The sequence below is a fragment of the Cervus canadensis genome, chromosome 9, assembly GCF_019320065.1.
Source record: "Cervus canadensis isolate Bull #8, Minnesota chromosome 9, ASM1932006v1, whole genome shotgun sequence".
Lineage (NCBI taxonomy): Eukaryota > Metazoa > Chordata > Mammalia > Artiodactyla > Cervidae > Cervus > Cervus canadensis.
The window spans coordinates 12,474,705-12,546,793 of NC_057394.1; the positions used below are offsets into that span (position 1 = coordinate 12,474,705).

Sequence of the window (72,089 nt, forward strand, 5' to 3'; positions counted from 1 at the left end):
CCTGGGTTGGGAAGATCCCCTGCAGAAGAGAAAGGCTACCCACTCCAGTATTCTTGCCTGGAGAGTTCCATGGATAGAGTAGCCTGGTGAGCTACAGTCCATGGGGTCACAAAGAGTCAGACGTGATTGAGTGATTAATACTTACATGCTTACTTATGTATGTCTTATTCGCTCAGCTGTGTCCAACTCTTTGCAACTCCATGGACTGTAGCCCTCTAGGCTCCTTTGTCTATGGGATTCTCCAGGCAAGAATACTTGACTGGGTTGTCATTTCCTTCTCCAGGGGCTCTTCCTGACCCAAGGATCGAACCCAGGTCTCCTGCATTGCAGGCAGATTGGGTGGCTTCCCTGATAGCTCAGTTGGTAAAGAATTCACGTGCAATGCAGGAGACACCAGTTTGATTCCTGGGTTGGGAAGATCCTCTGGAGAAGGGAACAGCTACTCTCTCCAGTATTCCAGCCTGGAGAATTCCATGGTCTGTATAGTCCATGGGGTCGCAAATAATAGGACACAACTAAACAACTTTCACTTCACTCTTAACCATCTGAGCCATCAGCGGAACCCATGTCTCTAAATAAACACTAATTCCTCAATGGTTGACATAGTTGAATTTGGGGGCATTTTCTACACATATGAAGGTTGATTTGCATTTCAGAAACATACATCTTGTTACCAGACCCATTCTATTAAATGTCATCGTAGGAGAAGACTCAGGCGAGTAAGCAGTCATGAGACTGCAGCTAGCTGGAATTTAAATGTCAGGTGTGGGACAGGTATAAAGGACAATTTTGATCATAACTTGGGTCAAAATGATTACCTTCGGGTTGTTTTTCTATAACAGTTCTTTTCAGAGAGCTTATGGTTTATTGGTTCATGCTAAATAAAGCATATTATTTTTCATAAGAGAAAAAAACCCTGAGGTTTTGTGATCTAAAAATGGTAAAGGATAGTCAGTATATCAGAAGTAAACACATTTTCTTTATAAAAGATAATGCAAAAGCCTTTCCAGACATTCTTTTTTATAAGAATCTACCAAAGACAGAGAATGAGATGAGCACAGGGAGTGTTTCTCAGAAGCCAAACCAAAAAGAAAAATCTTAAGAGAGATAAACATTATGTCATGTTTCTGAAACTTCCTGATCATCCTTAAAGTCAACCATCTGTCCCCGATGACAGAACTCACTGGATGAGACCTTGAGGAATGTAACTCTTTGTAAAATTTCTGAAACAATGAATTTGTTCCCCTGTATTCCAACTCTGTAGCAAATCTGTTACCCAGATGTAAATTTAGAAGCATCAGAGCTCTTGGCTCCCTGAAGGAAGAATTTCAATTTAGGAAAGGCGTTATAGATTCTAACAAGAGAAGAATGCTCGAAACCTAAATTACCCCAAACAAACCAGGTTTGGGCATAAAGGAAGTGGATGAAGAATTCAGCAGTCAGGGAAGGTGAGCGGCTCTTACCACTGGGAGGAAATTACTGTGAGGGCAAACAGAAATGAGACTCACCAACTGAACCAAATGCTAAATAGACAGTGTGGTTTTGACAAGCAATTCACCTTTTGCAAGCATTTTCCTAAGTGTCACTTAGTTCATGAATAATCTCAAATTTGACATTCACCAAAGGTGTACGGGTACGTGTTTGTGTGAATCTGTAGGTATATCACCAACTCTCTTCAAAGAGGCAGATGGTACCAAAAAGAAAAAAAAAAAGTTGTCAAACAGAGAACCTCAGTATAAATCATGATAAAATCCGTAAGCCAAGTAAAAAATGGGATGAGTTGTACAAAGTCAATGAGAAAAGCTTCAAGGACAGGGGAAATTGTGGAAGCCTTCAGGTAGTTGGTGCTGACTTGGAAAAGTGCTAAGCAATAGATTCCACATAACTGGAAGAGGAGCAGGAGAATGGGTCCAGCCTCTATGTAGGAAAGTTGATGGATGTAACACCTCATGAGAAAGCGGTAAGGAGAGGTAAGAGATGCGGAGGAGGAGAGGACAACTGGTAGAATGGGAAACAGCATCTTCCCTCTGAGATATGGGGACTGCTACTCCTTGTCCCGAAAGAGCTGACCACTGGCATCATCTCAGATCTGCCCAGTGGAGGGTCATGCAACTCGCTGGCTGTGGGTGTCCTCAGAATCTCAGACAAGGTTCCCTCTGTGTGGTCCATAAGCTGGACCACAACACACAAGAAGGCTCTTCCCGATCCACTCCGACCACACCTAAGGGCGCTTGAGTACACTCGTGCATGCTAAGTGGCTTCAGCCACGTCCTGCTCCTTATGACCCCGTGGACCGTAGCCCACCAGGCTTCTCTGTCCATGGTGCTTTTGAACTTAAAAAGGCTCACTGAAATGAATCTGACATATTCACAATATGCCTAATAGCCATTGTACATGTGGCAATTATCCCATAAATAGGCCTTGTAAATCACTACGTTGCTTTTACACTGCCAAACCAAGGTGGTAATTTTCCATTTCGTTAGATGTATCATAGTCACGATAGTACACTGGGTGTACCCATCACCAACAACGAACGATTATTAACATTCTGTACTTCATGTTCTGATGTCGTATTTCAAGTAAATTTCAGACATCATAACATTTTCCTTCTGAGGACTTCAGCAGCATCCATCTCTAGAAACTAAAGACATTTTTTCTGTATAATCACCAGCCCTTTGCTATACCTACCAGAATTACCAATAATTCCTGCATCTTTTGCAGTTCTTGTTCCTTATTCAAATCTCCCCTATTGTCTCCCAAATGTGTTTTTATGACTCACGTATTCAAAGCAGCCTTCAATCAAGGTCCACAAGTTGTGTTTGGTTGTTCCATTTCTTTGTTCTTTCTGAATCTTGCAGAGCACCACCACACCTCCTGCCTGTACATTTTTATTTCCATGTTATCAACCAGCAGAGGTGACTGGCAGGGGTCCCATGGAATGTCCTGCCTTCTGGATTTGTCTCATTACTTGCTCCTTGAGTCATTTACCTTGGTTTCTAGCCCCTATGTTTCCTGTAAGCTGAGAGTTAGATAAAACCTAGTTCAAACATTTTGGGCAAAATGACTTCATTGATGATGCTGCCTGCTTCAGAGAAAATTGTGGTGATATCTACATGTCCCACTTTCTGTGATGTGAAGATGGATCAGTAGTTTAAGGTATTAAAAAATCCCACTTCTGAACACCCAAACCAGCCGGAGGAACTGCCCATTGACTGGCTGTTCTGTGCTTGTATCAGACCTAAGTCCAGGCTGAAATCTCCCTCAGCAAGTCCTTCCCAGGCCTCACTGTCCTTCACGTCTTTGAACTTGACCCACTGGACAGACCCTCAGACTATTACTCCGTTTCCTGTGCTCACCATGTGATTGGTAGGAATAAGTGATAGCTACAAGCATTCATAGATTTCCAGTGCCTCCATCCACCATGACAGCTATCAGTTCAGTTCAGTCACTCAGTCGTGCCCAACTTTGACCCCATGCACCTTGAACTGCAGCACGCCAGGCTTCCCTGTCCATCACCAATACCTGGGGCTTGCTCAAACTCACGTCCGTCGAGTTGGTGATGCCATCTAACTGTCTCATCCTTTTTCATCTCCTTCTCCTCCTGCCTTCAGTCTTTCCCAGCATCAGGGTCTTTTCCAATGAGTCAGTTCTCTGCATCAGGTGGCCAAAGTATTGGAGCTTCAGCTTCAGCATCAGTCCTTCCAATGAATATTCAGGGTTGATTTCCTTTAGAATTGACTGGTTTTATGACAGCTATAGTTAAGAGTAAACTAATGAATAACATCTAATTTTTGGTTGGGTGGGAGGAAAGAGGACAGGAAGCAGGCCAGAGAACACAAATAAAGGAAAACTGTATGCAAAATGATGAAGAAACCAAATAAAAAGAGGAATTTGGGGAGATTTTTTCTTTAAACTCACGGAGTGACATAGCCTGGTACCTAAGCATACGGATGTGTATCAGGAGACTGGCATTCACACTCCGGCTCTCTTACTGCCTGGCTCTGTGCTCCTGGACACCTAATTTAGCATCCCTGGGCCCTGTTTCCTCATCAAGAACTACCAGTAATAAGAGGACTTTGCTGGTAGGGCTTCTGAACCACTCAATACATAACAAGTGCTTAGCAGAGTATCAGTCACACAGGAAGAGGAGATCAGTGTTTAGAGGTTGCCACTGTTACTAAATCCTGCAATGAGTTAAGGAACCCTTTGCTGGTCCTTTATTATTTTTTTAATTGCATTGCTTTCATAATTGAGTTTCTTTATTTATTTGGCTGCCTCGGGTCCTGCTTGTGGTACACAGGATCTTTGTTGCATCATGCGGGATCTTAAGTTGCCACACAAGGACTCTCCAGTCATGGCGTGCAGGCTCAGTAGTTGCGGCTCTCAGGCTTAGTTGCTGCACGGCATTTGGGATCTTAGTTCCCCAACCAGGGATGCAACTTACATCTCCTGCATTGAAAGGCAGATTCTTAACCACTGGATCACAGGGACATCCTGTCCTCTGATTTTCCATTAAACTCTCATGGGAAAAGGTGAGGGAAAGTCACCGGAAGCTATAGTTTTATGGGGGTTTCCATGGTGGCTCGGTGGGAAAGAATTCAATCCACCTGCCAATATGCAGGAGACATGGGTTTGATCCTTGGGCTGGGAAGAAACCCAGGAGAAGGAAATGGCAACCCACTCCAGGATTCTTGCCTGGGAAATCCCATGGACAGAGGAGCCTGGTGGGCTATGGTCCAGGAGGTTGCAAAAGAGCCGGACACAGATTCTTGACCAGCTGAGCCACCAGGGAAGCCCAAGAATACTGGAGTGGGTGGCCTCTCCCTTCTCCAGGGGATCTTCCCGACCCAGGAATTGAACTGGGGTCTCCTGCATTGCAGGCGGATTCTTTACCAACTGAGCGACCAGGGAATCCCAACAACAATAATAGGAACTCTCAAACCCAACCTGACCCAAGGATGGGTTGGGGATGGGAGTAGAGAGCAGCTAAAATGGAAACTGCCTTTCCTTCAATGCCACAGGGCTGGGGTGCAGGATTTCTGGGGTGCAGAAATTCTGGTGTAGAATTTCCTCCTATTCTTCCCTATCACGTGGCCACAGAGTTGAAGGGATTCAAGGGGTCAGAGGCTCCTTCTCCACCTCCAGGCTCCTTAGCAGACATGACCTGAATCCAGCAGATTTAAGGGCGGTGTGGTTGAATGGGTCATTTATGACACAAACTGACCTAGGAATCAGCCAAGACAGGGGCCGGAAAACAGAACATCACCAAATGCCCGAGGCAGGCATCAGTGCCCCCAGCGTGGGGGTGCACAGCGGACCAGGCCCAGGGCAGAGGGCTTTCCCACCCTCTGAAACAAGGGCTTTCTCACCCGCAACAGCTGGCTTGGTGGGCACCTCTCAGAGAAGAAATCTCGTCTGCCTTTGGGACTTCATCATGAGGTGCTTCACTTCAGTACTCAAGGCACTCTGCATTCTGTCAAAGGGGAAAGCAAAGAATCCTCCCACTTGCAAATTTACCCTGATGGGAGTTGATGTGCAAGGTTTCCCATTTTATCGAGCCACCCACCAAAGACAGCAGAGAAAGCCTGAATTCCTCTACAAGTTCAGGTGCAAGCCAGACAACCCAGATAAACATTTATGGTTCAGCTTGAAGATTGTTTCCCCAAGCCTCATTTTTAACTTGGGGATTTTAACATGTGCAGGGGCATCTTGTCAGGATGCTGACCCCCTTGGGTTGGGGCACGTGCTATTCAGTTTAGGCATCAACTCCCAGAGGAAGGACTTGCTCACTCAGCTCACACCTTTTTGTTATCGTTTATTGCTAAGCCATGTCTTACTCTTTCGTGACCCCATGGACTGTAGCCCACCAGGCTCCTCTGTCCTTGGGATTTTCCAGGCAAGAAGACTGGAGTGGGTTGCCATTTCCTTCTCCAGGGGATCTTCCTGACCCATGGATCGAACTCATGTCTCTTGCATTGGCAAGAGGATTCTTTACCACTAAGCCACCAGGGAAACCCGCCCACACTTACTGGGTATTGACTCCTCCACAACATTAGTGACCGTCCTACATGAACATCTCCAGGAGCTCCGCATGGCAGCTGCATCCTGAGACATTCTTCCCAATCTCCCCAACTGGTAAGGAGAACACATACGGGGAGAAGGATGAGCTCGGAGGAGAGAGAGGAAGCTGCTGGAGGCGATGAACACCTCCTCACCTTCCTCTCTGCACCTACGGCAGAAGGGGAAGGACCCACCTGTCATCTCAGTAACAGTTCGTCACACCAGCAGCATCAGGGGTCATGAGGAGCAATGGACAACGTCCCACAGCTGAGACCCCTGTGCTGCTCTCCTTGGGAATGCAAGTGGGCATGCACCAGGCACTGCAAAGGCTGTTCCCAGTGAAGTCATTGTCCGGGAACTCCAGTTAATTTTTAAAAATACAATTGCTATCTCGTTTCTGGTGGCTCAGATGGTAAGGAATCCGCCTGCAATGCGGGAGACCTGGGTTTGCCCTGGGTTGGGAAGAGTCTGTGGAGAAGGGAAAGGCTACCCACTCCAGTATTCTTGCCTGGAGAATCCCATGGATAGAGGAGCCTGGCAGGCTACAGTCCATGGGGTTGCAAAAAGTGACCCTTTCACTTTCCCTTTCCCTTTCACTCGCTTTGTCTCTTTTCTCTAGAACATGACCCAAAGACCTAAAAGGGACAAAGTGAGTGAAAGTGAAAGTCTTCAGGTCATGTTCTAGAGACTCCTGGAAGCCTTAAGAGCCTTTATAGGGCAGATATATGTGCATGCTCATTTGGTTTTCTGTCATCTCTCCATCACCTAAGCATAGTACGGGGCTCATGGCAAGGGCTCAAATATTTCTTGCTGGATTAAACAGAAATGCACTTATTAATATGCAGTTAATATTAACGGTAGTTATTAATATGCAGTTAATGATTCCATATGGCTCAGCAGTAAAGAATCCTCCTGCCAGTGCAGGAGACTTTGGTTCGATCCCTGGGTCAGGAAGATCCCCTGGGGATGGAAATAGCAACCCACTCCAGGATTCTTGCCTGGGAAACCCCATGGATGGGGGAGCCTGGTAGGTTACCGTCCATGGGGTCTCAAAGAGTCAGACATGGCTTAGCGACTAAACAACAACAACAAAGATTCCATAGTACTTTTTATTCCTTGTGTACTTACTGTGCGTCAGCACATATATGTACATTCATTTCTTCACACATGTTATGTTACTGGCTTCTCTCAGTAACCACGTGAGGCAGTTATCATCCTCACTTAAACATGAGAATATGAGTATTGCAGAGGTTCCATCCAGGTGGAAAGTGGTGGGGTTAAAATTTAAATCCAGGCCCATCTGGCCCCATCGCTCAGATTTTAAACACAATGGAAAGGAAAGGAGAAGGGAGGAAGAAAGAAAAATTGGGAAAATGTCAATCTCACCTTCAAGATACTTATACTCTCACTAGAGGGACGAGCTACATTTCAATGGAATAATCAAATAAGAATGCAACACAATAAGTTGCCTAAAACAGGTCCTTAGGTTCAGGCAGCAAATGCCAGGAGAGGTCAGAGTTGGTACAGATGAATGCTTATGGGGTGGCTGGGGAGGTGGTGGGACTGGAGGTGGGGTTTGGAAGATGCCATGCTTTTGACAGTTGGTGGGATAAGGAGGGGACTTGGGTGGGATGAGAGCAGAACCACATGGTTAGAAGAGAGATGGCAGCTGGTCTGGTTCATACCCTGGTATGATGTGCCCTGGGTGCTGAGTAGGAAATCCCAGTGGGCAGGGGAAGAGGTGTTGAGCGGAGGGGTTACAAACCTTGATAGATCTTAAAGGGAAAGATGAAGCATTCCTTAGGCAGGCAGAGCCAGCGAGTAGCCTGGTGGGAGCGGTTTTTCAGGAAGACTGGTCTGGCAGGGGTGGGCAGATGTCACTGCAGGCAGGGGTCTAGAGATTGAGAAAGCACCTCCCAGGGTTTCTGTCCCCAGAAGCGTTGAGAGAAGACACGCCGTCTTCCTTCTTTCAGCCGTACCCCGTGGGGTGGACGGCTCTGCGGAGAAGGCACAGGCATTTGCCGGGGCTGGGACCAGAGTTAGAGATGGGTAAATATTTGCTTTGTCTCCGCTGGAGAAGATGGATTTTTAATCAAGAGGCAGCGTGATTCATGTCACAGAGAGTACCAACAATTCAGGAAAAAGTCACTTCAGACAGTTGCAGGAATGGCAGGCGGTGCCTCTGGGTGTGTGCTCTCAGGAATGAGGCCCCTTCTGTCTCTCTCTCTCTCACACACACACACACACGTACATGTACACCACACACAGGCACATACACATACATACCTGTGTTGTTACTCAGGTGCTTCAGTTGTGTCTGATTCTTTATGACCCCACGGACTATAGCCTGCCAGGCTCCTGTGTCCATGGAATTCTCCAGTCAAGGATACTGGAATGGGTTGCCATTTTCTTCTCCAGGGGATCCTCCCGACCCAGGGATCGAACCTGCATCTCCTGCATTGGCAGGTGGATTCTTTACCTCTGAGCCACCAGCAAAGCCCACATACGTGTGTACACACACATATTGTCTTCTCCAAGAGCCTCACCCTGCTCTTTGGTGCAACAATGGATCCGACAGAGTCTCTGGAGGACACCTGGGTTCTGGCTCCTGTAGTCACGCCAGAGCCCCTGCAGGCCCAGTTCCCTTGAAATCAGTGCCATGTCTTGGGCTATGATTAGAGGAGACTGATGAGCAACCAGACTGTGCTCTATCACACCCTTACCGTGACCTCTTGACCCCCACAGAGGGCAGAATTCCAAGATGACCCCATGAACTCCGACCCCTGGTGTCACACCCTGCGTCATCCCTTCCTTTCAGGTGTGAGTGGGACCCAGACTTGCTGGTAGCCAATGGAATAAGGCAAAGCAACAGGACATCACTCCTGACATTATCTGGAGAAGGAAATGGCAACCCACTTCTGTATTCTTGCCTGGAGAATCCCATGGAGAGCGGAGCCTGGCGGGCTACAGTCCATGAGGTCTTGACAAGTCCATGAAGTCGGACATGACTTAGTGACTAAACCACCAACCACCACCTGTCATTACGTCCCATAACTGTCTGTACACGACTTGCTGGCAGACCAGCAGTGACTGTCTCTGGCTGGCTTTGTAGAGTGAGATGCTATGCTGTGAAGGCCCTGGGAGGGGGCCAGATGGTTGTTAACCTTGAGTGGCCCCCAGCTGATGGTCAGCGAGAAAATGGGCACTTTAATCCTATAACAATGAGGAGATAAATTTTGCCAGCAACCTGAGGAAGACTGCCAGGCACATTCTTCCCTATGTGAGACTCTATATGAGAACACAGTCTGGCCAGCACCTGGACTGTAGCCTTCCGAGACGCTGAGCAGAGTACTCAGCCAAACTGTGCCTGGACGTCTGACTTACAGAAATTGTGAACCAATAGATACACATTGTATTGGGCCATTATGTGTGTGTGCTGTTGCTTTGACTCTTTGCAACCCCATGGACTGTAGCCCGCCAGGCTGCTTTGTCCATGGAATTCTCCAGGCAAGAATACTGGAGTGGGTTGCCATTTCTTTCTCCAGGGGTCTTCCCAACCCAGGGATTGAACCCACGTTTCCTGCATTGCAGGTAGACTCTTTACCATCTGAGTCACTAGGGAGGCCCCCTATCATTAAGTTGGTGGTAATTTATTACACAGCAAAGGATAGCTAATCCAATCTTGTTTTCCTGTCTCCCCAAGAAGTTCAAGGTGCTGTACAGGGAGCCAGAGACTCTTCTAAAACAAACTGAAGGAAGAAGCATGGTATAGAGTTAAACATGAGGACGTGGCAACAACTGGCTATGTAATCTTGTCAAATCATTTTCGTTCTCCAGGGCCCAGCTCTCTCCTCTTTAATGTTGTGGGATCAGGTGAGAGAGTCTTCAAGTTTTCTTCCAGCTTTAATAGATTCTGACTTACAAGATTGATGAATGAACCTGTCTCTTGTTTGTTGAGCATCTGTCCATGTGGTGTGCTAAATTTTGTTACAATTTATCTCATTTAAATTTCAAAAAAGAATCATGCTCGGGTTATCATTACAACTGCTGGCAAAGGTAAGTAAACTGAGCCTCAGAGAAGTTTAATCATTTGGACAAAACCACGTGGCTTGAACATGGTAGAGCGGGGAATCAGATTTCTGATCTTTTCACTGCATTGTGCTGGACTGGAGCCCACGAGGAAGTCTATTCAACTATTTAACTAGAAGCAATCAGGGAAAGAGAAGTGCAGAGAAACCTTAGGAGGGGACTTGGAGTTGTGATAATCAGGTAGAGGGCCATGTAAGTGGTAATTCAATCTGACAGCTAAGACTGAACAGATTCCAAGTGATGGCCTTGAAAAAGCTCAATCATCAGGCAGGTTCATCAGAGGTCACTTTAGAGTGGAGAGGAGGGAGAAATCAGGAATTTGGGGGATATCTTCCAACATAGCCTCAACACTGATGGCTCTAAATTGGTTTTTGTGGCCCAGACCTCTCTCTTTGACTCCAGACCTATGTCTACAACCCTTCTGGTGGCCTCAGTTTCTGACTCAATACACCTCAAAACCACAGTCATAATTGTGCCCAGTGTCACCTCCATTCTGGGTCCCCGACTGAGATGAAATGATTTATGATCCACCCCAGCAACAACTCCCTCTGCTTGTCCTTTACTTCTAGGAAGTCACCTACATCTATGAATTTCAGCTCCTAAGAGTCTTGAATCATTGTTCGCCTCATCACCCTAACTCAAATTTCCATCACTTCTCTGCTGGGCTATTTCAGTAGCCTCCTAACTTAGCTCTCTGATCACCCCTCTACCCTCTCCTTATGTCAGTCCATCTTCCCTATTACTTTCAAGGTGAACTTTCAAAACTGCAAGTCACTGCCATATTTAAAGCCTTCGAAAGGCTCTCAAGCCTAACTGGATGCATTTCAACTCCTTGAAATGGCACACAGGAACACTGCTTTCTGACTTCTGCCTCCACTTCTACCTCATCTCCTGCCACAACTCCTTCCTGTCCTTAACTCTGGTCTTGCCATGTCTGTAGTTTACCCCCTACCTGGGTCGTTCCTTGCAGTGTCTTGTCTACCTACTCATCACCTCTATCAGCTCATGGGTCTCATCCTCGGTGAAGCCCTTCTGTGACTCCTCCCAGAGCAGCCATGTGACACCTCTCCAGCTATCACCCATATTGGACCCAAGGGTGTTACTGGCAGAGAAAATCATACATGTGATCCTCCCGGAAATGTGCAACAAAGCAGTGCTGCAAGCTATCCTAGGTGAACTCGATCAGCCTCCCGGTGTGAGTACATCTGGTACCACATTTGTTTCCTCTACCAGACTTTAGTTTCCCAGTGGCGCTAGTGGCAAAGAATCCACCTGCCAGCGCAGGAGACACAAGAGATGTAGGTTTGATCCCTGGGTCGGGAAGATCCCCTGCAGTAGGAAATGGCAACCCACTCCAGTATTCTTGCCTGGAAAATTTCATGGACAGAAGAGCCTCGTGGGCTACGGTCCATGGGGTCCCAAAGAGTCAGACAGGACTGAGTACCATGTTCATGCATGCACCAGGCATTAAGGTAAGCTCTTAAAATGCGAAGGCCATGTCTAAGTCATATTGGAATTCCTAGTGCCCAACACAATGCTGAAAGTTTTCTATGAATCTTTGCTTAGTGATTCAGTGAACACTTGTATAAAGTCTTCCAATGTCAGCCTGTAGAAGAAAAAGAACTTAAACTATACATTCAAATGTAGAATTCAAAAGGACAGACAAGTTTCTTGGGTCAGCTTACATTGGGCCCTTTTGGCTTTGCCCCACCAAAAAAACCAAAAACCAAAAAACAAATGCCAACTGATTGACTGGAATGCCATTAGTCTGACGATACTGGTGCAGAAAAATATAGCCAGTCCTTTCCAACTGTTTTTGATATGCACACAAGCTAATTTTGCTCCTGATGAAAAGTTTCAGTGGGCCTGATTCCAGCCACATGGAATGGATTTTTTTTTTGTCAACTTCGGAGAAAATTGGCCATTTCAGCACAATTTAAAATGTGGCTTTGGAAGGTGAATTGGTGTCTTCGTAGCTTTCTGGGGAAATGTAGGTAAATATTTAGTTGCAGTGAAAATATCCAAGGACTGTAGGAGAGCTTCATTTTATTTACACACTGAGGAATGAAGGTTCTCTGCCCACTCTGTTTCTTCCAGCTGAACAGCAGACATGGTTTTTAGCCTGCACTAGAGTCTGAGCCTCTCCGGGGATTTTAACTCAGCCACATAACCAGCAGCACAAATAACAACACATTGGGAAATTGATGATATGGGCTCTGGCCTTTCCCAGTTATTTATGGGCCACTTTGGGGTGTGTGTGCGTGTGCGCACATGTGTGTGCTTGTGCACGTGTGTGTGTGTGTGTGTGTGTTCTGAGGCTTCAGAACTATTCTGGTCTAGGAATTCCACTACCATGTGCTCTAGTTCAAAGTAGACCTACTGTCTGGACAGAACGTCATAACTGCCCGGGATATATACAGAAGTTTAGGGGTTGATTTGCTACGACAGTTGTTTTTATTTTAATGAGTCACAGAGAGTAGCAATTGCTTGAATGCCAAAGCACAGGAGATTTGCGAGAGATAGGCTGAGGGAAGGAGGAAGAGAGAAAGAGAGGGGGAAGGGGAGGGGCAGGAAAGGAAGAAGAAAGAGCTAGTTTCGTGCTGAAAAGGGTTTCGTTTGGAAAATGGAAAGGTCAAGCTTGGAGGACTCAGACCATAGAATTTTTACAGGAAGTCTAGAACAGGGAAGGACTGAGGACCGTCTGTAAACATGAAATAAGCAGTTTCCTCTCCCCTGAAAGGGCTGGGGCTTGAACCAAGAGAAGTGTGGCATGCAAGAGCATTGGAATTGGATCAGTGTCCCTGAGTGGCTCTGATCCAGTGCCATTAACCAAAATTGTTTCGGAGGGAGGGGATGGATGAGAGGTTAGAAACACCAAATAGGCTAAGAGGGACCCCGTCACCCTCAGGGCCTATGCCCACCAGCTATTGGAACCCTGGAAGAACTGGAGCACCTTGCTTTATGCTCTGAGCAAACATGTGGCCTCAAACACTTAGGTGAAGAGAGCCTGGCTTATTCTCACTGATTCTTCTCCATTAAGTGTGGGGAAAGGCAGACAAGATGTCAAGAGGGTCAGCGGTCCACAGAGGTCGGGGGTCAGGCTAAGAAGGAGTGCATGGGCCCCGTGATTGAGGTTGCAGCAGGACCATGGACTCAGCAGCAGGTTGACGGGCAGGACACCAGGGACCCACCAGCCCCAGGAGGTGCAGGGGCCTTCACGCAAAGCCCAGCGGTACGGACACCCCAGGTGAGCTACCACAGAGGACTCTGACCCGACCTCCCATGCCGAGGCCGGTGGTACACACCCACCCTGATCTCCCAGAGAAGAAAGCACACAGGACTTCAATAGACTGAATTTAAACTAAGAAATGTCTAGTCTTAAGCTGCACAATCCTCAAGAGGCAGGAGTTTCCCCTCCAGCAGTGAAAATGAAGCCTCATGAGGAAATTTAATTCAGTTATTGAAAAATAAATCTACATTTCTCCACATCCTAATTACACTGCATACATGTTATGTCCACTAAATGCACACCATGTTGTTCTAGAGATAACACAGACTTGGTCAAAAAGTCAAGGTTACTGCCTTATTCTGAAGTCTGGGAGAAGGAAATGGGAATTTGATGGCCTTTTCATGGGGAAATATCACCCAGAAGTTTGAGGGTTGAGAATCACAGCCTGTGCTTTATTTCTTTATTTTTAAATGTTTTAATGACCAGGAGACTGAGGCTGAGGGAGACTCTATAACTCGCCCAGGAAAAGGATGAATAAGTGGCATGAGTAATATTTGAGCCCAGTTGGCCTCCAGACCCGCCTCCGCTATCTCCCCTACCTCCCCACCCACACAGAGAGTGATTTCTGGCTCCAGTCTTACTGCAAGGCACTAGAATTACAAGTCTTTCACCTGCAGGGCCATGGCCTCCCTGGGTACGGGGGACTCCTAACACCTGTGCATGGCTCCACATGGAGGGGGCCAGCTGTCCTCCTCTCCATGACCAGAGCAGACCCTGCTGTGTCCCCCCAAACCTGCCTCCTGCCCCCAGGGCGTGGATCTTCTTGGTTTCCTGCTAGAACAGGAAAGCTTAGGTGGAACCCAGAGCCATGGGTACCCAGGGCTAACCACACACTCATCTCCTGAGGACAGAAATGGGCACAGAGCCCCACCTGTTGGGGAGACCATTTGGCCCAGTTTGCCTGGAGCTAAGAGGGCCTGGGTAGTTTCAGGAACACAGGACTTTGGGTTAAAACCAGGAGGCTCCCAGGCAAACCTGGGTGAGTTGGTTACTCTATTTTTTTCCATTCGTGAAAGGCCAGGTCAGCGGGGGAGGAAAGAGCAGAGATCCTTGTGCTGGCTGAGTGTAGATGGCAGGGTCTGGGAGCCCTTCTGGAAGTGCCGAGTTACATAACAACATGGAGATGGCTATGATTCATCACCACCACAAGTGGAAGAACATATACACACCTAAATATAATTTACAAGTGGCTCCTCTTCATGGTATTGCACAACCGAATTAGCTCCTTTAAAAAAAAAAAAACACACCCACTTTAAAGCACAACAGATGATCCGTACTTATGCTCCAAAACAGAAAAGTTTGCTCTGGTGGCAGAAACGACAGAGACAAACAGGACTGGGTTTGGACTCGGTTCTAAGAGAATTGTGTTTTTATTGTACGTCACCCGGGATGAAGTCCTGATCAACTTCCTACGTTAAATGCTGGTCTTCACGCGTGCAGGTGTTCCAAGCACACAGGCTGAGTATACCTAATTTCCTGCACCCTGGGAAGGATGGGTCATGACTGAGGGGGGTGGGGGTGGGTAGGCAGGGTTCCTGAGAGCTTGCATCTGGAATGGCAGAAATCTTGACTGTGTTTAGGAATGATTGATTCCTCCCAGGAGAAGCGGCTCATAGAGGAGGATTGTAACAGTCCACGGGGTTGAGGTTTCAAACATCTAGAACTGGGAACGGAGGCCTGGCTTGGCGAGGCAATAGAGTGCGCCCTGCTGAGTTTATTTTGGAAGTCTGTTTTGAATTTACAGCACTGCCTCTTTAGGAGGGTATTTTAAGATGCTCTGCCAACCCTCGAGGGCTCCAAGTGGCTTTTGTTTCTGTGCTTACACAGATGAGGAGCTAAACTAATTGAGAGACTGACCCAAATTTGTGAGTGTCACAGTGTCTCACGCTTGGCCTGAATTCCCGCACCCTTTGCGCCGATCTATAGTCATGTCCATTTGGAAGTCGCTCTTGGAACTGCTGCAGACATTCCCTCACCCCCATAGACATTGTCCGTACATTAATTGTCGGTCCTCCGTGGTCATGTCCCAAGGTCCCAAGAAGAATCTCAAGGGCTGAACTCGACCAGAGGCTATTGGTAATGTAAACACAGCTTAGCCAAACAATGACTGTTTTCTTTCTTTGTGCAATAACCTCCAAGCAGTTCCTGCTCTGGTATCTTCCTCCCACTGAAATAATTTGGATGTCCTAGCGTGGATCTACCCAAAGTGTAAGGGTAGGAGATTCGCGTTACAGCCTCAGAATGTTTTCATTTTTACTCCTCCAAGGATAGTTTTCTAGCCAAAAGCACCTCAAGTTGTCAACAGAATTTACTGAAGGAAATAAAGGGATCAAGTCCCCCTGCCCGTCTTTCCCCCCACCCCCACCTCTCCCCCCACCCTCCATACACGCAAAGGAAAGGAAGGAGCATTTCAGGTAATGGATGGGCTTGCAGGTGCTGCTGTTGTGGGGGGGGGGTGGGTGGCTGTCAGAGGGTCTTCATTTCTAATGGGCATTTTCCATTTACTTTATACATTTCTTTCTCCTGTTCCTTATTCCCAGCTTTCAATCTCCTTCATGATTAATAGATATGCCAGAAAGCTTCTTACGCTCTCTTTGGGAATTATGCTTATAACAAAGAGTAATTTGTGCAAAAAAAAAAAAAGCAAGTGGCTGAGAGAGGATGGGCCAGGGATGCTCAGGAGGAGGGAAGGAGGAGCTGGAGGCAGCCCAGCCCTGGCAGGCGGGTGTCCTGCCAAGCCTGGCAGTTGGTATGAACAGAAGGCTTCAGATGGACACCTCCAGATCTGGGCTACAGATACACACACTTACCTGCACTGCGTCAGGCTCCGTGCTGCCAAGCAGGAGTTAGCCCCGAGTCCCAGCTCCTGGTTGACTCAGCTGCCATCCAAACCCAAACAAGTTCTTCACTCCAGCACGCTATGGTTATTTTCGTTGGTTTATTTTGTGGCTGCTCTGCGGGGCATGTGGGATCTTAGTTCCCCAGCCGGGGATCGAACCTGTGCCCCCTGCATTGGAAATTTGGAGTCTTAAACCCTGGATTGCCAGGGAAGTCCAGTGGTTTTTTTCCTTAGGCACAATTCAAATAGGGCTTTGGGAAAGTGTTAGGAGTTCAGTCAGGTCTGACTCTTTGCAACATGGACTGTAGCCCACCAGGCTCCTCTACCCATGGGATTCTCCAGACAAGAATGCTGGAATGGGTTGCCATTCCCTTCTGAAGGGGATCTTCCTGACCCAGGGATTGAACCCAGGTCTCCTGCATTACAGGCACATTCTTTACCATCTGAGCCACTAGGGAAGTAATGGTAGGTTATTGAGTTGCTTTGGGAGCAGAAAAAGAGGGACTGAATCAACCACTGAATGCAGAAGTGAAAAGAAAAAAAAAAAAAAAAGAAAGAATATTGACTATTTCTAGAGCCTTGTTATTCAAAGTGTGGTCCCTTGACCAGCAGCATGAACATCTGCTGGGAGCTTATTAGGAATACATCATCTCAAGCCTCAACCTTGATCTACTAAAAAGGAATCTGCATCTGAAATCTGCACATTCCTGCTGATTCATAGGCACAAGAAAATGTGGATAGGGCTAACCCGAGATTTCACTTGGAGCCTTAAAATATCTCCTCTGGCTCTTCTGTAGCCCCCTCCCCTGGGTCAGTGGGTCTGCCATAGGGCACAGGCCTCAGTCATTTTTAAATGCTCCTTGGATAGTTTGAATGGGCATCCAGAGATGAGAGGAGGAAATGGCAACCCACTCCAGTATTCTTGCCTGGAGAATTCCATGGACAGGGGAGCCTGGTGGGCTACAGTCCATGGATTGCAAACAGCTGGACATGACTGAACAGCTAACACAGAAATCACTTTATCGACAATATAGTCAAAGCTATGGTTCTTCCAGTAGTCACGTACAGATGTGAGAACTGGACCATAGAGAAGTCGGAGCTCAGCAGTATTGATGCTTTTGGACTGTGGTGCTGGAGAAGACTCTAGAGTGTTCCTTGGATATCGAAGAGATCAAACCGGTCTATCCTAAAGGAAATCAACCCTGAATATTCATTGGAAGGACTGATGTTGAAGCTGAAGTTCCAATACTTTGGGCACTTGATGTGAAGAGCCAACTCATTGGAAAAGACCCTGATGTTGGGGACGATTGAGGACAAGAGGAGCAGGGGGCGACAGAGGATGAAATGGTTGAATAGCATCACCGACTCAATGGACATGAGTTTGAGAAAACTCAGGGAGATGGTGAAAGACAGGGAAGCTTGGCATGCTGCAGTTCATGGGGTCACAGAGAGTTGGACACAACCTGGCAACTGAACAAGTTACATGCTAGAACAATGACTCTAAAACAGACGTCTCCAGACCAGCAGCAGCATCACCCGGGAGCCTGTTATAAATGCATATTATTGAGCCCTACCCAGACCTGCTGAATCAGAAACTTTGGGAGTATAATCCAGCAATTAATGCGTCTACAAACTCTCCAAATACTTATCCAGAACCACTGCCATAGGGGGCTTCCCAGGTGGTTCAGATGGTAAAGCGTCTGTCTGCAATGTGAAAGACCCGGGTTCGATCTCTGTGTCAGGAAGAACCCCTGGAGAAGGAAATGGCAACCCACCCAGTACTCTTGCCTGGAAAATTCCATGGTTGGAGGTGCCTGGTGGGCTACAGTCCATGGTTTCGCAAGAGTTGGGCAAGATTGAGCAGCTTCACTTTCACTTTCACTGCCATAGAAGGCTTCAAAACAGGAAAAACAATATATTCAACTTTATTACTCAGAAACTTCCAGAAATATCCATTATCTGTGGTAGAAGGCACAAGTGACACTCCAGATTCTCCAGGAATTAATGCAACATGACTTATTAAACATCTCTGCCATAATTCCCTTTAACATGTTACTAAAATGAGTGGTTTGGGATCCAAGGTCCCTTCCAGCAATAAAACTTAGTGATTCTATGCTTCCAAAGCTATTACTTCAGCCAAGTTCATTGTCTTCCTAAATATGGCACCTTAGATGCTCAACCTGCTTTGCTTACATTGGTCTCTCTTTCTTTCCATCTTCCCTGGTCAGCTGCTGTTCACTTTTTAAGGCTGTGTATAAATGATACCTTATCCATTAATTGGTTCTCCAGCCAGAATGAACCCCTCTCTCCACATTTCCTCCATCAGGGCTGATTGCATTTACTTTATTGTTTTCTATTAGACATTTGCCCGATGCCTTGGCTCTCAGCCATGTTTACTGCTCCTTGAAACAGAACTGTGTTTTATTCCTCCTTAACTATCCCCACCTTCCAGCACTGCCCTCTGCGCCCAGGAAGTAGCACATAAATACTGACTGCATTGAAATGAATGGGGTTGAGGGCTCTCAGAATAATATGGATGTAAGATGAATCATGACTGGCTTTTCAAATATGGTACACAAACATAGAATTCCAACTCCCTCCCACCCCCAACAAGAGCATAGCTATCATGAGTCTAATAAAGTTGACTCTGTTGCAAAGATTTGGTTTCAAAATAAGTCTAAGTCACATTCTCAGCTGCCATCCATAAAAAGAAGTTATGCCAAATTTTACAATGGCTGACACAGGTTAGTCATTCAATAATTATTTTGATGGATGAATATTGGTAGGAAATATTATAGAAAAAAAGTTATAGAAAAGTGAAAATGTTTTCATTTCTAATGTGTGTGTATGTGTGTGCTCAGTCGTGTTTGACTCTTTGTGACCCCCAGGGGCTGTACCCCACCAGGCTCCTCTGTCCATGGCATTCTCCAGGCAAGAATACTGGAGTGGGTTGCCGTTTCCTCCTCCTGGGGACCTTTTAGACCCAGGGATGGAATCTGAGTCTCCATCTACCTCCTGTGTTGGCTGGCAGATTCTTTACAACCAGTGCTATCTGGGAAGCCCCTTCATTTCTAATACATAGTGTATTTCTAACACACACACACACACACACACACACACACACATATGATAGTTTTTGTTTAAATTTAATTTGGTTTAACCCTCTGTCAGACACATTAAACTTTATCTCATAATCTTCATAATCCTAAGAGGGAGATATTTTTATTCATCCTTCTGTGGGTAAACTCAGACTGAGGAGGTTAAATAATTTCCTCAAGGGTCTCTGGTGAGATAAGAAGCAGGGTAAAGACCCACACTCAGACTTTCCAAGTCCAAAACCTTTACTCTCTCCATTGTAGAGAAATGCTTGGTATTTCAAAGATCTCAGAAACTCCCTGGTGGTCCAGTGGTTAGGATTGGGCGCTTTCACTGCCAGGGGCCCAGGTTCAATCCCTGGTCTGGGAACTAAAATCCCACAAGCTGTGCGGGCAATAAATAGATATATAAATAAAACAGATCTCAGAAGACATACTCATCCTATTGTGGCTTTGTAGACCGTGTGTCTACATGTTCTTCTACATCTATCATTGACTATATATGTTTGGACAGGAAGACAACCAATAGAACTTCATGGAATGATTCTTAATGAAGTGAAAGTATTAGTCGCTCAGTCATGTCCAGCTCTTTGCAACTCTATGGACTGTAGCCCTCCAGGCTCCTCTGTCCATGGAATTCTCCAGGCAAGAGTACTGGAGTGGGTCGCCATTCCCTTCTCCAGGGAATCATCCCAACCCAGGGATTGAACCCGGGTCTCCTGCATTGCAGGCAGATTCTTTACCACCATCTGAGCCACCAGGGTGGCTTAATGAGCCCTTTTTAAAGAAGAGATTGAAGTGGAGAGGAATAAGGGGGATGAGAATGAGGAACAGAGCCCAAGTTCTAAGTAGAGCGTGATGGATGTGCATTTCTGTGCCTGCTATTCTTTCAAGAGCACTGTAGAAAGAGGATGTCAATTGCTTCTGGTGATAAACTCACACACACGCGCATCAGCAACCTATGGGCACATGCCTAGGGCCAAGAGCAGAGGCTTCACACTGGTCTGCTGCAGGTGCTGCCACTGATGTGCTCAAGAAATCTGCAAAATTGTGATGATTTCTCCCCCAGCTCCCTTCATCAACAGCGCCATCAGCTCATCCAAAGGGCTGTCTTATTTGCTCAGACTCTGGGATCCTTATGTTTTTGAAACATCTCCCTACAGAATCATCTTCCTTCTTGACCCTCGGCATTCCACATTTAACAATGACACTTTTGTGGGACAAATGGAGAGAGTAGCATTGAAACGTATATGTTATCTTATGTAAAATAAATTAACAAAAATAAAATGACCCTTCTCCTCAATCTCCCACTTTTATCCAGGATTACCACTTTGCCTTTGAGTGATAACGTCACTTTATACTACAGAGTGGATGGCTGATAGTCATTCTACACTCGGGAATGCATCTGAGAAAAAAAAAGACACATGATCTTAAATGAGTTTTCACTTGGTGAAACATGTGGAATTATTTCAAAAGGTAACCTGGTAAGTATGTATCTTTTGGATGAGGGGGCACTGATGTTCCCTAAATCCTTTCTCATCTAATCCTTGTTTTCCACGGCAGGAAATTAATGACCCTCTACAAGTCAGAAGACTCTTGGTCTGATTTGGGTCTCGATGCCGGGAGTTTTGTTCTAGGCTAAACCAGGGAGAATTGAGCCAACTCATTAATATGTAAACTGAACTCAGAGAGGCTGGGGTCAAAGTCAAGCACAGTATAAGAAGAGAGAGAGGAACCGGGGATGTTTAGGAAAGAGCTCAGTGCCACAAAGGAGACATGAAATGGAGCACTGGAATCAACGGCACCACAAACAGAAGTTGTCATGGAAACCCCGTTGGAAGGCAGGCAGTTGGGTTTTGGGAACCGGATATAGCAAGACTTGATGGCACAAGAGCAGCACTGAAGCCCCAGAATGAAGTCAGACACTGAAGAGGAACACCGCGCCTTCTCCACCTGTGTCCAGAGGTAAAACCGTACAACACCCTTAGACTGGAGCGTGACGGATTTGAAAGGCTGATCTACCCAGCCAGGCAGCCTAAGAGTAAACGTGTCAGAATCTTCCCTTTGTGGCATCACAGTGCTCATGACTCATCCTGCAGAACAAAGTGATGGGTGGGTGGAATCTCTTTTACAAGATTTCCAAGAAGAATAGGTGGCGTGTCCATGTCTAGCTTTCAGCAAAAATGATTTCTCCACTCACTCAGATGTTCAGAGTGGAGGCAGGTGAAACAACCGCTGCTATGGTTTCTTGGGCTAAACACTCCCTTTCGCCTGTGGACAGGAGGATTGTGCAGGCCTCGCAAAGATTGATGCCTCTGTTTTCTGGCTGAAGCAAAATCTGAAATTATATGGTTACATGGACTTGTAACATTGGCACTCGTAATGCACATGGATTGGCTTTTCATAAATTCCCTCTTAAAGAAGAGTCTGTAGTACTAAATGCACACATGTGGTTACAAAAATTTTCCAGAAGAGGAAAAGCAGAGAGTGAGCCAGAGCAAAGAAAGAACTCTTTCAGCAACACATAGCAACTACAGAAGGCTGATTCAAAAGTGGAGTATGCGTGTATATTTTCGTACCTGAAAATGGAATAAGAGATCCTTCAGGACAGCAAATAAATGAAGAGAAAAGGTAAAACAAGCTGTCATAATGTCATCTGTAGGGTAAAGAGGGTAGGTGACTTCAGCATAATGAAGAGCTGTCGTGACTAACTGGTCTCTGCTTCTGTGTTAAATAATATGATGTCTTTTTAAAATGACCCTAGTGACTTCCGTTTGTATTTGTGAGTTCTACCCTAACTTGAGGTTGGGTAAAACAAGACTTAAAGCACAATTAGAGGGATAGACAAGTGTTATACTTTTAAGTAATTGACATGTTATGACCATGCCCATGACTGTCTTCCCTGAAGGACATGCTGGGACTTCAAGAATAGACTAGTAGTAGAAGGAAAGAAATTAGGACAAAAGAGACCCAGGCCGTGCAAGCAAACTTGATGGCATGATTTGTCACCTGGAGAGATGAGGCAAACATTCAACCGTTAACCAACATGCACTGGAGCCAAAAAGCGAGTAAAGCGTGAGAGCGGACATTTCCAGGCAGAAATGAATATCAAAGTCGGATGATGTCAGTCCCTTGGTGCCAGGCAGGTTGTCTAGTTTGGAGCACCAGTTCAAGCGGAACAATAGATAAAAGGCCAGGGTTAAGTTTCCCGAGCTTGATTTATTTCCAGCAAAACTTAGGGCATGCCAGCCTAGTGGGCTGGGGTCCACTGCAAGGATTTACTTCCTACAGAGGATTCAGAATACAACTCAGGAGTGTCAGTGGAAGTGGCATCTGTGGATCTCTGCCAGGTACCTGCCAGGTATTTCTGCCAGGTATCTGTGGATACCTGTTGCCGGAAGCTGTGTATCCGCAAGCTTGAAGCTGAGGCTTGGCTTGAGCTCATTTTGATATGCTGGTCACCTGACTTGTGTGAGTCAAGGTTTGATAAGGAAAACAGAAACGTACACGGCATACTTCCAGAAGAAAAGGTCAAATGCAGGGTGGCAAAGGCTTACAAAAACCTTTGGGAGAGGAATGAAAGATAATGAAAAGTGCTTTTGGAATTCAGGGAATGAGGAAGAGCAGGAATTTGAGGAAACACTCATCAATGACCCCAGGTGCCTGCATTCAGGTGACAGGTGACAGGTGCAGAAGCAGACCTGGAAGTCTCACTTTGGTCTTCCAGGAAAGCTTTGAAATGTGCCCATTGCTGCTGCAAGAAGGCGTGAGATCAAATTCTCTCCTACCTTTGAATCTTGCCTAAGGTTTTCTTTCTGGAACAATCTATGTGGGAAACCTCTGGAAAGGCTTTTGGGAAAAAAAATTTTCCAGGTAATATGGTCCATGTGATTTGGAGAACAGAGAAAGGAGAAAGAGATGATCTGACACAAGGTCTAGGTGGCCCCGTTGGTGGCTCAGTGGTAAAGAATCTGCCTGCAGTGAGGAGATGTGGGTTTAATCCCTGGGTCAGGAAGATCCCCTGGAGGAGGGTATGGCAACCCACTCCACTATTCTGGTCTGGAGAATTCCATGGACAGAGGAGACTGGCAGGCTACAGTCCCAGAGGTTGCAAGGGTCAGATAGGACTTAGCAACTAAACCACTAACCACCAACCACCAGGGCCTAAGTGAGGAACACTGATAACATCCTGCTAGCTAATAGGACGTGATCCTGAAAGGAGTCCCTGAAATGGGTCAAACTGACCCATGAACTTAATAGGGCAGAGTCTGCGTGGAGTTGATGCTGGGCAGGAAGGACCAGTTGCTTCTGTAGAAGTAGCTGACTGCCATGGAAGGGCTTGGAAGGATGGCTTGAAGAAGGTGTGGGAACACGAAGGGGGTTGTAGACAGGCAGGTCCAATGTGATGATCTCCAGAAGCAACACCAACCACGTTCTGTCTAAGAAGTTTCCCTGGAGGATGCAGTGTAAGTGGGAAGCAGACAGCATCATTGACTGGGGGCAGCCAAGTTAGGAGGGAGATTCTAGAGTAACCCAGGCATTCAACTGATAGTTCCTGAAAATGTTGTATGAATAAAATATTACTCTAGATGAAGCAAAGTTGCAATGCCCTGAATTAGGGAAATTGTTGCAACTGGGAAAAAAAAGGCAGAAATGGGAGACTTTGAAAAAGAAGTTGATAGGACCTGACAACTCAGTGGAGAACAGGGAGAGACCAGAGGCCAGAGAGGCCCTGGCTTGTGATCGGGTGACCCTGTGGATCGGGCGTCTCTGTTGGCTCAGATGGTGGAGTCTGCCTGCAATGCAGGAGATCTGGGTTTGATTCCTGGGTCAGGAAGATCCCTTGGAGTGGGGAATGGCAATCCACTCCAGTATTCTTGCCCAGAGGGTTCCACGAAAGAGGAGACCATCCATGGCATTGCACAAAATCAGACATGACAGAGTGACTAACACTTTCACAACTCTGTGAGTGGCTTTACTAATTGAGATACAGAGCAGAGATTAAACACTGGATCTGAGTAGTTTTGTTTGGGGCCTGCTTAGTGTGAAGTGTGTTACAAGGTCTATATGGAGAGGTCTAGCAATCCGCTAAAGATGGGAATGTGGTCCTAGTGGACCACTGAGGTAGGTGACAAGTAGATTTTGACAAGTAGGGATTTTAGAAATTCCCCAGTCCTATTTGCTAACACAGTTTGATGTCTGAAATCTAACTATTAGCACTTCACACCATTAACTTAAAGCTAAAGCCCTTTAAGCTTCTGTGCTCGTGTGTCCCATATAGTGTGGGGTCTGGGCAATGGCCACCTCCATCAACCCTTAGCCTGAATATGGGCCTGAGCATGTATATGTCTGAGAATTACTACTGCTCTCAGATCTAAAAGTATCACCAGGCAGAACTAGAAATAGAGGGACCTTTCAATCCTACACAATGCAGTGATATTCAGAGAGACAAGGAGGTTTTGTCAATAGAATATCCCTGTGATTTCTCTTCTGTCTTCATAGGCTCCTTTACTGCTTTTGAATTTTTATTTCTTTATTAAGAACTTGAATGCTGAAATCTCAGGAAATTCCAAACCTATTTCTCCTATCAGAACGAGAGGAGCTCATCAGATGGACTCATGATTCCATTAATATTGAATGGAGCATCTCCATTAAACCATGATTTACATTGTAAAACAGATGAATAAAAATGGAAGTGCTCTGCTGGAAGGAAAATGTATAAAAGAATCTTTGAGGGCTATCTAAATTACATGAAATAATAGCATGAGAAAACCCAGAGAGAGAAAATTAGAGAGAGAAAGGTATTGACTGAGAAAAAAGCAGAACTGAAAACCTGCAAGCCTATTAAGTGGTGTGACTCATAGGTCCTAGTTTTTGGTGGATGGCTGAAGCCAGAGAACATTCAGAACTGCAGACAAACATTTACATGAGGTGTCCTGGTAGAGCAAGGGATCCCACATTAAAGGTCTGTCCTGTAGCTCACAAAAGGTCATTATTCATGTGTTCATTGATATAGCTCCCAAGAGCCCCTCCCAGCCAAAAGCAATGGGTTTTACAAATGCTTTCAGGTAAACCGAAAGTATTGCTCATTTCAGTCTATTCCAAAGAGTTCAAGAAAACAAGTCAAGACCTGTGTCACATGTTCCATAGAACTCTGGTTGCTTAAAATCACTAAAAAGTGGGAAGAAATGGTAAGTAGTGATTTGAAAAACAGAGACATCACTTTGCTGACAAAAGTCCATATAGTCCAAGCTATGGTTCTTCCAGTAGTCATGTACGGATGTGAGAGCTGGACCATAAAAAAGGCTGAGCTCCGAAGAATTGATGCCTTCAAACTGTGGTGCTGGAGAAGACTCTTGAGAGTCCCTTGTATAGCAAGGAAATCAAATCAGTCAATCCTAAAGGAAATCAACCAACCCTGCATATTCATTGGAAGGACTGATGCTGAAACTCCAAAACTTTGGCCACCTGATTCAAAGAGCTGACTCATTGGAAAAGACCCCAATGGTGGGAAAGATTGAAGGCAAAAGGAGAAGAGGGCAGCAGAGGATGAGATGGTTAGATAGCATCACCTACTCAATGGACATAAGTTGGAGCAAACTCTGGGAGATAGTGAAGGACAGGGAGGCCTGCTGCTACTGCTAAGTCACTTCAGTCGTGTCCGATTCTGTGCGACCCCATAGACGGCAGCCCACCAGGCTCCCCCGTCCCTGGGAGTCTCCAGGCAAGAACACTGGAGTGGGTTGCCATTTCCTTCTCCAAGGCATGAAAGTGAAAAGTGAAAGTGAAGTTGCTCAGTCATGCCCGACTCTTAGCAACCCCATGGACTGCAGCCTACCAGGCTCCTCTGTCTATGGGATTTTCCAGGCAAGAGTACTGGAGTGGGTTGCCATTGTCTTCTCCAAGGGAGGCCTGGTATGCTGCAGTTCATGGAGTCGCAAAGAGTCAGACACAACTTCAGTTCAGTCACTCAGTTATGTCTGACTCTTTGCGACCCCATGGACTACAGCATGCCAGGCCTCCTTGTCCATCACCAACTCCCAGAGCTTGCTCAAACTCATGTCCATTAAGTCGGTGATGCCAACCAACCATCTCATCCTCTGTCATCCCCTTCTCCTCCCACCTTCAGTCTTTCCCAACATCAGGGTCTTTTCAAATCCTCCTCAACTCTTCACATGAGGTGGCCAAAGTATTGGAGTTTCAGCTTCAACATCAGTCCCTCCAATGAACACCCAAGACTGATCTCCTTTAGGATGGACTGGCTGGATCTCCTTGCAGTCCAAGGGACTCTCAAGAGTCTTCTCCAACACCACAGTTCAAAAGCATCAATTCTTTGGTGCTCAGCTTTCTTTATAGTCCAACTCTCACATCCATACATGACTACTGGAAAAACCATAGCCTTGACTAGATGGACCTTTGTTGGCAAAGTAATGTCTCTGCTTTTTAATATGCTGTCTAGGTTGGTCATAACTTTCCTTCCAAGGAGCAAGTGTCTCTTAATTTCATGGCTGCAATCACCATCTGCAGTGATTTTGGAGCCCCCCCCCCCCAAAAAAAAAGTCTGTCACTGTATCCATTGTTTCTCCATCTATTTACTGTGAAGTGATGCGATGATCTTATTTTTCTGAATGTTGAGCTTTAGGCCAACTTTTTCACTCTCCTTTTTCACTTTCATCACAACTTAGCAACTGAATAATAACAATTATAGCTGTAGGATGGTATGGGGCCTAGAACCTTCCCTCGTCCCTCAGTCAGGCTGGCATTGCTCTTATGTACTTCATTTATTTATTTAAACAGGAAGACCTTTGGCCAAAAAACAATTTAGAAATCACTGGCTTAAAGGATTGGTCTGTCTGGCAGAATTAGATGTTAGATGGAAACAATATGCAGAAAGAGACATGAGAAAGATCAATGGTCATATTCCCCTGGAGAGGGAATACGTCAAGGACATGCTGGAGCCAGCTTGTGTGTACCAGCTCACAAGGAACAATCATGCACAGACATCTCCTCCCAGCTCAGCATTCAGCGACTTCTCATTAGCAGCTTGAATCTGACCATGGGAGAAGTATTTATACCATAGACGTTGGCAAAAGTCACCCATCAGGGCCTTTTCTTTTTCTTCCCAGAGAGCCAGTTATAAAATATTTCTCAAATAAAATAAAATAAGATAAAATATTTCTCAGCATACCACTGGAACTTAATAAAAGATGATCTGGCTGGCAAAACAGCCACAACCCTGTGAACCTCTGACCAAGGGCCTTCTGGGTACAGTCAAGTTAGGGACTATGTAGAAGTTTGTAGACTCTGGAGAGAGGGAAGGAGCTCTTCTGGGAAAATGGGAAGAATTAAAGCTTAGGCAGGCAGTCCAAGGCCCCTTAAGGAGGAGGTGAACACTCTAGATCATTCTTTCCTTGAGCCTTGTGCAACAGTGTATCTTACCTGAGATTTATCTTACCTTTCTTTAGGTCCCCAAACTAATGATCACACAGCACAAGGTCTTACTCATGGAAATGCTTTTCTTAAGCTCTATGGTAATAATTATAATTGTAACAAATCTTGCCTGGGAACCTTTTTCTCAAGACCAGTCCCCCTGATTACACAGCAACAGTTATATCTTACCCAGAGATGTTGTTGGGAACTCGTTCTTCCTGGCTAATATTGTACTGAAATTATCTCAGGATGTATGCCTTGGGAAAGGATCTGATGGAATTCTTACAACCCAGAGGTATTCTTTTTATCTATTCTCAGCAAAGGCTTTGACTGTGTGGATCACAACCAATTGTGGAAAATTCTTAAAGAGATGAGAATACCAGACCACTTTACCTGCTTCACAAGAAATCTGTATGCAGGTCAAGAAGCAACAGTTAGAACTGGACATGGAACAATGGACTGGTTCCAAATTGGGAAAGGAGTTGGTCAAGGCTATTTATTTTCACCCTGCGTATTCAACTTATATGCAGAGTATATCATGCAAAATGCCGGGCGGGATGAAGCACAAGCTGGAATCAAGATTGCTGGGACAAATATCAATAACCTCAGATATGCAGATGACACCACCCTTATGGTAGAAACCGAAGAGGAACTGAGGAACCTCTTGATGAAAGTGAAAGAGGAGAGTGAAGAAGCTGGCTTAGAACTCAATATTCAGAAAACTAAGATCACAGCATCTGGTCCCTTCACTTCATGTCAAATAGATGGGGAAGCAATGAAAACAGTGATAGACTATTTTCTTGGGCTCCAAAACCACTGCAGATGGTGATTGCAGCCATGAAATTAAGAGACACTTGCTCCTTGGAAGGAAAGCTATGACCAACCTAGACAGCATATTAAAAAGCAAAGATATTACTTGGACAACAAAGGTCCATCTGGAATCAATATTGTGAAAATGAGTATTCTACCCAAAGCAATCTATAGATTCAATGCAATCCCTATCAAGCTACCAATGGTATTCTTCACAGAACTAGAACAAATAATTTCACAATTTGTATGGAAATACAAAAAAATCTCGAATAGCCAAAGCATCTTAAGAAAGAAGAATGGAACTGGAGGAATCAACCTGCCTGACTTCAGACTATACTACAAAGCCACAATCATCAAGACTGTATGGTACTGGCACAAAGACAGAAATATAGATCAATGGAACAAAATAGAAAGCCCAGAGATAAATCCACGTACCTATGGACACCTTATCTTCGACAAAGGAGGCAAGAATATACAATGGAAAAAAGACAACCTCTTTAACAAGTGGTGCTGGGAAAACTGGTCAACCACTTGTAAAAGAATGAAACTAGAACATTTTCTAACACCATACACAAAAATAAACTCAAAATGGATTAAAAATCTAAATGTAAGACCAGAAACTATAAAACTCCTAGAGGAGAACATAGGCAAAACACTCTCTGACATAAATCACAGCAAGATCCTCTATGACCCACCACCCAGAATATTGGAAATAAAAGCAAAACTAAACAAATGGGACCTAATGAAACTTAAAAGCTTTTGCACAACAAAGGAAACTATAAGTAAGGTGAAAAGACAGCCCTCAGAATGGGAGAAAATAATAGCAAATGAAGAAACAGACAAAGGATTAATCTCAAAAATATACAAGCAACTCCTGCAGCTCAATTCCAGAAAAATAAATGACCCAATCAAAAAATGGGCCAAAGATCTAAACAGACATTTCTCCAAAGAAGACATACAGATGGCTAACAAACACATGAAAAGATGCTCAACATCACTCATTATCAGAGAAATGCAAATCAAAACCACAATGAGGTACCATTACACGCCAGTCAGGATGGCTGCTATCCAAAAGTCTACAAGCAATAAATGCTAGAGAGGGTGTGGAGAAAAGGGAACCCTCTTACACTATTGGTGGGAATGCAAACTAGTACAGCCGCTATGGAGAACAGTGTGGAGATTCCTTTAAAAACTGGAAATAGAACTGCCATATGACCCAGCAATCCCACTCCTGGGCATACACACCGAGGAAACCAGATCTGAAAGAGACATGTGTACCCCAATGTTCATCGCAGCACTGTTTATAATAGCCAGGACATGGAAGCAACCTAGATGCCCATCAGCAGACGAATGGATAAGGAAGCTGTGGTACATATACACTATGGAATATTACTCAGCCATTAAAAAGAATTCATTTGAATCAGTTCTAATGAGATGGATGAAACTGGAGCCCATTATACAGAGTGAAGTAAGCCAGAAAGATAAAGACCAATACAGTATACTAACGCATATATATGGAATTTTAAAAGATGGTAATGATAACCCTATATGCAAAACAGAAAAAGAGACACAGATGTACAGAACAGACTTTTGGACTCTGTGGGAGAAGGCGAGGGTGGGATGTTCAGAGAGAACAGCATTGAAACAAGTATACTATCAAGGGTGAAACCCATCACCAGCCCAGGTTGGATGCATGAGACAAGTGCTCAGGGATGGTGCACTGGGAATACTCAGAGGGATGGGATGGAGAGGGAGGTGGGAGCGGGGATCAGGATGCAGAACACATGTAAATCCACGGCTGATTCATGTCAATGTATGGCAAAAACCACTACAGTATTGTAAAGTAATTAGCCTCCAACTAGTAAAGATAAATGAAAAGAAAAAGAGCTATGGTTTTTCCATTAGTCATGTATGGATGTGAGAGTTGGACCATAAAGAAGGATGAGCACTGAAGAACTGATGCTTTTGAACTGTGGTGTTGGAGAAGAGTCTTGAGAGTCCCTTGGACTGCAAAGAGATCCAACCAGTCAGTCCTAAAGGAACTCAGTCCTAAATATTCATTAAAAGGACTGATGCTGAAGCTGAAGCTCCAATACTTTGGTCACCTGATGTGAAGAACTGACTCCTTGGAAAAGGCTCTGATGCTGGGAAAGATTGAAGGCAGGAGGAAAAGGGGACAACAGAGGATGAGATGGTTGGTTGGCATCACCTACTTAATGGACATGAGTTTGAGCAAGCTCTGGGAGTTGGTGATGGACATGGAGGCCTGGTGTGCTGCCATCCATGGGGTTACAAAGAGTCGGACATGACTGAGTGACTGAAGTGACTGACTCTCAGGAGCCAGCTGAGAAGTATATAAGCCCTGCTTAAACTAGAGAGGCGGGGACTCTCCTGCCCCTTCCAGTGCCTCTTGCTGGAAGCTTTCTCTAACTCTGTTACTTCAATAAAATCTACACAAAGCTCCAAGTGCCTGAATCTGTCTTCAGTCCCAGAGTTAAAGCTGCTTCTTCAGAGACCACAAATCTGGCAGCACTGTTCACCGTAAGCTTTCAAAACACACCTTTGTCGTGAGGTCGTAGACATGGTCGTGGACCAGAGACCTGAGAGGTGTTGTGGGAAGGGCCGCGTGGAAGGCCCAGCTCTGGAAGGCAGGAGGGGGAGATTTCTCACTTGACCAAGGACTCCAGGTAGGGAAGCAGGTTGAGAAGGCCACGTGACTTGGGAGGACCAGTGACCAGGGCCCTCTGCCAGCTATTGTCTGCTTCCACTGGGATCTAAAGGGAAGAAAGATGGGCCCTGACAATGCCTTGCTCAGGTATCACAGAGAATGTTCTTAGACCCCGAGTCAGTGAGCCCAAGGCTGAGCTCTGAGCAACGTGGCAGAAGCTCTTTCTGAGAGGTGCTGGGTGGATCCCGTCTGTCTGGGAGTCTGTGGTTCCCGCCTGGCTGAAGCATAGTTTGGAAATGTCTTCTCCCTTCCTTCTGCCTAAGGCTACTCTGGCAAGTCATGTTTTAACCCTGAAGCAGCTTCTGACAATGTGAAGGAAGAGGGGAAGCTATCAAAAGCAGAATAAGAACGTCCTGGAAGACCAGTGAAATTTCCTTCCACTTTGAGGGGGAAGTCAGTATGTTTGAATGAGTCTGGGACAAGCCGGCCTTTGCCTGAAAAGCCCTCTTTCGCGCTGTGAGTGTCTACAATGCAGGGATCAGTTCAGGCGATGAACGCGCACAGCCCGTCTGGGCCGTGGAGGCGGTGGTGTGGCATCGTCATCAGGCAGCCAAGCACGAGGCTGCAGGCAACAGTGCTTGCTCATCTCAACCCAGGGCCCCAAGTTCAAAGGCAATGTCTTTCCCCCAAAAGCTGAGAGAGCAGGCTTGTTTTTCCTAGAGGGAGGCACACTTTCCTGATGGCTTAATCTGGAGAAGTAAACTTTGCTTCCTGGAGAAAACACTGGCTTAGTGATATTAACAGAAAGGACTGGCGTACCCGAGGGCAGCTTTAAGAGCTGATTTACACAACAGATAACAAGTATGACAGGGACAAGGACCCATCAGCCCAGATGCTCACCTCAGTGCTGGGTCCTGGAGACCTGCGGGCCAGCCTTAACCTCTTAGGTGCTGGACTGGGTGGGTCCTGGAGCTGGAGGATGGGTCATTAAGTGGCAGAAGGACACCCTGGAGGAAGGGGAAAGCAGGCACTCGAGGCATCCGCAATGTCCTAAAAACCCATCGAGCTGTTCCCATACATCTGGCTATGAAAGTCTAACCCTCCAGGATCAAAGGGGAACAGTCACTTCTGGAGGTGTTTCAGTTTATATTATTGGTAAGCAAATGCCTGGGCTTCCCAGGTGGCGCTAGTGGTAAAGAACACACCTGTCAATGCAGGAGACATAAGAGACGCGGTTCGATCCCTGGGTCAGGAAGATCCCCTGGAGGAGGGCCCAGCAACCTACTCCAGCATTCTTGCCTAGAGAATCCCACCGACAGAGGAGACTGGGGGGCTGCAGTCCATGGGGTCGCAGAGAGTCAGACATGACCGAGGTGACTTAGCACACGCGTGTGCAAGTGCCTGACCTTGTGAGCTTTGAGCTGGAGGGCTGGAGTCTGGGATTTATATTTCTCACACACATTTCAGATTTCACGTCAGTTCTTTATTTTTCTCTCCCTCTTCAACTTTTCCATTTTTGAAGAACGCCCTTTGATGTCACGTGGATGACATTTATTTATTATCTTCTCCAAACCTGCTGCGGCACCGGTCCCTTTAGTCACAATACCCATCCGTGCTCAGCGCTTTATATTTAGCAACTCTCTCAGAAAGATCTGAGTCTGCATTTAGCCCTAAATAGCTACAAATAAGGGAGTAGAAGCAAGAGCCCTTCGAAAGCTTTTGTAGGAGGTGTTGTGCCGGGGTGGTCTGCCATCCCCGGAGCTACAGGTGTGCATAACAGCTATAGGCAAATGCAGGTGGGAACGGATTACAGAAAGTGAGTTGTGTACTGGGAAGCGCATCCCTCCACCCTTCTCTGAGACAGGTTGTAAGGAAACACTGCAGCGTGTTTGTCTGTCTGCCCAGCCCTATTTAGTGAAAAATGATTGCTCTTTGCTTCTTGTTACCATGCTCAGATGATACTATGGCAACCAGGCTGCATAAAAGGGAGGGGGGGAGGAGGTAGAGGCTGCTTAGCAACTTGAAGATTTTTAAAAGGCAAGTACTCATTTTAACAGCAACAGTTTTTAAAATGCCAGTTTCGAGGCGAGGAAAGAGAAGAACATTAGAGAAAGCAAATGGGAATGAAACAGGAGAGGAGTTAAACAAAAAAAAATATGAAAAGAGAGAGAGAGAGAGACATTTCCATGACACTTCTCAAAGCTCTTTCATGTGCATCCTTATGGAAATCCTTGGAGCTTAGTAGGGTCTCTGTTCCCTGATGGGGAAACTGAGGCTCCCAGGGTGAGTGATGTCCCAGTGCTCAGCTGGTTCATTAGGGGCTAGCCTGGAACTAAGATCCAGACAAGGCTGATTTCAAATCGCACATTGTTTATCACACCAGGTTGAAAAAAAAAAGATTCAGACAATCCGAGAAGAGGAATAAAAAATAAAACTCCATGAAATTGTCAACAATGTGAAAAGAGACAGGCATCTGTTTTTCAGGTAGAACGCCACGAAAAGGACGAAAATACATTTAAATATATTGGCAGAATTCGGTGCAAACTGAGAGGTGCCATTTGCTTATTTACTTGCCTATTTAGGGCACAAAGTGGTGACCAGCAGATGGTGTTGAGTTGAATGAACCGGAGGTTGCTTGCTTCTGGAAATCAGAGCATCTGGAGAGAGATTCATGGACGTTGCAAGGATTCAAGTTAGCGAGGGTGGAGAGGAAGGGAAGGGAGGAGGGAAGAATAGCTCTGACTTAGGAAGAGATTGCCCAAGGGGAAAAACAGGCCTGGAGATAGATGACCACGTAGTTTCCCCCAGGACCACATAACCAGAGAGGCTTCAAGCACCTACTCCATCCTCACTGACCACCGTTAACAGTTCACAGCTCCTCTGACACTCCAGCCCTCCACCCTGGGAAGCAAAACACTAGATGGTTTAAAAATGAAACAGGCCTCCAGCGTGGCGTGATGGTGGTGTTCAGCTTGATCGCAGTGCCCAGTAACAGGCAACGAGGACAGCGATGAGAAAACAACCTGTCGGGCTCACAAGTCATCTCTGAGGCAGAACCTGTTTCCGTGTGGCGTAATGAATTTCTGTATAGTATATCCTTTCCTTAATATCCCAGGGTTTAGAGGTGCCACGCAAGACGGAAGGGCTGAATCACAACCACGCTGGTGGGAGCTTTGCCCTTGTTTGGGGGCATTCGGTGGAATATGTAGATGGGGGAGAGGTGGGGGCGAAGGTTGAACAGAGCTGCTGGCTGGCTTTCCTGCTTGCCAGCCATTTGTCCATGAGCATTTCTTTTTCTTTTTTTAAATTATTGAACTACAGTTGCTTTACAATGTTGTATTCGTTTTTATGGTATGGCAAAGTCAACCAGTCACACTAATACATATATCCCCTCTCTTTTGGTTTTCCTTCACATTTAGGTCACGAGCATGGAGTCCAGTTCCCTGTGCTCTATGGCAAGTTCTCCTTAGTTATCTATATGTTCTCCCCAGTTATCTGTTTTATACATAGTATCAACAGTGTCAATACGTCCTGGACATGAGTGTTTTTGAAGGAATGCCACGTGCTGGGCCCCAGAGAGCTTCCCATGTTGGTTTTCCTCACCCTCACCCTTCGAGGAGACGACCCACAGTTCCGAGGGCCTCAGATCGCCCAGAAGAGGCCACTGTTGCCCTTCTGCTTAATAACACGTTGCTGACAAGACAAGTGTTGTTTTGGGCTCCAGTGGTCACAACCCAGCTCCGTGCTGGCTCTTCTTGGCATTGTTTCTACTTGCTCTTAATGGAATGGATGCAGAGGCATTAAGAAACAGTAAACAGGCTTCTTTCCCCTGTACTTTTGGTAACCCCAAGGGTCTAGGTGACTCAGAAGGCTCCTAACCAACCTGTTGCCACTGAGGTTGGGTTTCTAGAGCCAGGAGTTTGAAGGACCTGGGACTGGATGGGTGAGGCTGTCTTCCTCAAGACACAGTAAAAATGCAACGAGTCAACTTCTGGCTTATTTCTAATTTTGCCATTGGCTCCACCTTCCAGCTCTTCATCACCCCTGTCCCCTTGTGGAATTTCTTAAGAGCCCTAAATAGACTTCCCTGAATCCTTTCCTACTGTCCATCAATTCATGCCAAGTCTTCTGTCCCCTGCAGGGAAATACACTTCCCATCCTGACCGCTGCGAATGGGGACAAGTTAACAATGGACAATTTACAGCATTTTCAATATACAAAATACAATTTTCAGATATACAAATCATTTTCAAATGCATTACCTCATTTATAGAAGAAACAGCTATAGTTGTTTACATAGCAACATCCCCAGTTTATAGATAATGAGGATCAGAGACAAGTGGTTTAGTGGGTCTCCTCCAATGTCAATTCAGCCACGAGACTACTCCGAAGCTAGTAAGGTTTGGGACAAGGTCCAACTCCCAATACCCTGCTCCTTAAGGATTTGGAAAACTCCTTCTCCTGCGGGTTACTTTAATTAAACCTAAACCTGCCTTTTAGAGCAAAGCAAAACAAATATGCTCTCTCTTTCAAATATTGGCCCTCCAAATATTTGAAGGCAGCTACTGGCTGCCCTCCAGGGCCTCATTTCTCACATTGGAAAGTGCACGGAATTCACCCCAGGGAGTTTCCGAACTTGTCCGTTTTGATCCGGTAGTTTTGGGGCGTGGCCTGAGATTCTGGTTCCTAACAAGCCCTACCTCCTCCCAGATCAGTTGCTCAGAGCAGGAGGAAAAAAAAAATTGTATAAAATTAAGAAAAAGACTTTCCATATTCTTGTTTCCTGTTCCCCTGCATTTATAAAAGCTCCCAACTCACATAGGGCACTTTGTAAATGTCCAATATATTTGGACAGAAGGGAGGCAGACACAGTGACATAAAATACCTCCCCCCTTCTTCATCCCAGCCCTATCCTTGGTTTAGAAAAAGCCTTTGCTTCTTACCCATTACTTAACTCATCCGATTAACAGTTATCCTCTCTAAATCGGGAATAACTGTAAAAATGACTATTAGGTGCCTGGTGTACAAAGAAGTCGGAGAAGGCAGTGGGAACCCACTCCAGTACTCTTGCCTGGAAAATCCCGTGGTCGGAGGAGCTTGGTGGGCTGCAGTCCATGGGGTCGCTAAGAGTCGGGCATGGCTGAGCTACTTCACTTTCACTTTTCACTTTCAGGCATTGGAGAAGGAAATGGCAACCCACTCCAGTATTCTTGCCTGGAGAACCCCAGGGACAGAGGAGCCTAGTGGGCTGCCGTCTATGGGGTCACACAGAGTCGGACACGACTGAAGCGACTTAGCAGCAGCAGCAGCAGCAGTACAAAGAAGACGCCTAATAAATCTCAGTGATCACCCCGCAAACAAAACCGAACCAAAGAAAGCAGGAACTTAAGCAAGAATTGCCAAAACACTGTGTCCTCGCTGGAATGAGACAGGAAAAAATGCTCCTCTGGAAAGAACACGCTGCAAGGAGCGCTCGGTAGACCTCCCCCCAAGGGAAACGGCGGGGCTCGCTCGGCGCCGACCAGGCTGCGGGGGCGCCCGGCCCGAGCTCTGCTGCCCTCTGCTGGCCGAACGCCCGCCCGCGTGTCTCGTCGCATCGCCGCGGCTCCCAGGGGACCTGCATCCCCAGCTAGTAGGTTATGCAACACCAGACTGCAACCAGAGCACGTGTGAGGAAAGGAAATCACTGACCTCTTGGCGCTTCGATTAAATACAAAAGATAAGAGAAGTGGAGGGCGAGAAAATAGCAAGTGACTTCTCAACATAGAAGGGACCGAGCAAGGATGTACTCAAATGCACTCTGAGTAGGAACTCTTAGAAGCAGGGGGACCACTCCTGTTTTGAATATGAGGAACCTGAAGCTGGGGGGAGATTGCGGACGGACGTTACTGAGGGAAGTATCACTAAGGAGAGACCCAGTTAAGTTTGGAAGGGGGGCCTTTCTGACTTCAAAATACCAGGTTTCTATACCTGGCTCTTTCATTCCTTAGCTAGGGGTCTGGACCAGATACTCGGTCATGTTGGGTCTTGATGTTCTTCATTTTTCAAATGAGGGACTGACTGAGGTGGGCTCTGTGTTGCCTTTCAGTTGTCACATTCTGAGTACAACACCCCGAGAAGACCATAATTCAAACAGGCACATGTACCCCAATCTTCACTATTTACAATAGTCAGGACATGGAAGCAACCTAGGTGTCCATTGGCAGTTGCATGGATAAGGAAGATGTGGTACATGTATTTGCTCTTCTTAAGGAGGAGTAGACTGTGGGTTCATCTCCCCCAGGGGGACCCTGCGTTTCTCATCAAACAAAGCTACTGGGGACTAGCTTTCACACCCACTTAGTAGCCCCAGCATACTGAACCCCCTGACATATTCTTCAATTAGTTAAGTCACTCAGTCATGTCCGACTTTGTGACCCCATGGACTGCAGCTTGTCAGGCTTCCTTGTCCATCACCAACTCCTGGAGCTTGCTCAAAGTCATGTCCATCGAGTCGGTGATGCCATTCAACCATCTCATTCTCTAATGTCCCCTTTCTTTCTCCTCCTTCAATCTTTCCCAGCATCAGGGTCTTTCCAATGAGTCAGTTCTTTGCATCCAAAGGATTGGAGTTTCAGCTTCAGCATCAGTCCTTCCAATGAATATTCAGGACTGATTTCCTTTGGGATTGACTGGTTTGATCTCCCTGCAGTTATATTCCTCAGAGGCTACCAAATTATTTCAAAGCTGTGTCCCCGAAACAACACTTCAAGTTTTAAATGTCCGATCACTGGTGAAATTTACCAGAGTCAATCTTGCCCACTCAAGATACATGGTTAATATTGTCGAGAAATGAACACTACAGACTGAGCTGGTTCATCCATGCCTGTCAGGCTCCAGGAGACATGAACATTTTTATATTTTTTGGCATGAGTCCCTGAGGTTCCCACTTAATGAGCTGGTGGAAACTTTACATTTTTTAATCTGCTTTATTGAGGTAAGATCAACATAGAAAAAGTTGTTGATATTTGATGAATACAATTTGACGTGTCTGGAGGTAAGTATGCCCTCGAAACCATCATTATAATCAATGCCATAAACTTATCCATTGCCTCCCAAAATTTCCTCCCCCGCTCTATTCTTGTGTTTCTTTTTTTTTTTTTTTAAAATCATTCATCATTTGCTTCAGGCATACTTGCTTTCAGTCTGAATCAATCCTCAAGGCATTTTAGTTTGGTTCTTTACTGATAGGAAGTGGGTGGACGTTTCAGTCCTGTCTAGTTTGGATATTGACTTATGACATTCTTCTAGTTCATTGTGATCTTCAGCTCATAAAATATTTTAAGGATTGCTTTGCCCACATAGGGCTGTGAAGCATCTCCGCCTCTCAGACAATTTAATGGAAAATTTCCAAATCCCAAAACAAACAAACTGAAAGACACCTGAGAGATTATATGATCCCATTCTCTGATTTTATGGAAGACAGTCTGAACTATTTGTCCAAATAAGGATAGTTCTCTAGAAACAATAAAAGAAGATGGACTGGGCGTATTTTCCAGGACTTCGGATGGGACCTTGCACATATTGGGAGGAAGGCATTCGGAAAACGGAGTCAATACAGATTCAGGGCAGCTATCAGAAAGTTAGGATTCAGCCTGATTATTACATTCACCAGCGAAGAAAGTCAGAGCTAGTGCCAAAAATAAATCAGCATCCTTCCCAGAGCTCTCCCTCTGAACATGGTGCCTGGAGGGCTACTCCAGTTTCATGAAAACACTCTCTTCACCTCATCTAAGAAGGCCCAAATGATGTCCATTCTTGAACTGATGATAAAATACCAATCAAACACTAATCAAACCCACTAAGTCAGAGGCAGCCAAGTTGCAGTCAGAGATGGTATCTGGCAGAGTTTCCAGACTGAGAGCACATGCCAAGCGTAACTGAACATGAGTATGATAAACAGCGATGGGCCTCTGACAGACTGCGATGCTGTCAGGACACGGTTTCCAGCTATTTTGGAATTATGGCGAGATGCTTGGGAGGTGCAGCTGCATGCCCCAAATGCTGTCATCCCAGCTTAGAGAAAGTTCCTCCTCCTGTTCCTTTAAAAAAATAAATAAATAACAGAGTCATTCTGGTTTTGTTTGTCTCTTAGTTGGGTGTTTTTGTCCCATGGACTATTTTCCCTACTAACATGGAATTTCTGTGGCTTGTCTTTTATTTCATACCATGCAGAGAAATACACAGGCTTCCCTGGTGGCTCAGATGGTAAAGAATCTGCCTGTAACACAGAAGATGCAGGTTCGATCCCTGGGTTGGAAAGATCTGCTGGAGAAGGGAATGGCAACCCAGTCCACTATTCTTGCCTGAAGAAATCAATGGACAGAGGAGCCTGGTGGGCTAAAGTCCATGGGGTTGCAAAGAGTCAGATATGACTGAGTAACTAATACACACACACACACAGATAGAGAGAGAGAGAGAGAGAGAGAGAGAAATAAAACTACACAGGAATGCACAGCTCCTCCTACCCCAGGGTGCTTAGAAGTGAGGCGGTGGGGTAAGGCTTCATGAAGTCCCAGGACGAACTTGGCCCATGTTCCAGGAACATATTTATAACTCACAGCTTTTATTATTTTGCAGGGGGATGAGAAAGAGATGTCACTGACATATGATGGAGTAGTCAGTAAATTTACATGGATTTTTAAAAGATAAGGCACAAGATTTTAAGGAAATTCCTTGTTTGTAGCTACTGACCTCTGAGATGTTGGGAAACCCACACATGAAAAATTTAAGATTAGACATTTCATTCCATCTACAATTTTTGCTTTGGAAATAGGATTACTACTACTGCTACCAGGACGACTTCTACTACTTACTAGTCTTACTATTAGTACAACTACTTTTTCTACTATTACTGCTACTCATAATTACAGGCATTTCCATTTTCTTTTTTTTTCAAGTTGGAGAAACCCCAGGTCTCCAGGAGGATAGAACTGCTGCTAAGCTCCCCAGAGCCTGAAAATAAGATGCTTCCTTCCACTTAGCATCTAAAGACACATCTACATAAGAACTAATAATGGCTAAAAACAATCATGAGTAACACAGGCCACTCTGCCAACCTATCGGCCATCAGTGCTTGTAAGCTTGCTCAAATTCACTATAGACGTCCCTTGCCAATGTCTGTGTGACACACGGGGCTGAGTGGAGGATGAGGCTGTGCGTGGCCAGGGGCCTTGGGCAGAGGTCCAGCTACCCCAGGCCTTCTTAATGCTGAGCTGAAGGGTCCAGCGTGGCACCTGTAAGCCATCTGTGGCACTCCAGAGCATGATCTAATTTAGCCTCCTCATGGCAGCAAACAATTTTAACGGTTTTTCAGTTAAGAAAACAGAAGACTTCTCTCCGGACTGATTAATCACAGATGTGAAGGGGCTTTTATGGGGAGAAGTTTGCACGTGACAGCGATCACACAGAAGCCTGTTGTTTTCTCTTTTGGGTCTGAGATGCCACTTGCCAGTGTTTCCCAAAGGTTTGAGCCCAGTCTGCTCTTCACTGGAAAAGAACATCATGGCGTCCATTTGTTTATTCCTTCAACACACACTATGGAATTATGCCCACGTGCTCTGCACTCTGCTAGAAACTGAGGACGTACGAGTGAACAACCCGGACTTATTTCCTCCCTCTAAGGAGTTTTCCATCTAGAGAGGGACACAGAGACACAAGCAATGCGAAGTGAAGAAAGAGAGTGACGCGTGACACATGAAAACAGAGTGGGGGCCTGATGTTGGACATCAGGAAAGACTTCCGGGAAGGAGTGCAGCACCTAAGCTAAGGGCAGGCGGAATTAGGCAAATTAGACGAGCTTCATGAGGAGAAGGTTGGCAGCAAAGATGGCGGCGGCAGGAAACCACCGGAAACGCTGAGGACTGGAGGTCAGGAAGATGGTGGAAGGAGGTGGAGACCGGATACCGGCAAAGGCGGAAGTAGACTCTGCATCGTCAGTGTCAGTCAGAGCAACAGGGCCACGTCCACAGCCGGGTCTATTCTCACTACTTTTGGCTAAATAGGTCAGGCTTTCGTCACCCCTGTCACTTAATTTAACTAGGGGCTGTCCTACAGACACGTTCCCAGTTGCTGGGCGTAGGAGACTTCTTGTGAATAAGTATAAGTCTACTGGTAGCTGGATTAATGTTAGCCACTCGCCCCCGCCCCCCCACCCCCAGCCATCCAGATGAGGCCCAGGCCTCCAGGTGGTCACGCAGGCAGACCCAGGGGAGAGGAGTGGAGGGGAGGGTGTGTTATCCCAGCCAGAAACAGGCCTTAGGAGAAAGAAAGCATGTGGCAGGACATGGTGCTCCCTTTACTGCTTCCTGAAATGTATACCTAGGTCTTTATGATCTCAAAAACTTACCTTACAGAGTGTGTATACACATGGGTGCATGCATTTGTGTATGTGTGTATGCATTTATGTGATGTGGCCTTCCAGTGTTGGGATGTACTGGGACCAGAGATGCAGGAGGTCGGAATATTCCTGCTCATGTACATTCAGCTTTGATTCTGTGAAACCATAGCAGAATCCTGAAGGCTAATTAGAGGAAATCCAGCTTGAACTGGAGCATGGACCACAGCATGCAGGCTTCCCTGTCCTTCCCTATCTCCCGGAATTTGCTCAAATCCATGTCCATTGAGTCAGTGATGCTATCTAAACATCTTAAACTCTGTTGTCCCTGTCTCCTTTTGCCTTCAGGGGTCTGGCAGGGGGTGAATTTGACTACATTAGAATGCAGAACTCTTGTTCACAAAAAAATTCTACAGAGACAAAGACAAATCACTAGCTGGTACACGCACATAAACCTATCTATAACTGAAGAAAGACTTAGTATCTGGAATACACAGAAATGTACACACAAATCAATAAGAAAGCAACAAATAAGGAAACATAAGATGGACTCAAAATTTTGACCAAAGGGGGAACATAAATATTCAATTACAATCTGCAAAGATTGTAAGTTTTTTAGTAATCATGAAAATGTAAATAAAACCACAGTGGGGACTTCCCTGGTGGTTCAGTGGTTAGGAGTCTACGCTGCCAAGGCAGGGGTCAGGACTTTGATCCCTGATCGGGGGACTAGGATCCCATATGCCATGTGGGGTAGCCAAAAGATTAAAAACATAAACAAAAACTAAACCACAATCAACTACATTTTCCTACTATCAGATTGGTAAATATTCAAATGCCTGATCAATGCTAAGTGTTGGTGAGGTTGGTGAGTTGGCAGGAGTTAATGGTACAAACAATCTGGAAAACAATTTGGCATCATCGGCACATTTTCCCTAGTGGCTCAGATGGTAAAGAATCTGCCTGCAATGCAGGAGACCCAGGTTTGTTCCCTGGGTCAGGAAGATCCCTGGAGAAGGGAATGGCAACCTATTCCAGTGTTTTTGCCTGGAGAACTCCATGCACAGAGGAGACTGGCGGGCTACAGTCCATGGGACTGCAAAGAGTAGGACCCAACTGAGCACCCAAAACTTCAAGCATCCCCTAAAATGCAGCCTTTTCATCTTTATATGTGAGAAGTAAGAAATATTTGTGAATACTTAATTCAGGGACACATAGAAATAGTCATAGAAGACTTATCTGTAATGGGTAACACTAGAAACAATCAAAATCTAAGGTTGAATGAATGAATCAGTGTGATACACTCTTGCAGCAGAATATTAGACAATAGTGAAAAGAAATTGTAGTTACAAGCATCTCTTCTCCAGGGGATCTTCCTGATCCAGGGATCCAACCCTTGTCTCCTACATCTCCTGCAATGGCAGGCGGATTCCTTATCACTGTACCACCTGGGAAGTTGTTCTGGATTAGGAGTGAACATGCTCCTCAGGGAACACTGACAATGTCTGAAGACAATTTATTCAGTCCCCATTGGGGAAAGAGGTCCTACTGGCATCTACTGGGTAGAAGTGAGAGATGCTGCTAAACATTTGACAATGCAGCAGCTCTTCACAGCAAAGAATATTCCAGCCCCAAATGTCAGGAAGGCAAAAGTTAAGAATCTCTGGTCTTTTTTATTTTGGTCATGCCACAAGTCTTGCAAGATCTTAATTCCTTCAAGCAGAAACTGAACCTGCTCCCTTGGCAGTGAAAGCACTGAGTCCTAACCACTGGACTGTCAGGGAAGGCCCCGAGAATCTCTTGTCTTGATAGAACTGATGGGTGTGCATGCCTTTTCCTTTGTTTTGAGTATTAGAATCTGTTTTATAGTTTTTAAGATTCCCTCCTGGATAACGGAAGTTTTGTTGTGATTGTGGTTCACCAACAGGGTCAAAATTATGCTTCTCAACAATCAAAGTATTTCTTTACTTAGTAGAATAGGCCATTTGAACACTTTTCCTTTTGTCTTACACTACTTTACCTGTTGTCTAGCTGGGTGACCAAATTTACCTGCATTAACTCTTCAGGAGTCACAGAGCTAAATGTGTTTCATTTTATATCACTGATGAAATTGAATGCAAAGATGGAGTGTGTATCAATGTCCCAATGACTAAAGATGTCTCCCTTTACCTTCAAAATCCAAATGTTTCCATTTTCCAAAGCAATCTAGTTGTGTTAATTCTGGAAAACAGATGGAAAACACTCTAATTAAAAGTAACCCCCAATCCATATCAGTGTTAGTTCTCAGGCTGCAGGTAAACTAACTAATCAGAGATTACAGCAGCTTCAGAAAGGTAGTTATACTCTATACTCTATGGAGCCTAAAAATAAATTCTTTTAAGGGGTCTGGTAGAATATTCACCTGGGTCTCAGTGAGTTGAATGCAGCAGATCATTGAAAATAGCTATGGAAAGATTTTCAGACATTGTTTTATATAGCAGCCTCCATGTTAATCCTGATAAAAACAGTACATGAAGGATTCCTGGGACCATTTTATGAAACAAGGCAGATTACCAGGCTTCACCTTGAGAGACTCAAATTACCAGGTCCAGGATGGGAGCCCAGAATATGTAACAAGCCCCCTGAGGTGCTCTGATGCATGATAAAAAACCGTGGCTTAGAACGGCATGCTTAGACTTTCTTGCTTGACTGTCAGTACGTTATTAAAGGCATTTCTCTTTCACGTCTGCCCTTTACTGCAGAGATAAGTGATAATGATTTCAAAGAAGTAACCTTGATTTACCACTGCTGTGGAAATGTTTGGCCTCGGCACCATCTTTTTTGCCAAGGCAAAATGAAATTAGATGCTGCATGTGAAAATACTTTATCAATTGTAAAGGGGAAAATAAGTCTATTTTCATGCACTCAGCAAATAGATTATAGGTTGACTCTCACAAGACAAGGTGTTTGGAGGCATGACTAAGCAGAGACAAGCTACAGAGTATCAAGATGTGACTCTGCGTTGTTCTCTCTCATTTAAACCTTTGAAAACAAGGAAGGATCCCTAGGGACTGTTTGCTGATGTTCAACAGCAGGAAAGGAGCCCCTGATTCAAAGAAGCTTTGAATCCTGGCAGTTTGTCAGAGTGGAAGAGGACTCAGCAGAAATACATAACCTTGCAAAGAGTACATCAGCAGATTTTTTTTTTTTTATTAGGAAGTCTCACACACTGGGATTTAGAATCTTCTAGAAGGCTTGGAAACCTGGCCACTTACTGTCTTCAGTTCGACTCAGAAAATTGCTACACATCTGACGCTGACAATATCGTTGAATTCTCCAAGATGACTTCCCCCATTTGTGGCGATGAGACAGTTGCTGTGAGGATTAAAAGAAACAACATGTGATATGAAATGTCTACACAATACAGCACGTGTTCCCCTCTGCTTGAGACCTCTGCTTGAGACCTAGGTACCAGAGTATAGGATTGGGCAAGTCTCAAAAAGGACCGAGAAGCCATGCAGTGCCTCAAATCCAGTTTATTATTACAACCCAGTGTCACGGGAGCTTGGCATAGGGATACCGAATATATACAGTGATAAAGGTCTGAATGGTGGTACTTGAAGTCATAGTCAATCTATCCGGTCCATCTCGATGAGTCCTCTGCCTGTACCCTCCAACACACACACACACACACACACACACACACACACACACACACACACACACACACACACACACACACACACACACACACACACACACACACACACACACACACACACACACACACGGAGAGAAGGAGAGAGGGAGAGAGTTTTAGTCTCATTCTCCCCAGCAAAGGTCACTTTACTTTTGCAACAGTATTCCTCCTACCTCTGAAGTTTTGATTACCATCTTTCAGCTTCACTGAGAGTTCACTCCTCCTAAAACTTCTTCATAAAAACCTGTACCAGCGGTCACCTCCCACCCATTCAGTCAATTATCATGGCTGCCCTAGAATTAGCACGGCTTCATGGGTGTTGTAAATCACACATTTTTCTCGCCTGAGGGTATGCTTTATCGGCAAAGGACAGTTGGAGTGAAGTGAAGAGTAGCACAAAGCAGCAAATGAGGTGGGTGAAGAGTCCCATAGAAATCTTGCCTTAGTCAATTAATATGTGTTCGTGAGCCCTGGACGTGTAGGATGGGGCTCTTCCCACCAGGAATCAAAGCTCTGACATTTATTTAAAACTACCTTCAAAAATAGTTTAAAATCAATAGGAAAGGTGAGTCTCTTCATTCTACTTGCACCTCTTTTTAAAACCATTTATGAGACTTACTCAGCTTCACCCATCTTAATCCCCTGACATGGCTCCAAATGTCAGTTTTAAAAAGTCAAGTTCACCTTCACAGAATTAAAATTTGTGAGCTCTGAATACATTAAAAGAATGTGCCACAGGCTCTCAAAGAAATTCTCGGAAAGGAGTATCAGAAATGTTTTAAAATTAGAACATGTGTGTAATCTTGAAGTTAATTGCTTTGAAATGTAACATTTACGTGGAAGGGATATTTGATCTGCTTGCTTAAAGCTATCAGTTACATAATTTTGTTTTTAAAAAGAAGAATCATAGTTCTATTTCTCCAAAAACACAGCATCAGCGATTCTTTGTTTGAGCAGCACATAGCCCTTGAATATCTTCCAAGGACTTTTTTAGGTGAATTCAGGTGTTAAAAGACCACTTCAACATGGCTTCTTTCTTCCCAGAGAAGAAGAATGTTTGGTGTTGGATGGTGCCTGTTAAGAAAGCAAAGGAATTCAAAGAAGGGAAAGAATGCGCCTTGGAGGGATAAAAAAGGCTTCAAGGACATTGAGATGGACCTAGAAACATGGCTTGAATTGATATCAGCAAAGGCATAGAGGAGGACAGCCCTGTAAAATTACACAGGTGGGTCTTATGAATAGGCCCACCTGTTAGTACTCTGGGGGATAGTGAGAAATAAAGATAGGATCGGGTCAAACAGTAAAATGCCTTCAAAGGTGGGAAGAGGAGTTGGAGTATTTGATAACTTAGGCTAGAAACAGTCATTATAGATATTGGTGGTTTAGTCACTCAGTCGTGTCCAACTCTCTGTGGCCCCATGGACTGTAGCCTGCCTGGCTCCTCTGTCCATGGGATTTTCCAGGCAAGAATATTGGAGTAGGTTGCCATTTCCTTCTCCAATAGACATTGGAGCAGGAGAAATACAGGGATAAAATAAATGTTTTCAGAAAATTAAACTAAAAGGACATCTAGGGGTTTAAAGCAGGAAGTAGAGGAATCTATTTTAGTAATATAGGCACGAGAACACTAGAGTAACAAGCAAATTGCTCACGGCTTCCATTTTTTTTTTTTTTAATTTATCCTATTTTCCTCAGAATTTCTATAACATTTGTCTCTATTGTTAATGTGCTTCTTCTGTACCACCAGCGTGATTTCAAGAGCCCATGTTCCTCTTCTGCTAGATTACATATTGGGAACATATTATATATTTGTACTTTTAAATGAATTTTTATTGGCATATAGTTGCTTTACAGGGCTTCCCAGTGGCTCAGTGGTAAAGAATCTGCCTGCCAAGGCATGAGACCCAGGAGACACAGGTTTGATCCCTGGGCCAAAAAGATCCCCTGGAGAAGGGAATGGCAACCTACCCCAGTATTCTTGCCTGGGCAGCCCCATGGACAGAGGAACCTGGCAAGATACAGTCCATAGAGTCGCAAAAGAGTCAGACATGCCTTTGTGACTAAACAGCAACAGTTGCTTTATAATGTTGTGTTAGTTTCTACACAACAGTTTAGTTTTGTGTACAGCAAAGTCAATCAGCTATATGTATACATATATCCCCTCTTCTTGTGGATTTCCTTCCCATTTAGATCACCACAGAGCCTTGAGCAGAGTTTCCTGGGCTATACAGTAGGTTCTCATTAGTTATGTTTTATACATAGCAGTATATATATGTCAACCCCAATCTCCCAGTTCATCCCACCCCTCCTGCCCACCCTGGTGTCCATATGTCTGTTCTCTACATCTGTGTCTCTATCTCTGCCTTGCAAATAACTTCATCTGTATCATTTTCTAGATTCCACATATAGGTGATATCATAATATTTTGTTTTTCTGACTTACCTCACTCTGTATGATAGTCTCTGTGTCTATCCACATTTCTGAAAATTTCATAATTTCATTCTTTTTTATGGCTGAATTATATATTTATACTTTTTAATGCTTTGATATGCCCCTAAAATTGCTTACCCACAGTTGGTAAAGAAAAAAAAGGGAAAATATTTATGTTGACTAAATTAGAGGAATTTTAAAGAATCTTAATAAGCAATAGAGAAGTTAGGGGAGACTGTCAAGATTCAGTTCAGTTCAGTCACTCAGTCGTGTCTGACTCTTTGTGACCCCATGGAATGCAGCACACCAGGCTTCCCTGTCCATCACCAACTCCCAGAGCTTGCTCAAACTCATGTCCATCAAGTTGGTGATGCCATTCAACCATCTCATCCTCTGTTGTCCCCTTCTCCTCCCACCTTCAATCTTTCCCAGCATCAGGGTGTTTTCCAATGAGTCAGTTCTTCACATCAGGTGGCCAAAGTATTGAAGCTTAAGCTTCAGCTTCAGCATCAGTCCTTTCAATGAATATTCAGGACTGATTTCCTTTAGGATGTACTGGTTGGATCTCCTTGCAGTCCAAGGGACTCTCAAGACTCTTCTCCAACACCACAGTTCAAAAGCATCAATTCTTCAGTGCTCAGCCTTCCTTATGATTCAACTCTCATATCCATACATGACTACTGGAAAAACCATAGCTTTAACTAGATGAACCTTTGTCAGCCAAGTAACATCTCTGCTTTTTAATATGCTGTCTAGGTTGGTCATAGCTTTTCTTCCACGGAACAAGCATCTTTTAATTTCATGGCTGAAGTCACAATCTGCCATGATTTTGGAGCCCAAGGAAATAAAGTCTGTCACTGTTTCCATTGCTTCCCCATCTATTTGCCATGAAGTGATGAGACTGGATGCCATGATCTTAGTTTTCTGAATATTGAGTCTTAAACCAGCTTTTTCACTCTTCTCTTTCACTTTTCATCAAGAGTCTCTTCAGTTCCTCTTCACTTACTGCCATAAGGGTGGTGTCATCTGCATATCTGAGGTTATTGATATTTCTCCCAGTAATCTTGATTCCAGCTTGTGCTTCATCCAGTTCAGCATTTCTCATGATGTACTTACTCTGCAGATGAATTAAATAAGCAGGGTGACAATATACAGCCTTGACGTACTCCTTTCCCAATTTGCAACCAGTCCATTGTTCCATGTCCAGTTCTAACTGTTGCTTCTTGACCTGAATATAGATTTCTCAGGAGGCAGGTAAAGTGGTCTGGTATTCCCATCTCTTTAAGAATTTTCCACAGTTTGTCATTATCCACACAGTCAAAGGCTTTGGTGTAGTCAATAAAGCAAAAGTAATGTTTTTCTGGAACTCTTTTGCTTTTTCTGTGACCCAACAGATGTTGCCAATATCCATTGTCAAGGTTAGCTCCCAATTTTCTAAGCTAGAGCATAAAAGAACATAGGTGAGAAGTCATCCATATTTTCACTTATCACTGTCTCATTACATCATCCTATTATGACATTATTGATTACCTGTTCTGTTTCAAACAAATGTTTTATCTCTGTAAATATGGCAAATGCAGGATCCATATCTATTTTATTTTTGTGGATACTACTTTACTTTATACTTTGCACTACTTTATCCTCTTCAAAATACTTAGCACCATGAATGATACATGATAGGTTATCAATAAACATTTGTTATACTGGTTAGCAGATTGACAAGTATTTATAAGGATTTCTCAGCCTCAGCGGTGTTAACATTTTGAGTTGGCTAGTTCTTTGTTGTGGAGGCTGGCCTGTGTGTTGTAGGATGTTTCACGCTGTCTCTCACTCCTGTCCACTAGATGACAATAATATCACAACACTGTCCCGAGGGGGGCGGGGTGACATGGCCCTGGTTAGAGAACCACTGGCTGCAACAGATGCTGGCTTAGAGATATCAACTTAGGAGTCATTTGATTAAAGATTATGCAGTAAGTCTCAGTTCCAATAAGAATTGGAACATAGGGAAGAAATAGCTGGTGGCTAAAAACAAAGCTTTGGGTAATGAGTATGAAATTAGGGTTGGGGGGGTGCTGGTAAGGGGGTTTTCAAATAAATTGCTAATTCCATGATACATCTACCTGGACCTTGTACTCAGTGTCGGCCAGCACTGTCCAGCAGAAACACGAGAACCACGATGTAATTTTAAATTTCTCAGTAGTTCTATTTTAAAAAGTACAAATACACTGATGAAATTAATTTTAATAATTAATCATTTCATTTACTTAGAAATATCCAGAATATTACCAGCTTAGCATGTAATCAATATGCAAAATTATTCATGAGCTACCGTGGGCATTTTTTTGTATGAAGTCTTCAAGAGGTGGTGTGTACTTTACACACGACATAGCACATAATTTGATTGCCTATCTTAAGTGTTCTATGGCTGCATATGACTGAGGGTTACCATATTATACGGATTGGGACAATTCAGCACATTTAAACAAATGTTTTCCTTTTGGACACCAAGTGGGAAAGGAGGGGTGGAGTAAATTGGGAGATTGGGACTGATGTATATTTACTATTGTTACTATGGACAGAATAGATAGCTAAGGGGAACCTACTACTTATCAGAGGGAACACTACTCAGTGCTCTATGGTACCCTAAATAGGCAGGTAACCCAAAATGGAGGAGATATATGTATACACATAGCTGATTCACTTTGCTCTACAGCAGAAATTAACACAGTATTGTAAAGCAAATACACTCCAATAAAATTTTTTTAGAAAATCAATAAACGTTATCTTGTCCCTTTAATTTACGTGATTATTCTTTTCATAGAGAGAGCTACAAGAGCTAGTGATGTGTCTGAAAATTTTTATAAATTTACTTTATAAACAGCAGGTGTAATTTTTTGGGCATGGAGTTCTGTGAGTTTTGTTAAACACATGGGGCATGCAACCATCACAACAGTCAGAGTACGGTACAGTTCTCTCACCCCAAATAATTCCCTTGTGCTGTTGTTTTGTAGTCAAATTCTCCCCCACCTTTACTTCTATTTTTGTTTTTAGGAGTAAGATTTTCCCCTTTTACCAACAACAACTATATGTGTGTGTGTAGGTATGTATATGAGCTTCCTTGGTGGCTCAGTCAGTAAAAAATCCGGTTGCAATGCAGGTAGACCTGGGTTTGATCCCTGGGTGGGGAAGATCCCCTGGAGAAGGAAATGGCAACCTACTCCAATATTCTTTCCTTGGAAATCCCATGGATGGAGGAGCCTGGCAGTGTGGAAAGAAGATAGAGGATGAACAGAAAGAGAAGTAGAGAACAGCATAGAAGACAGAACCCCTTGACTCTTGGTGCTGGAAGCGTATTCTTTCTAAAGCACACTGCTCCAGGTGCAGTGAGCCTGGCTTCCCTTGCAGCCCCAGGAGCCCACTCAGACAGCGCGGGGCACGTGTGCGCCCCGCCCCCTCAGTCATCTGTCAGTCCTCTGCAGGTTACCGGGATAGCAGGCCTCTCCCAGAATCCTCCGCGGAACGGATGGCAGATGGCGCCAGGAGAGACGCAGAAGGGGAGCGCGGGCAAGCCCTCCACAGGTGGGAGGCTTCCTGCAGCCAAGAAAGAGGAGACCCTCGCTGCCTGCTAGCTGTTCCTGACACTCCGGTTTACGGCTTCTCGACCGCCTCCATCTTTTCATGGCCTCGCCGCTTCACTGAGGAGAGAGACTCTGGAGAGGTAGCCCTGTGGTGCGTCTGCAGCTCCCATGGCGGACAGGCCGGGGCGGCTGCTCTCGTCACAGTGTAGATGACCTGGGCTGTGCCAGACACCGCGAGGGCAGGTGACCTTGGGCCAACTGTCAGCAGTGGCCCTGGCTGTGCCGTGCCTCTCAGCATTCCAGTCTGTTCACAAAGCCCAGGCAGCAGATGGGCAGAGGCCTGTGGAAGCACCTCCCTCACATACATGTCACCGTTGGCACCCGACTTGGGAAGGGGAAGGCTGCCCGTTTGTTTAACGTTGCTCCAGGAGCACATGCCTACTGTCTGGTCCTTACAGGCTCCAGAAATACAGTTCTGCAAGCCACTCACACACCCACAACACGCAGACACATAATATACACACATGTGAGCACATTACCTGTAGTTCACGTGGCTGAATGTTTATCCTTGCGGTTTGCCATTGTAACAATGCAATTGTGGTTTTTAGGGTGTCTATTCTTAAAGAGCTCCTTAGTATTCTCCATATTTTATATACCTCTCCTAACACGTCTTTTTATCTCCTCCTTTCCCTCACATAAAGTCTTGAAAAAAAATCAGAAGATTGCAATGATGTAAAGGAAGGCACTGACCTAAATATATATGCATTAACTGGCCAAGTTCTTTGAGTAATTACATTGTAAAATTTAAGTAGGAAAGCAATGCTGTCAGAACCATAAAAGTCCTTTTAGCCTCCTATCTCATCCCTCCCACAGTTTTCTAGCACCGTGTTTATGCTGGAAAACTAGGAAGGCCTGCTTGTCTTCAATGGATGGCTAACAACTAGCTTACCCACCTCATTTCTGGTTTACCATGTAGTTCAAAAAAACGAAATATTCTTACTGGCATGCTATGACAAATCTAGATGGCATTTTAAAAAGCAGAGACATCACTTTGCCGACGAAAGTCCATACCTAGTCAAAGCTATGTTTTTTCCAGTAGTCATGTACAGACGTGAGAGTTGGACCATGAAGAAGGCTGAGCGTGAAAGAATTGATGCTTTCAAATTGTGGTGCTGGAGAAGACTCTTGAGGGTCCCTTGGACAGCAAGGAGATCAAATCAGTCAGTCCTAAAGGAAATCAACCCTGAATATTCATTGGAAGGACTGATGCGGACTGATGCTGAAGCTTCAATGCTTTGGCCACAAAGAGCCGACTCATTGGAAAAGACCCCGATGCTGGGAAAGATTAAAGACAAAAGGAGAAGGGGGTGGTAGAGGATCATATGGTTAGATAGCATCACTGAATCAATGGTCATGAGTGTGAGCAAACTCTGGGAGATAGTAGACGACAGAGCATTCTGTCATGCTATAGTCCAGGGAATTGCAAACAGTGGGACACAGCTTAGTGACTGAACAACAACACTGGTAAGCACTTTAAAAGAGGGAATGTCCTATGGTCACTGGGACTTTTTAGGCAAAGAAGAAAAACAGGAAAGTAGTGGCAGAGGTAAGACAAAGTGTTCACAAATTCCCATTTCATTTTCCTCCTGGGCTTGTGGGAAGGCCAGCTATTCCCTGTATCCCCTGCCAACTGAATTCTGGCTAGAAAATGTGGACTGGAAATGACACATACCCCTTGCAGACCTAGCCCAGAAAACCACCTGCCAAAACCTCCATGTGCTCTCCTTGTGGGCCAGCCAGGTACAGGACATCCCATGAGGACTCAGAGGCCCCCAGAGATGGTGGAGCCATTCAGCAGGAGTCTGGGTTTCTGCTTAAACTTCGCCTATTCCTCCAATTCTCCAACCCCAATTTACTGTGAGATGAGCGAGAAATAAAACTCTTTGAGAGTCACTGAGCTTCTGGAGCTGTTTGTAACAGCATTTTTCCTTTCCTAATTCACACAGGTACCAAACACCTGATTCCCAACTGTCCTCCCCTCTGGTCTCAGGGTAGGTTAATCACAGCAGGTGCTCCTTCACTTGGATGTAGCTCTGAAGGATACGCTGCTTATGACTCACTGGGGACCAGGACTTGTCTCCTGCCCTGTTAATTCTACTACTGTTCAGTTTACTACTGTCTACTGTCCAACTTTCATATGCTCGGTTCGGTCTAGAGAGGAAATCACTAGAAATGATCTGGGTCTCCTAAGATCACTGGGGCAGTGGTTACATACTCGTTAGAGCCTGATTGGTGGTGCATTGGTCAATATTTAACAATCAGTTCTCTGGAACAAGTCATAGGCATGTGTACATATATGTATATACATATATATATACACTAGTCTATTATGCACTTTACTGATATTAAGCATTTGTAACACAATTTAATTATAAAATGTACAATAAAAAGTATTGTACATTATATAGCCAACTGATTCTCATGGAATGCTTTCATCTATTGTTGCCAAACCTTTTTTTTTGGCGGGGGGCCACACAGCATGTAGGATCTTAGTTCCCTGACCAGGAATGGCACCCATACCCACTGCAGTGGAAGCACAGAGTCCTAACCATTGGACCACCAGGGAATGCCTGATGTTTGCCAAGCTCTTACATCCATGCCAATCTATTATTGCAATTCAGTCCTGATTTGACAGTTACATCTCAATCTGCTAATTCATTTCCTGATACGTTTATTATTTTCAAATCTGTTGTAAAGCCTTCTATTTCTTAGCCTCAAATTATGTTCACTAAAATGAAACTTCTTTCAACTTCAGCACTGGCTATATAGGAACTTCACTCATTTGTCAATTATGAGCAATTTTTTTTTTTTTTTTTGCTGAATTGCACAATAGTTTTTGACTGCTAGAAGAATATTTCTATAAGTTTTTTTTTTTTTTTTTTTGCTACTCACAATGTAATGACTACATGTTTCACCTGTATTGTTTTCTCCATTATTTTCTCAAATCTAGATCATGGGTTGGCAAAATTTTTCTGTAAAGAGTAAAAAGTTGTGCATAACACATAATGTCATAATCTATCATATCTACTCTTTTAAGTAAAGGTAAGTTAAGATAATTTTTTTAGGCTTTGTGGTCCAGATGGTCACTCTTGAAATGATTCAACTCTACCATTGTACAAAAGTAGTTATAGACAACACATAAACAAATTCTGCCTGGCTGTTTTCCAACAATACTTTATAAAAACAGATCATAGGCTGAAATTGACTTACTGGCCATAGTTTGCCAAACCCCATCCAAATAATCAGCGAAACAATAAGTCAAGTCTTGATATGTAGGTTTTGCTAATTTGTTTGGAGTAAGCATTCCTACCACGGTCAGTTTCAGACTACTGTTGAGATGTTGCTAAATGCAGAGTTGTAAGAAGAGATGCAGTAACTGAGCATTATATATTTCCACCAGACAGAGTAGAAATAACTGGAAGACCATCAATAATAATAGTTATTATTAGCAACAATAAAACAATTAGATGTAATAAAATCATAATGAGTATTTATAACCTTTGCTTTTTAAAATTTATTTTCAATTAAAGGATAATTGCTTTACAGTATATCACCTTTGTTTTTAATATAATTTAATTGGAATACTGGCTTCCCAGGTGGCGCTAGTGGGAAAGAACTCACCTGCAAATGCAGGTTGGATCCCTGGGTAGAGAAGATCCCCTGGAGGAAGGCATTCCAGTATTCTTGCCTGGAGAATCCCATGGACATAGGAGCCTGGTGGGCTACAGTCCATAGGGTCGCCAAGAACTGGAAACAACTGAAGTGACAGCACGCACGAATTTTAATACTATAAAATTTGATTTTTAATAACGGCTCTATCTAACAACTGCTTACAAAATGGCTGAAAATTTATAGGATCTCATAAGACAGTATGAAATGTTTCTACTACAGCACTTGATCCTGAAGTGTTTCTCTTCTCCATGGCTGCCGGATCAGATTTGGAGCATGTCTCCCATTGATTTATTTTCTCCTGCAGCACAGTTTGAGTTGTTGGAAGGTAAATATTGAAACAGTTGTCTTGCTCAAAAAGGTAACTTTGTCAGCACTTAAAACTTAAAGCACCTATCAGTTCTTACATTTTCGAAATTATTACAGATTCATTGCACATATTAAACCAAAATATGCTCAATGTTTTCCTTAAACACAATGTGACTTTAACTTATCTTTACTTTAAAAGGTAAATATGATAGACTATAACACTCCATAAAAATTCTTATGCACAGCCTTTTACCCTTTTTAAACATCCACCTTGAGGTGAGGAAATCAAAAACTCAAATGTAAATACACTGCAGCAAAAGATGTCCTTACTGAATGTCTGTGCATGAGGCAACATGGTTGAATTGAAAAGGATGCCACTAGAATCAGAAAATGTAGGTTCATATCCTCATGTTGATAGCTCACTGTATGATCTACGGTAAATTTCTAATCTTTTTAAAGCCTCATTCTCCTATCTATAAAGTTAATCATGAGGTTGTTTTGAGGCTTAAATGAGGAAAAAATATGACATGAATATCCTAGTGTTCAGTTCTTATAAAGCATTCAGTAAAAGGCAACTATTATTAGTGTTATTCACTGATAACACTAATAATAAATAGATGTTCATCCCACCCCATTCTGCCTCAAGGAAGCAATAGAAAAACCTATAATTCTGCTTCATTGACTATGCTAAAGCCTTTGGCTGGGTGGATCACAGAAAACTGTGGAACATTCTTAAAGAGATGGGACTACCAGATCACCTTACCTGCCTCCTGAGAAACCTGTATGCAGGTCAAGAAGCAATAGTTCGAACCAGACATGGAACAATGGACTGGTTCCAAATTGGGAAAGAAGCATATCAGGGCTGTATATTGTCACCCTGCTTACTTAACTTATATGCAGAGTACATCATGAGAAATGCTGGGCTGGATGAAGCACAAGCTGGAATCAAGGTTGCCAGGAGAAACATCAATAACCTCAGATATGCAAATAACACAACCCTTATGGCTGAACGCAAAGAGGAACTAAAGAGCCTCTTAACGAAGGTGAAAGAGAAGAGTGAAAAAGCTGGCTTAAGACTCAAGACTCAAAAAACGAAGATCATGTCACCTGGTCCCATCACCTCATGGCAAACAGATGGGGAAGCAAAGGAAACTGTGAGAGTCTTTATTTTTGGGGGGCTCCAAAATCACGGCAGATGGTGACTGCAGCCATGAAATTAAAAGACGCTTACTCCTTGGAAGGAAAGCAATGACCAACCTAGACACCATATTAAAAAACAGAGACATTACTTTGCCAACAAAGGTCCATCTAGTCAAAGCTATGGTTTTTCCAGTAGTCATGTATGGATATGAGAGTTGGACCTAAAGAAAGCTGGGCGTCAAAGAATTGATGCTTTTGGACCGTGGTGTTGGAGAAGAGTCTTGAGAGTCCCTTGGACTGCAAGGAGATCCAACCAGTCCATCCTAAAGGAAATCAGTCTGGAATATTCATTGGAAGGACTGTTGCTGAAGCTGGAGCTGCAATACTTTGGCCATCTGATGCAAAGAGCTGACTCACTGGAAAAGATCCTGATGCTGGGAAAGACTGAAGGTGGGAGGAGAAGGGGACGACAGAGGATGAGATGGTTGTATGGCATCACGGACTCAATGGACATGAGTTTGAGCAAGCTCTGGGAGTTGGTGATGGACAGGGAAGCCTGGTGTGCTGCATTCCATGGGGTTGCAAAGAGTCAGACACCACTGAGCAACTGAACAACACACCCACCTCATTATGTTTTGTCATCATGCAGTTGGTGATTACAGTAGTTACTTAAGTGCTGATGATTATTCACACTTTTAGTAGCTTAAAATTTGGATTGGGGGCACTGTATTTCAGGTACATATGTATCCAAATCATGCACTGGGGACCAGCAATGTGCTGAATGTTCAAGATTTTTCAGATCTACAAGGTTGAATTGGTAGTTACCAATTATCCATATGGGAAACTGAGCTTCTTATGCTTTTCAACTGTACATAAAAGGCCAAAAGTGGCATGCTAGCATTGACAATAGCATAGTGGCTTACCATCTCAATGGTTCATCTCTACTTGGCAAAGCTATCTGAGATGGCTTGCCATAGCTGATTGAATGGCCTTAGTTTCCAATCAGCTTCACCTTTCCTGTTCTGTCTCACAAGTGGGTCACACTAGATTTGGCCATGGTATTAAGGCTGAAGCACTGCTGCCTTTTGTGATTCTATGGGAGCATCTTAAACTATCTCTGTGGGCTTCCCCAGCGGGTCAGTCGTAAAGAATCTGCCTGCAATACAGGAAATGTAGGGTCAACCCCTGGGTCAGAAAGATTCCCTGGTGAAGGAAGTGGCAAACTATTCCAGTATTCTTGCCTGGAAAATCACATGGACAGAGGAACCTGGCGGGCTCCATGGAGTCACTAAGAGTTAGACACAACTCAGTGACTAAACAACAACAACAAAACTATCTCCACAAATGTTCAAATAATTCTTTAGGAAGATTTCTCATATTAACTTCAATATGTGGTAAGCATGATGCCATCGTATATAATTGAGCATTCTAACCCAGCAATTAAGGAGCAGGTAGGCATCTGTTGGTATTGCCCAGTATTGTCTTTCTCCAATAATCTTTTTATCTATTATAACTCTTAATGGTGACAGCACAGCCACATGAAAAATTTAATTCACTATTGCACTCTGAATCTTCCCAAGTTCCCACTGCAATGGCTAAAAATATGGAGGTGATCCCGGACCTTCAATACAATCACCTGAACTTATTATTTTATCACAATTTAAATACCCATGCAGTGAGCAAAACTCATATCCTTGACCATTTAAGAGTGGCTGATGATGTCAATCAAATGTCATCATAGTGATAGGTAAACTTGATACATTTGATGAAAGTATTTTCTTCATCATACTGAGTACATATAGTTGAAAAATAACTATGTGCTCATTTGCTTTGATTTCTTTCAACATCTAAATAAAATATTCCTCAGATCCAATATTGTTCTAAGAGCTTTCTGAAAGGAAAGAGTGTATCTTTCTTAATGATTCTTTTATTTCCTTTTTTCTTTCAAGAAATATGTACTTAAACATGATCTCTTGTTGTTGTTCAATCGCTAAGTTGTGTCTGACTCTTTGCTACCCCATGGACTGTAGCACAACAGGTTCCTCTGTCCTTCACTATCTCCCGGAGTTTGCTCAAATTCATGTCCGTTGAGTCAGTGTTGCTTATCTAACTATCTCATCCTCTGCCACTCCCTTCTCCTTTTGTCTTCAATCTTTCCCAGAATCAGGGTCTTTTCCAATGAGTTTACTCTTTGCATAAGGTGGCCTAAGTATTGGAGCTTCAGCAACCAACCTTCCAATGAACATTCAAAGTTGATTTCTTTTAGGATTGACTGGTTTGATCTCCTTGCAATCCAAGGGACTCTCAAGAGTCTCTTCCAGCACCACAGTTCAAAAGCATCAATTCTTTGATGCCCAGTCTTTATGGTCCAACTCTGACATCTGTACTTGTTAACGGGAAAAACCATAGCTTTGACTATATGGACCTCTGCCAGCGAAGTAATGTCTTTGCTTTTTAATAAGCTGTCTAGGTTTGTCAGAGCTTTCCTTCCAAGGAGCAAGCATCTTTTAATTTCATGGCTACAGTCACCGTCTGCAGTGATTTTGGAACCGAGGAAAATAAAACATGACCTCTACTGGCTATATTTTGATAATCGGATACTTTAAAGCAAAATATCTTTATTGAGCTGAGTTGTATTTTGCTGCCTGTATATTTTAGTTCTCAAACTTCAAACCCATAGCAAAGCCATATTTTCTTGCCTAAGGAATTCTTGAAGAACTGAAAGCAAAAGCCCTTCACTCTTCCTGCATTGTGTGAAAACCTGAATACACAGAAGAGATTATACTGGGCTTCCCAGAGGGGGATGGGAGAAACTTGTGTGAGGTGAGCAGAAGAAATGCCTTTAGCAATGGGCTTTGTGAGACATTATCAGAAATGTTCAGAGTGAGCAAAACTGACTTGGTAGTTTGGGGGAAGAAATGTGTGTTTTCATAACCCCAGAGATCATAAGGATAAAGTAAGTGCTTGTTGAGTCGCAGGGGTTCCTAGCAAGAGCTGGGCAGTGGCAAACATGGACAAGAAACTCTTCAACAAACAGTGGAATTCTCTGCTGAACAGTTTTTTTGCAGGGAGATGATAGATAGATAGAGATTTCCCCCCTTCTTCAAGGATGAAAAGATTTGAACATATTCAATATACTCAACATGTATTCATTTCCAAGAAGACTTATTTGAGCTCTGCATACTGGATGTACATAAGCATCTGAAAGGATAGGAAAACAAAGAAAATATTATACAAGAAAAAAAAATACCACAGTTCAAAAGAAGGGCATGCATCTGAGTTGTCAAGAGGAAACAATCTGTGATGAAACACATTTTGCACCAAGCAAAATCCAGGAGATTTTGCTTTTTTAAAATCTAATTTCTCTTCTCAATATGATTCCCTGAGATATTATATAATGAAAAAGGAAAAAATTGAGAGCAGGGAAAATTACTTTCAGAGGGAAATTGTTGTACTAAAAGTGACAAATATAGTGGCGGACCTAAGAACAGAATGAATAGTAAATCGAGAAATTAGATAAACAGCTCAAAAAACCCTTCCAGAGCAAGAAACAAAACACAAAACCCACAAGTAATGACTGTAAGAAAAATATAAAAGGCAAACAGAATAGATCCAGGAGACATAATAGAAATAAAATAGGACAGCGCTTCTCAGACATTTTCCCCCAGAGAAATAACAACATAACATATTTGTACATATCTGTAATGGGGGTGGAGACGTGGTAGAAAATAAGGAAGAAGTTCTGACCAGGGGTAGGATATCAAGTGATTCACAGTGAGCAGCGCATGTATTTTAAGTCTTCTAGCTTTTAAATTCTTGCAAATGTAACTTTTACTCCCCAATATATCTAGATTTGTTTATTTAACACTAGGAGGGTAAAAGAAATGTTTCATAATGCTTTTGGCTATGAAAAGAACTAAAAAAAATTGGATGAACTTTTAAAGTATATTAATGAAAGTTCTAAATAAAAGCTACATTAATAAGTAACCCCAAAGTTAAGTAAGCATGGAAGATTCTTGCCTTGGTAATTTGGCAACACCAGTATACTAGAATCTTATTTTTGATGGGATTCTAAATCGAAAGAGATAGAAAAGATATCCCAGGGTCTGCACAAAATGGGTCATGCCATAGGAGACTCTGCAACCAACTTCCTCTTCTGTCTCCCCAAAATGACCTCTGAGACTCCAAATGGCCATACATGCATGGGTGATGGCAAATCGAAATGGCAAAGTTCATGGAGGAATTGCATACTGGTTTCAAACTCTTTGGTTACATGGGTGATATAAAGTCTTGAATTTTGTTTAAGGATGTCATGAAAAAAATAGTGACCCAGGTTTCTGGAAAAGGTAAAAGCAACTTTGCTTCTTTCTGGAATGAAGTACCTTTACTGTATGCCTCAAATAATTCCTATATATATATTTTGTCACATGCAATGTTACACACAGCTCTAGTTAACTGAATACCCAAGAAAATTAGTCTTCGAGATAACTGGATAGCCAAGAAAATTAGCTTCTCCATCTGTCAGTCTTCTCTCAAGTTTTACACTGGAGGCCACATGTTCCAGAAGGTGGCATGAGATGGCAAAGGGCTGCCTAATCCACATTGAACTTGAAAGGATTAAGACATGAACCATTACTACTTTAAGCCTCTGAGATTTAAGGGTTTGTCTGTTGCAGCAGCAAACCTTGATTATCAAAACTATTACTCATATATAAAGAAGCCTGTACTCCTATGTACTAAAATATTAATTATGATTTATTAATTACATTAATATCAACAGATTTATATTAATTATAAATATTTTGAGTGAATTTTCATTTTTTTCCCTTAGTTATCATTATTTTTTAAACAAAAAACCTTTTGCATGATCTTCTCTTGCAAACTTGGGACTGAAAACAATACAGGTGTTCAGGGCTGTATTAGGGTTTTCCTAACCAAGACTGCCAGGAGAAATATCAATAACCTCAGATATGCAGACGACACCATCCTTATGGCAGAAAACTAAGAAGAACTAAAGAGCTTCTTGATGAAAGTGAAAGAGGAGAGTGAAAAAGTTGGTTTAAAACTCAGCTTTCAGGAAACTAAGATCATGGCATCTGGTCCCATTACTTCATGGCAAATAGATGGGGAAACAATGGAAACAGTGAGAGACTTCATTTTCTTGGGCTCTAAAATCACTGCAAATGGTGACTGCAGCCATGAAATTAAAAGACATGTGCTCCTTGGAAGAAAAGCTATGACCAACCTCAACAGCATATTAAAAAGCAGAGACATTACTTTGCCAACAAAGGTCCATCTAGTCAAAGCTATGGTTTTTCCAGTAGTCATGTATGGTTGTGAGAATTGGACTATAAAGAAAGCTGAGCACCAAAGAATTGATGCTTTTGAACTGTGGAGTTGGAGAAGAGTCTTGAGAGTCCCTTGCCAGCAAGGAGATCCAACCAGTCCATCCTAAAGGAAATATTCATTGGAAGGATGATGTTGAAGCTAAAACTCCAATACTTTGGCCACCTGATGTGAAGAACCAACTCATTGGAAAAGACCCTGATACTGGGAAAGATTGAAGGTGGGAGGAGAAGGGGACAACAGACAATGAAATGGTTGGATGGCATCACTGATGCGATGGACATGAGTTTGAGTAAGCTACGGGAGGTGGTGATGGACAGGGAAGCCTGGCATGATGCAGTCCACAGGGTCACAAAGAGTTGGACATGACTGAGCGACTGAACTAAATGGATGCAAAGATCACATTAACTAAAGTTCAAATAACATATATGTTTACATTAGATCGTTCAGTGAATCAGCAGTAACTTCTTATTGATCAATGGGAAAGATCTTTACTATCAGTTGATAACTATGTCTCTAATTAAGAAATAGTAGTTGAGTCAAAATTAAGGCTAGCTAATATTTACCGAAAAATTACCACAAGCCCAGCACATCTACAAATTCATTTAGTGCTCACAATCGCCCTGTGAGATGGGTACTACTGTTATTGCCAGTTTCCAGAACAGATGGAAGACAGATGGAAGGACAGAGAGATACAGTCACTTGCCCATGATCTCAGCCTGTCCCAACTGCAGTGAGGATGGCAGGCCTGGCGGTTGGTGTCAGTCCTGGGTTTTCACCCCCACACTATGTTAGACCCTACAGGGTACTCTTCTAAATGAATCTCAAGAGGAAACCTGTCTTAAGGAGTTAAGTCCCTACTGTGGATCCTTGGGGAAAACAGACCAGTGTGAAGCAAATGTGTTTCTAGCTGATCAAAGTGATACTAGAGAGGGGAGGGAGGCTAAAGGTATAGGACCAAAGAACAAAGTACTGCTAGATCACCAAGTCCTGATGAGAAGTAATGGTTACTTAAGCTTTTCTAAGTGTGATGATTAATTTATGAATCAGCTTGAGTGGGCCAAGGGACACTCAGATATCTGATTAAACATTATTCCCAGTGTTCCTGGAAGACAGCAGTGTTGGAATGCATGGACTGAGTAAAGAAGATGACCCTCCCCAAAGCAGGTCAGCATCATCACCCAATTCATTGAGGGCCTGAAGAGAACAAAAAGGTGGAAGGAAGTTGAATTCACCTTCGCTAGTGGTAAAGAAACTGCCTGCCAATGCAGGAGACATAAGAGACACGGGTTCAATCCCTGGCTTGGGAAGACTCCCCTTGGAGAAGGGCATGGCAACCCACTCCAGTATTCTTGGCTGGAGAATCCCATGGACAGAGGAGCCTGGTGGGCTACAGTTCATAGGGTCAAAAAGAGATGGACATGACTAAAGTGGCTTCGCATGCTCACATGCCACCTGACTCATGGAGCTGATGCTGTTGGCACTGTTGGTTCTCAGATCATCAGATTTCATCTGGAATCTGCACCCTCAGCTCTCTGGTTTGTGGGCCTTCCTTTGAACTATATCACTGATTTTCTTTGGTCCCTGGCTTGCAGATGGCAGACTGTGGGACTTTTCAGCTTCTGTGACTGCATGAGCCAATACTTTATAATCATTCTCTTATACATATGCCTGCATCTCCTATTGGTTCTGTTTATGGAGAACACTAATACACTATGCAGAGCTTGTTTATTCCTATGATGTTACCAGCCTGAGATGGTTGCGAAGATGCCCCACATAAACTTCAAGCCTAACAATGAACAAAAAGGGTCTTAGACATCACCTAAGGAAGCTAAGTCAGGAAAAGTCCACCTAACTTCCACCCTGGAAACCCCTGACACTGTCGTCAAAGTCAGCTACTTTGGGAGCAAGAATAGAAGGTTGGGGTCGGGGATGGAAAGAGTGAAAGTCTCTCCTTTCTAAGACTCTCCTTGGAAAGTCTCTCCTTTCCAAGTCTATTCCTTAATATTCAGGACACTTCATTTGATAAATAACTGGTATTAAGAGTGCTATCAGGGTGATTCAGTCATGAGAGGAAACTAATAAGTATTAAATATAGACTGTTGGTAGTATTTTAACTAATCTGGTGATTCTGCACAGAGCAGTTGCCCATGTAACCTAAAGACTCTCAGGAGAAGCCTCCATAGTCATTGACTTAAATAAATCCCCTTTGCTTCTAAGTTGTTACATGAGTTTCCCACAAGTTGCTGGGTTCCAAGTGTTGTCACTTCCACCCACAACTCTGATTTGGGGCCTGTGTCTGAGACACTGTTGTTTGCTTGGTCCACTGTCTCTCTAATTCCCCTGGCCTGACTCATCCAATTGGTAGTCACATCACTACCTTTTGGCCTCACATCAATTTCTCTGGACCACAAATCTCTAACCATAAATCCACAAGCTCCACCCCACCCCCAGACTCTAATAATGTAAATTCCAAGTATGTTCAAGACCTGTAATTTTAAGCCATCCCACTGTTATCTCCCAATTTTTATAAAATTTGGTAGCAGGTAGAAAATTGTATTTATAGAGAAATTTTCCATTAAACATGTTTATCCATTAAACATTTTGAAAAAAGTACAAAGAAATATTCCCTAATATGATAAAATTGGTAATGCCTGAGTAATAGAATTAAAGATGGTTACCCTAGTTTTTATTAAATGTTAGATTACTTTAGTAATTGGAAGGTTGAATAAATAGGAAAGCAGCCTAGTTTTTTCACAAAAAGTTTTATCATTGTTAATAAATGAATTCTTAAGATTATATTCATGTAGGCATATGCACAGAAAAATGTGCTATATGTGTGTGTATATATATGTGCATACACATATACATATCAAGTCATAGAGCTAGAAGGATCTTAAAAAGTAATCTTGCTTCCTTCACAAAATCTAAAATTATCTGTTGTGGCCTGTGGTCATTTTAAACCTATTTATATTTTAATTTTTTTATTAATCAGCTGGTTTGCCGGGAATTGCAGAGAGGCAGAGAGTCATTGAATGTCAGAGCTAAAGGAAACTTAATAGCCTCAATTCAGGCCCCTGCCAGGAAAATGATGAATTTATAACCATAATAAGAAGTGACTAAGGAAATCAAGCTCAATTTTATTAACAGGTGAATCTTGGGAGTAATTGTGTCTGGGTCAAAAACCAATGCAAGATCACTCTCTTCCAAGAGGAGTCTTATGTTCAGTCCTTTTGCTATGTTTTTGCAGTGCCAAATTGGCAACTGAACCATTTCAGTCAAAATGGCAAAATATCATGCATTTAGTCGGTCAGCATGATACCAAACCATCATATTAAGAGATTTTTTCTTGCCGTAAATTGAACATATTTTGGTATCTATTGGTATAGTCTTTCTACATGATTATTTAGGACTTCTAGAGGCTTCCTGATGGCTCAGTGGGTAAAGAAACTGCCTGAAATGCAGGAGACACAGGAAACATGAATTCAATACCTGCACTGGGACGATCCCCTGGAGGAGGAAATGGCGACCCACTCCAGTATTCTTGCCTGGAGAATCCCATGGACAGAGGATTCTGGTGGGCTACAGTGCATGGGATTGCAAAGAGTCAGACACGACTGAGCAACTGAGCACATTTATGATTTTCACCTTCAGATGTCCTGCTCTCCCAAGTATCATCCAAATCAGTTTAACTCATACAGACACCATTCAAAAGTCAATTAGTCAATTTCAGAGAGCTTGAAAACTGACAATTGTGAGAGACAAAATAATAAAACTTCTAAAAGATAATATGGGGAATATTTTCATGATCCTGAGGTAGGCAAAGATTTAACAGTACACATAAGAGCACCAATTAGAAAGGCAAAGATCAATAATTTGAAAATCTCTCATCTAAAGACATCATTTACAGTGAAAAGGCAAATGCGAACCACAACTAGAAGATACTTATTTTCAATGGCAGAGAACTTATATCCAAAATACTTTAATCATCTTGAATCCTGGAACCCAAATTCTGAAAAATCCTGTGATGCCTAAGAAAGTACCAAGATTTTTCTTCTGTCCTTGAGGCACCTAGACCTAATATAGCTCATTTCCTATCTGGAGATAACTGTTTGCCTCCAGGGTTTATAATATATCCCACATATTTGTTGCTTTGAGATTTCTGTTTTTTTTTTTTCTGGGAGATCCTGTGGCCTTGGGCCCCAGGGAAGTTAGGGACGTCAGTGGTATTCTGATCTGAGGCCTTCATTGGTGGGACTACATATTAATATGTCATCTACGTACTGAAGAATGGCCCCTTCTTGTAGATATATTTCCCTTAGCACTTTTCTTAGGGCCTAGGAGAACAAGTGTGGGCTGTCCAAAAATCCCTGCATCAATACTGTCCATTGTTGCATTTAGCCAACTGGGGGCTAGTTCGCTCAAAGGCAAACAGATACTGGAATGAGAGATGAACAGGGATGCAAAAGCAGGCATCCTTGAGGTCAAGCACAGTACACCATTTGGCATCTCCAGGAATCTGGACTAACATATTATGAGAATTGGTTGTAAGGGGATGTCTAGGGACTACTGCTTCATTTCCTACTTTAAGGTCTTGTACCATCCTGTATTCCCCATTTGGCTTAACAACTGGCAGAATAGGGGTACTGCATGGAGACCGAAAGGGCACTAAGAGGCCATGTTTTAGGAATTTATCTCTGAGGGGTTGCAAACCTTTTTTTTGCTTCCAACTTTATGGGGTACTGTCTCTTGTTAGGATAAGTGACCCCTGGCTGAAGGCTAATTTGTATAGGTTGTAGAAATACAGGCTAATTTTTACATTTATAGCCTTCCCAGGGATCCCTTTGTTCCAAACTGCAGGGTTTACTGCATGTAGAATATGACTGAGAACAGGTCCTTGTTCTTCCAGCTTTTTTGTCTTAGAGCCAAGAAAATGGGCTGCTATAGGCCTCCTAAGGAGGCTCCAAGGGAACCCAGAAGGTCTCTCCCCAGAGGGGAGTAGGACAGTTAGGCACAACTAAAAAGGCAAATGCTGTTCAAGTTGACGATATGGAGATCCCTTAAAAAACTAGGAATAAAACTACCATATGACCCAGCAATCCCACTCCTAGGCATATACACTGAGGAAAACCAAATTGAAAAAGACACATGTACCCCAATGTTCATTGCCGCACTATTTACAATAGCTAGAACATGGAAGCAACCTAGAACATGGAAGCAACGGATGAATGGATAAAGAATCTGTGGTACACATACACAATGGACTATTATTCAGCCATAAAAAGGAATGCATTTGAGTCAGTTCTAACGAGGTAGATGAACCTAAAGCCTAGTATACAGAGTGAAGTAAGTCAGAAAGAGAAAGATAAATACTGTATACTGATGCATATATATGGAATCTAGAAAGATGGTACCAATGAATTTATTTGCAGGGCAGCAGTGGAGAAACAGACATAAACAGACTTGTAGACACGGGGCGGGGGAGGGGAGGAGAGGGTGAGCTGTATGGAGAGAGTACCATGGAAGCTTCCATTACCGTATGTAAAATAGATAGCCAATGGGAATTTGCAGTATGTCTCAGGGAACTCAATCAGGGGTTCTGTATCAACCTAGAGGGGTGTATGGGGAGGGCGATGGGAGGGAGGTTCAAGAGGGAGGGGACATATGTATAATCTATGGATGATTCATGTTGATGTTTGATAGAAAACAACAAAATTCTGTAAGGCAATTATCCTTCAATTAAAAAAATTAATTAATTAAAAAAAAAGGCATGTGAGAGCAAATGCTGTGCAAGTTGACAAGTGAGCAACCCGGTGAAGAAAAGAGTGTGAGGCTTTCTGTCAACACCAGTCACTGCAGCTTTTGGAGGAAAGAGGCCCAGTGTGAGAAATCAAGACAGGGTAAGAGGCTCCAGTATCAATTAAAAAATTGATTTTCTTACCTGCCATATCAAGGACCGTCAGGGGCTCCCTGATGGAGACAGACATCTCACGGGGGGCAGGAGGGGTGGCCAGACTCTCCAGGCTGCCTCAGTCAGCCAGCATCGGGAGCAGGAGCCCCCCTTCCCCTTGGGCTCCAGGGGAAGTGTCCCCAGTCCCACTTCCAATGACCTGTTCGTTTGCAGACTGTGCATAGACCGTTGGATTCTTTTTGTTGCTCTGGGGCCAGTGGTTGGTTGACTTACATTTGAAGCATTTGCCCTTACTGGTTTTAGAGGAATAGATTATTGATTATCCCTTCTTCTACAGAGAGGTAAAAAATAGGCCTACTAAGTTTTTGGAGGAAATGTTTTTAACAGCCGAGAAACAGGAAGAACAGGTACCTGCTCCAAACTGTACCCCTGCCACTAACACTTCTAGGTTAGGTGGGACTTTAATCAGCTCACAGCGCCACAAGGCCATGTGGTCCTTGATTAGAATGGCTGTCAGGCAATAAAAGAGACGAGACCCCTTTTGGCTGGGGTAGGGATTTAAAACATTTCCTGTTGGTCTGAAAAATCAGGGCACTGGAAAGTAGGACTTTGGACACTGGCCATTGGTCAAGGGGTGCCCACTGGCAGGTGGAGCCACCTGTTGTGTCTTCAACACATCAGAAAACATGTGGAGAGTTAGTATCCTGCTTATCCAGAAGCAAGGAAGTCCTCATGGACAGTGAAGAAGAGAGGACACCAAATTCTGATGTGCCCATGACTGCCGCTTTGGAAAGTAAAACAGTTTGAAGTATAATGGGAAGTGGGGAAAAATGGAAACTCAGCCAAGAATAGAAAAACTGCACTTTAAGTGGATAATGGAGACCACTATTTTCCTAAGATGCTCTCCTCAAAAAGAGTCACCTTTTAAATGATTTGATTTCACCACTAAATTGTTTGCTCATAAGATAAGTGCTCAATTAAGGTAGAGAGGGAGTTGCGTTTGAAGAGATAATGTTTCAGGCTTTTAGATTCCATGCAGAAGATGAGACCCTGGGACTCAACTACTTCTTTAACCTGCCAGAATGATGCTTCCCGTCCTCCAAGTAATTGCTGCTGGGAGAGTCCGGCCTTCCTGAATTAGCATCTCGCCTGGACCACTTACTTCCCTTAAAGCTGATTACTGGTAGGGCAGCTTTGGAGATGACCTGAAATGAACTCTTAGTGTTGCCTGACAGAGGTGGCATGCTGTGCCCCAGAAACATCAGAGGGTAATTTGTCTGTAATACTCCTTGACTGGCTGGAAATTGGTTTACTTGGTTTTTAAGCCAGGTCAGGTTCCCCAGAGTCCTGGCATCTCATCTCTGGAAAGCAAGGTCAATTTTAATGGTGGAAGTTAGAGTGAAGAGAGAAGATGAGCTTCAGGGTGATGGGAAGAAGTTGTTTAAGTATCTACAGTGTTTACCTTCCCCTGGAGGTTATCCAGGCATTCCTTTTTTTTTTCCCTAGGTAGCAGATTGGAAGAAGTCTCACCAGTGAGGGGAGCTGGAAGACACCACTGCACACAAGAGTGTAGATATTAAATCCCACTTAAACACTGGATGCACTAGTCTCCAGATTGTTCTAGGCACAGCTACTCCTGTTCCCCTGCCTGAGGAGCTCATTACATGGAAGGTCCCAAAGAAGCACGGATTGTAGTGGCTTTCCCTGGGCTTCACCCTTGTCAAGCGGAAAGGCCAAAAGCAAACTGAACCTTAATGCCATGCACCGCCCATCAGGTTTCTGTAATGCAGGAGGAGGGCAGATGGGTTTGAAGATCACATGTTCAGAGAACTGTCCAGATGCTGAGTGAACAGGTGATTTATTGCTGCAGAAGGCTGAGAAGAGATGCCTAAAGGGAGCAGGACCCAGGAGATCAGTGACTCAGTGATTTCTTAATGCCCTGAGTCACCGTGCCTCCCTCCAGTTCCAACGTGACAGCAGGGATTCCCTTTGGAATGATTTTTAAGATAAGAGGAAAGAGGATTGAAGCTATGGCAATAGGATAGCTGGAAAATTCTTTTTTTTTTTTTTTTTTTTTTACTGATACGGATGCATCACTGATTTATATTTGTGGGGTTTTGGGTTTTTGAATCATAGAACACTTCCTTACAAAACATAAAGCTCTGGACTCTCTCACGTTCCAGGGTGTGTGCATGTGTGTGCCTGCATACATGCTAAGTTGCTTCAGTTGCGTCAGACTCTTTGTGACCCCATGGACTCTAGCCCACCAGGTTCCTCTGTCCATGGGATTCTGCAGGCAAGAACATTGGAGTGGGTTGCCCTCCTCTATAGGATCTTCCTGACCTAGGGATTGAACTTGCATGTGTATACATATACACATATTTGATTTTTTTTTTTTTTTACAAAGGAAAGACACAATTTATTTTGCCAAATACCAAGAATAAATGCATGGGATGAAATCACATAATAATATTAGAATTAACTACCTAATAAATTTAAAACTTAAAAATGTATAAAACATCACAAACAAAGTTAAAAGTAAACAGGAGAGAAATTCAAACATGACAGATAAATAGAGCAAAATGTACACGCGATTTGGAAATTTATCAGAAAAAGATAGGAAACACACAGAGAAATGGGTAAAGGTTATCAATATACACAAAAGGAAGCCTAAAAAAGCAACATTCAAATTCATTAGCAATCCGAGAAATGCAAGTTAGAGCAACAATGATTTATCACTCTTACCTGTTAGAGTGGCCAGTAAGTGTAGAAAGAATGCAAGGATTTAGGAACTCCCATGTGGCTGCTGGTGGGAATTCAGACTGGAATTACCATCTGGGATTGCCAAACAGAATTTATGGAAGTTAGGCTCCTCCCCTCCGAGAGATGCCGGGGATTGAGCTCCTATCTTCTGACATTGACCAGAGCAAAAACTAAATTCTTTTGGTAGCTTTGAGCTTTCGCAGGCAGGCACATCAGGTGGGGTTCGGGGATACGGACTTGATGTGAAAAAGTGTGTTACTGTTTGTTCATTCAAGTTTTTACAGGCCAAGGTTGAGGCATAGTTGTGAAGAGGGTGGAGGAGTCCGGCCAGCCTCAAGTTGCAGTTTCTGTGTCCCTGGAGCCCACATGTGGCTGCCCGTCCGGAAGTCTGCCCTGAGGTCCAGAGGCTGGCAGTGATGGTGATGGGAATCCAGTGGCAAGGCAGGGCTCAGACTGGAAGCCCACAGATCAGATTTTACAAACAATTTCAGAGAATCTTTGTGCCCCAAACTTACCCATTGAGCTCAGTTTAGGAAATTCTGCCTTGTATACAGTATGAGGGAAATGCTCTAAGAACAAAATTCTACCCTTCAGAAAGTTTGAAAATCTTTAATTAAAGAGGATGGGGTGGGTATTCCTCATCAAAGCAAATAGGTAAATAGGAGACTTTTTAAAAAATCTCTGATGGAAGCTAAATCCCTGAGTATTTGTTTTCAGTGTCTCTTCCAGGCTTCCCTTGTCAATTTGTCACTTCTATAATTAAATAGGAGTAAAACTTAGACATCTATTAACAAAATATGTATTTAGCATTTATAATGTGCAAACAAATATGCTGAGAGCGCTGCCAAGTATGCAGAGATGAACAAGGCACGTTCTAAATGCTCAAAGAGACTCTGAAAATGCTGTAGAAATGAGATACTCATCACAAAGGCAACTCTGGTGCTGCATAGAATGTGGCTACAAGACATCAATCCAAGAAGATCAAAGAGGGAAACTTCATTTCCGGATGACAAAATCTGGGAAGGCTTAATAAGTGACATGCAATTTAAACTGATGTTAAAAGTGGTTTTCAAACGATTTCATCCTGAACCCTCAGTGAGAAATACATTTCATGTCACAGTGTAGCACACAGACTCGTATATATCAATATATTTGAATAAAAATTTCACAAAAATATTTTTTCTAGTTGTGGGTCAAAATAGTCTGTTATGTCCTACTCTCCTCTATGTTACTGTTCTCCATTTACTCTTGTTTAGCCCCCAATCATGAATGGAACCCATGGAGTTTATTTCACACCCCAATTGTTGTCAACAATTTGCTAAACACTGCCTTAATGGATAGCAGGGGTTGGGGTACTTTGTATGATTAATCTTGATCTTCAGTCACTCGGTCGTGTCCAGCTCTTTGCAATCCCATGGACTGCAGCGCACCAGGCCTCCCTGTCCATCACCAACTCCTGGAGCTTGCTCAAACTCACATCCATTGAGTCGGTGATGCCATCCAACCATCTCATCCTCTGTTGTCTCCTTCTTCTCCTGCCTTCAAT

At 43.8% G+C, this 72,089-nt stretch overlaps 1 non-coding gene across 1 annotated transcript; it reads left to right on the forward strand.

The window, feature by feature from the left end:
- Positions 1–19,669: 19,669 nt before the first annotated feature.
- On the forward strand, positions 19,670–19,742 carry TRNAE-UUC. Its single transcript has one exon. It is a non-coding gene; the product is annotated as a tRNA-Glu (tRNA).
- The last annotated feature ends 52,347 nt before the right edge of the window (positions 19,743–72,089 follow it).